Below are 72,089 nucleotides of genomic sequence, written 5' to 3'. Positions count from 1 at the left end.
AAATAGAAAAGTAATTCCTGGATCATTCTTGTTTATTACAGAAGGTAGCTATATATATCGATATCTTTTATCAAAAAAAATAATAATAAGATGGACATGTATTAAATACTATAGGTTTGGCGGTGGATACATATTCATTGTTCTGATAACAATACATATTTCAAGGAAAGTTAGGCACGTTGCACTTAATAAAATATGCTAACAAAAGTTACTTCATGAGCAAAGGACACCTAAGCTCCTCTAATATCTTCGCACTAAATAATCTGATCATGGTTAATTAATTTCTCACTTCGCTAATGTTTTCACACTAATTGCAATTAATTAGTAACCGGGCACTAATAAAATCGGGATTAAAAAATCCTTGTCTCATATCTCAGAATTAATCTTGTCCTTAAACTTATTTACGAATAATCCAACGTACAAAAATACGGGATATAACATCTAGAACTAGTCCATAGTCCCTTTTGGTACACACAAAATATTATTCTCAATCACCTTGATCACACTTGTTAAGGCCTAAATTATTTCGGGACGTCAAACTCTTTGTACACCGAGCTCTCGATTTTTATTTTATTTTTTTATCCTTGAGTATGATCGAATTCTCCGGGCTCGGGTAACTTTGCTTATATTGGATGATTAAATTTTTCTAGTCTAAGATACGGGATATAACAGGCGCCGACTTTTCAGTCAGTGCCGGTAGTTAGCGAGTTTCCCGATGTATTCCCAGATAAACTCCCAGGCCTTCCTCCTAAGCGTGAGATAGAGTTCGCTATAGACGTATTACCAGATACCCAACCCATATCTATTCCTCCTTATAGAATGGCACCTGCGGAACTGAAGGAGCAACTGAAAGATTTATTAGAAAAGGGATTTATAAGGCCCAGTACATCACCTTGGGGAGCACCGATATTATTTGTAAGGAAGAAGGATGGGTCGCTACGGATGTGTATTGATTATAGGCAGCTGAATAAAGTAACAATAAAGAATAGGTATCCCCTCCCCAGGATCGATGATTTATTTGACCAGTTGCAGGGTGCTAAGTGTTTCTCGAAGATAGACTTGCGGTCAGGTTATCAGCAGGTGCGGGTAAAGGAGGCAGACATTCCGAAGACTGCATTCAGGACCCGATATGGGCATTACGAGTTTAGAGTGATGTCCTTTGGGTTGACCAATGCTCTAGCGGTATTTATGGATCTGATGAACGGAGTGTTCAAGACATTTCTTGACCTGTTCGTAATTGTATTCATTGATGATATTCTGGTCTATTCACGATCAGAAGAGGAGGATGCAGATCATTTGAGAACGGTACTTGGGGTGCTTCAACACCATAAATTGTATGTTAAGTTCTCTAAATGTGAATTCTGGTTGACTTCAGTAGCATTCTTGGGGCATATTATTGGAGTTGATGGCATTCGGGTAGATACGCAGAAGATTGAGACGGTGAAGACTTGGCCTAGACCTACGACACCTACTGAAGTACGCAGCTTTCTGGGGCTAGCAGGGTATTACAGAAGGTTCGTAGAGAAGTTTTCCTCAATATCAGCGCCTTTAACGAGGCTAACCCAGAAGGCAGCTAAGTTCCAGTGGACCGACGCTTGTGAGTGGAGTTTCCAATTGTTGAAAGATAAATTTACTACGGCCCCAGTTCTAACTCTTCATGAGGGACCGGATGGCTATGTCATTTATTGTGATGCTTCCGGTGTTGGAATAGGTTGTGTGCTGATGCAGCATGGCAAAGTTATAGCCTATGCCTCCCGACAGCTCAGAAAGCACGAAAGAAATTATCCCACCCATGACCTGGAATTAGCAGCGGTGATTCATGCTCTAAAAATATGGAGACATTATTTATATGGTGTGCATGTGGACATTTATACAGATCATAAGAGTCTCCAGTACATCTTTAAGCAGAAGGAGCTGAATCTGCGGCAGAGGCGGTGGCTAGAGTTGCTGAAGGACTATGATGTTGACATTCTATACCACCCAGGGAAAGCAAATGTTGTAGCAGATGCACTCAGTCGAAGATCCATGGGTAGTTTGGCGGACGTACAAACAGAGCAGAATGAGATAGTCCGTGAAATTCGCCAGTTAGCTAATTTGGGAGTCCGTTTGGCTGATTTTGAAACTGGTAGGGTTTCTGTTCGGGGAGTTGCTGAGTCCTCTATCATAGAAGAGATAAAGAGACACCAGTACGAGGACCCTATTCATGTATGTTATAGGGATGCAGCTTTTCAGAAGGAAGAGACCCCATTTAAGGTTGCACCTGACGGGGTACTACGATACAACGATAGATTATGTGTACCTGGGGTTGCAGGATTACGACAACAAGTGATGGGAGAGGAACACTCTATTCTATTCATCCAGGGTCAACAAAGATGTATCATGACCTCAGATGCTTGTATTGGTGGGATGGCATGAAGAAGGATATAACAGAGTTTGTTGCTCCATGTCCGAATTGACAGCAGGTTAAGGTCGAGTACCAGAAGCCTGGAGGACTATTACAGGAGATGGAGATTTCGACCTGGAAGTGGGAGGTGATCAATATGGACTTCGTCATAGGTTTACCTCGCACTCTGTGAAAATATGACTCTGTTTGGGTCATCGTTGATAGGTTGACAAAGTCAGCGCATTTCCTTCCAGTCAGGACTACATATTCAGCTAAGGATTATGCCAGGTTGTACCTTAAGGAGATAGTGAGACTTCACGGGGTTCCCACAACTATTATTTCTGATAGAGGAGCCCAGTTCACAGCTAACTTGTGGAGATCCTTCCAGGAGAGATTAGGGACACAAGTGAGTCTCAGCACGGCGTTTCACCCTCAGACTGACGGACAGGGCGAGCGTACCATTCAGACACTACAAGACATGTTATGGGCCTGTGTTATGGATTTCCGGGGTAGCTGGGATGATCAATTGCCACTTATTGAGTTCGCCTATAATAATAGCTACCATTCGAGTATCCAGATGGCACCGTATGAGGCCTTGTATGGGAGGAAGTACAGATCACCTATTGGCTAGTTTGATGTTGGCGAGACCAAGTTGATAGGCCCAGATATGATTCAGCAGGCTGTTGATAGAGTGAAGCCCAGAGTCGGCAGAAATCATATGCAGATAATCGGCGTCGACACTTAGAATTTCAGGTTGGTGACTGGGTATTCCTGAAAGTGTCACCCATGAAAGGTGTTATGAGATTTGGCAGGAAAGGGAAGCTAAGCCCGAGATATATTGGACCTTATCAGATTGTCCGTAGAGTAGGCCAGGTTGCCTACTGTCACGACCCAACTAGGGGCCGTGACGAGTATCCGATACTTGTACCGAGCACCCCTTGTCTATCATTTTACCTTTACCTCTTAGCAAGCCATGTAAACAGAGCCATTTTTTTTTGAACGTTAACATTAGCGGCGTCATTCTGAACATAGACTAATAAACTTCGTTATCACTTATACATCAACATTAGCATGCCAAAACACCATATATCTAACTGTACTTAACTGACTGTACATAACTGTCTACGAGCCTCTAGACGTAGTACACTTATACATAGAAAGAGCCGGGTGCTGCCGTGCCCGAATATACATACACAAAATAGTACCGCAGAAGTGAGGCTCCGGAACAACTGGAGCGCTGTCAACACTGCTGGTAAGGCTCCTAAGGATCAAATCCGCCTATCTGCTGACCTGCGCGGCATGAAACGCAGCGTCCACAAGAAGGGACGTCAGTACGAATAGTGTACCGAGTATGTAAGGCATGAAAGATAACACTAGCAGTAACATAATGTATAATTAATAATGTCATGGAGTCATAGAATATAGAAGATAGAACATATCTCATGTCATATATTATCATCTCGTATCATATCGTATTATATCTTATCTTGTCTTGTCGTAGTATATCACGTCATAGTATATCGTGTCATAGAGTGCCAGGCTATAGTATATCATAACATAGTACCTCATATCGTAGCATGGCATGTTATAGCATGTCGTGTCATAGCATAGCGTGTCATAGCATGTCTTACCATAGCATAGCATATCATAGCGTATCATAGCATAGCATAGCATAGCTTGTCATATCATGTCCTGTAGTAGCAGATCATAGCATATCATGTCATAGTATAGCTTACCATAGAATATCTTATCATAGCATGTCTGGTCATGACATGGTAGGTCATATCATAGCGCCGAACAATGCCGGCTCACCCACATAGCGCCGATATACACCGGCTCACCCATATATCCCGCGTCCGGGCACCCCGCGTCCGGGATGATAAGCCAGCTGATCAGGTAGCAATGAAACATGTTTCCCTTCCCATTCCCCCATGTATCCCTTCCCCCCAGCCCAGGTTCATATACATAGCTTGCATATATGTACTTTGTGTGCATATACACATCTTATATACGTACACATATTTTTGTATTCATATACATAGCTTGTATACATATACATGTCTTATATACATTTACTTATCTTATATACATATACATATTTTATATACTTATATATATCTTATATACATATACATGTTTTATATATATATATATATATATATACATATCTTATATAAATATACATGTTTTATATAAATATACATCATATAAGCACACAAGGGAGCCCAAGGGAAAATCATGTAGCCATCGGAGTGACGTAAGGTCGGTGACCTCCGAGTACATTATGGAATACTCATGATCGCTCTTGTCTCACCTCGAAGGGACGAATATTTTAAGGTGAGATGGTCAACGGAGAATAGTATTAAAGTAAACGTAGAATGAAATCGTGGGCGTCATAGATGACAGTTCATAGGCTTGGAAGTCTTTAGAAAGTGAAGTCATAGCTAGGGAATATAAATAGGATTCGAAAATTAGTTTATCATTTTCATGTTTACATAAGATACTTAGCTTAGTCATCTTAGTCATAGAGTCGTTCTGGTAGTACGTATCATAGGCATATCCTCTTATCTAACATCATTGTTATCATGATCGTCATGGAAGTATCCTCGTTAGAGGAGTCATAGTACTTATCATTTGGTAACGAAATTGGGATTAAAGTTTCCCTTTAGATTCACTTCAAGTAAGTCAAGCAAGACTATAAGGAAAATCCGAGAGTAACGGGCCCACCTCGGGCCGGATGAGGTAGCGTAAACGATTTACATATATTACGTGTCATAGCGTTACTTGTGAGGATCTTAGGGTAATCGGGTCCCATTTATACAAGTGCTAAGGGTTTAGGAGGTTTTTCCCACAATTGGCACACTTTCTAATTCAATTCTATTGAACAAAAAGGAGAAAACTTTAGGTGCGGATTCCGGGGAACAGAGTTGTCCCCGAGGCTCGTACCCGACTTATTACACCTAAGACATGCCATAGAAAGAAGGGTGAAGCCTTACATACCTCTTTCCGCTCCTTTTGCTATTCCAAATTCACGTCACAATTTCGTCAAAATCTGCAAATTGGTCGTTTTTACCAAAACTCTCATTAGTATACTTAGAGTTGAAATCATAATGATACACTTGGCTACCGAAATTTCGGCAGCATTTCCTCTGTAAATATACCATCCTCAACATTCAACATAGCCAAATTCTCAACCAACACAATCCGGGAATTCAAACCCGGCCAAACTATTAACATAATCAACAATCGCACTAGCAATTCACATATTTCATCCAAGATGCATGATTTCAATTTATTACATTCTTCAAAACCTTCCGACTCCAATGAACACGATAACAAACTTATAGTATATATTCCAACGACATCATACCAATATCATTACATACTATCCATGCAAGAACATTATTCTTCAATATACATAATCTTCCAATTACCAATACTTTACCACACTTATCAAATCTTTACTTGCTATATGCAATCTACAACACAACAACTAAAACACTAAATATAACTTGCTCATTATTCTTCAACAATTCAACACATATACACGACTACATATGCCATAAAACAACCCACACACTATTTTCCAAATTTCTCAACCAACCCACTTGTGATACAACTATTTAATAATCTTTACTTTCGTAAGGAAGTTGAAATTAATGCCAACACATCAATAACAACATCTTCAACATTCTACAAGATGATTATATACATATTTTATCCAAAATTTTCTTCAAACCTCAATCCATAATTCAACAACATCAATACAACAAACTATCACCTTATTCTTGCAATTATTTCTTAATCCATGTTGATAAAGAAAGAAATTTAACGATTCATACCTTGTATTTACCAAAGTAACAAAATCTTCAATTTTTCACTTGCTCCCAAGCTCCTCCAACTCCAAAATGAAATTATATTTGTGACTATGCGTTGCCCGGACTTCGATTAGTACTTGTAGCTTCAAATTTCACTCAAAATCCTCACTTTTATGTGGGATTTAAGGGCCCTTTTTCTTGCTGATTTTTCTGGAATGTTTTGGAACATTGGAGCATATTTGTGATGAAGAAAAATGGATTTTTGCCCCTTTTATATTAAATTGGGTCGGCGTACTGTAGCTACAGTACCGCTACATGTACTGCTACAGTATGTAGCGGTACTGTAGCAGTGCTGTATCAGTGCTGTTTCTGCGCGACAGTTTCGTTTGTAACGTCTATAATTCTCTCCTCCGAGGTCCTATCAACGAGCGGTTTGTTACATTACAAACTAGACTCGACGAACTGCATTTTAGGCTTTTCAAACGCCTTAAAACTCCAACTATACATGGAGATATACCCCTCCAAAGTTGACTAAAAATCCTTCCAGCATTTCTCAAATTTTCATCGAACTTATTTTCTTCAATTTGCTCGATCTCGAAATATTCCGAAACTCTCCATACATGCTATTTATCACTTATTATACTAATAATGATCATGTTCTCGTGTTTCAAAATACTCTTTCCCGATTACGACTTACGAGATCGTAATTCACCCTCTTTCTTCGTTGTTACGTACTTTCCATGGCTTGTGCTTTTCAAAACATTATGGGACGTCTCTGACACTCCCTTACTACGGTGAGGTAAATGTCATACTCCTGCTCTGAAAACGCGGGGTGTAACACCTACGAGTTAGACCTACCGGCTGATTTGGAAGAAGTGCATCCAGTCTTTCAAGTGTCAATGCTTCACAAATGTATAGGCTATCCTTCCAGAGTATTCCCCGTAGATGATATCCAAGTAACAGAGGAATTATCCTACGAGGAGAAGCCTATAGCCATACTTAATCGGCAGGTTAGGAGGTTACGAACTAAGGATGTGGCTTCAGTCAAAGTATTATGGCGAAACAACAATAGGGAAGAGATGACCTGGGAAGCCGAGGAGGAGATGAAAGACAAGTATCCTTACTTGTTCTCTACGCCTACAGGTAACTCAAACTCCTCACTTGATTATATAAATTTCCTGATGAACTATATGATATAACGATAAGCGAGACTTCCCTGAAATTCGTATAGAACGTCACAGGACCAAATTCAACATTCGTGGACGAATGTTCTAAAGGGGGGGGGGGGGGGGGGGAGAATGTTAGACCCCGTATTTTATACGTCGAGTTATTCGCGAAGGAATCGACGTGAGATAGAAACCTCGGATTTTTAATTTCTAAACTAGAACTAATCGGTTATAAATTTTACTTAGTATAAAAATGTTATTGGAGAGTAGGAATTACTTAATTGTGGTGTTAATTAAAATTTTGTGACAACCATGAACCAAGAAGGAACACCAACGTGCAATACACAAAAGATGACTCAAAGTCATCTAAAACAAGGCTATTATGGAAGACATACAAATATGCATTTAATGTTGATTCATTCACTACACTTTCATTATATTGTGGACAATTAAATTGGAAGAAATATACATATATTCGGACAAGGAGCTGAAATTTGGAAGAGGAAAAGGTTAGTCATGCAATTGAATATTGAAGCATGCATTACTTTATTAAAGTATACATTATTTTAGGAAGACATAACATGGTGGAGGGATCATTTCACATTAAATATGGATCATTCATCTTGGAATGATTACAATGGACAAAGGGTGGTGTGTGAATCATTCACCACACATGAGATTGTCTTGTAAACAATTGAAAAGAAATAAGAAAGGAAACAAAGATGAAAAATCAGCCAACACACTTAGCCGAAAGTTGAAGAGAAAAATTAGAAAATTTTAAGTGTAAAGTTAATGGAATGAATCATGCCCTAAGTGGAGCATGTGACCAACTTGTAGGCATCAAAGTTGAACCAAATAATGACCAAGAAATCGGCCATCACAATTCATTTCAACTACACAACACAAAGAAAGAAAACCTAAGCCTAGAGAGAGAGAGCATTCGGCCAAGGGGCTGATTTTTGGAGCAACAAGAACACTTTTTCATCTCAAGTCACCAACTCTAGCCAAGTAGAGAAGTCAAGTTGTCAAGGTAAGATCTAACTTTGTTTTCCATGCATTAAGGGTGATGTAGATGAGTAGATATAAGTTGTATGTATGAAATAAGGTGTGATGATGTTGGAACATGATAGTAACCATGAGGTTATATGTGTTGATGTTGAAGTATGGTTGTAGCTTGAAGAACATGAATCGCATGCATAAAATCATGAATGTTGGTGTTGGAATGTTGTTGTGACCGAGGGGACTGTTTTGGTGGAATTAATGAACTAATTTTCTTTAATAAATATGGATGTTACTATCATAGATCTCATGTTAAAAAGAATTAAAACAATTGGAAGGTTAAAGGTGAAGTTGTGTTAGTATGAAAATAAAGTGAATCTATGATTTTATGTGAAGTGATGTTGAAGCATGTTGAAACCGTGTGTGGACTGTTTTGTGAGGAAGTTAGTGAACTGTTTTTACTTGATATTTTGATTGTTATTATCATGAAATTTATTATGGAAATGAAGGTGTTTAATGATTGGAGTTGAAACTAAAGTCGTTTGAGAATTGTTGTAAGGATTATAAAAATGACGATATAGCGTAGTTGCGTATGAATTGATGTTGTACTTGTCGTGTGGATAGCTGGTCATAAATTACTGAAATTATATGAAAATAAGACATGAAATGATGTGTAAAAATCGTATGTGGTTGGCTTAGTATGTTCGTAAATGTTTGCAAGAATTCCGAACATTGTTATGTTGTCGGTTAGGGACTGTTTTGGATGTGTTGTTGGTTAGGGACTGTTTTGGACTTGTGTTTTCATTAAGTGTAAAAGTAGGTAGCCCAAAGTAAATTGGGGTGTGGAAAGTGGTTAGAAACCCCGTACGAGTCATATAGGCCGAGACGGGATAAACTAACGGAAAAAGGGAAGCCATGACAACAGAAAGATTTGAGGATGAAGGAAAAGGGTACAGATGTCACAGGGTGAGACCGATATTGAGTCCACACTAATTAAGGCAAGAAATCCCCGGTGTGGCGATGTATGGGAACATGTCTAGTGAGGGGATAGCCGCGACGGACGCCACGAAGAAGGGATTACATCCATAAAGATCGCAAAAGGCAACCTAAGCTCCTAAGATGGATATGCTAAGTGACATGAGGTATCCACAGAGGAGACCTCCCCGAAGTGTTACAATACACTATGAGGCTAGTTTAACATTCGACGACGAATGTTCTAAAGGGGGGGAGGATGTTACACCCCGCGTTTTCAGAGCAGGAGTATGACATTTACCTCACCGTAGTAAGGGAGTGTCGGAGACGTCCCATAATGTTTTGAAAAGCACAAGCCAAGGAAAGTACGTAACAACGAAGAAAGAGGATGAATTACAATATCGTAAGTCGTAATCGCGAAAGAGTATTTTGAAACACGAGAACATGATCATTATTAGTATAATAAGTGATAAATATCATGTATGGAGAGTTTCGGAATATTTCGAGATCGAGCAAATTGAAGAAAATAAGTTCGATGAAAATTTGAGAAATGCTGGAAGGATTTTTAGTCAACTTTGGAGGGGTATATCTCCATGTATAGTTGGAGTTTTAAGGCGTTTCAAAAGCCTAAAATGCAGTTCGTCGAGTCTAGTTTATAATGTAATAAACCGCTCGTTGATAGGACCTCGGAGGAGAGAATTATAGACGTTACCAACTGAACTGTCGCGCAGAAACAGCACTGCTACAGCACTGCTACAGTATCGCTACAGTATCGCTACAGTACTGTAGCTACAGTACCGCCGACCCAATTTAATATAAAAGGGGCAAAAATCCATTTTTCTTCATCACAAATATGCTCCAATGTTCCAAAACATTCCAGAAAAAATCAGCAAGAAAAAGGGCCCTTAAATCCCACATAAAAGTGAGGATTTTGAGTGAAATTTGAAGCTACAAGTGCTAATCGAAGTCCGGGCAACGCATAGTCACAAATATAATTTCATTTTGGAGTTGGAGGAGCTTGGGAGCAAGTGAAAAATTGAAGATTTTGTTACTTTGGTAAATACAAGGTATGAATCGTTAAATTTCTTTCTTTATCAACATGGATTAAGAAATAATTGCAAGAATAAGGTGATAGTTTGTTGTATTGATGTTGTTGAATTATGGATTGAGGTTTGAAGAAAATTTTGGATAAAATATGTATATAATCATCTTGTAGAATGTTGAAGATGTTGTTATTGATGTGTTGGCATTAATTTCAACTTCCTTACGAAAGTAAAGATTATTAAATAGTTGTATCACAAGTGGGTTGGTTGAGAAATTTGGAAAATAGTGTGTGGGTTGTTTTATGGCATATGTAGTCGTGTATATGTGTTGAATTGTTGAAGAATAATGAGCAAGTTATATTTAGTATTTTAGTTGTTGTGTTGTAGATTGCATATAGCAAGTAAAGACTTGATAAGTGTGGTAAAGTATTGGTAATTGGAAGATTATGTATATTGAAGAATAATGTTCTTGCATGGATAGTATGTAATGATATTGGTATGATGTCGTTGGAATATATACTATAAGGTTGTTATCGTGTTCATTGGAGTCGGAAGGTTTTGAAGAAGGTAATAAATTGAAATCATGCATCTTGGATGAAATATGTGAATTGCTAGTGCGATTGTTGATTATGTTAATAGTTTGGCCGGGTTTGATTTCCCGGATTGTGTTGGCTGAGAATTTGGCTACGTTGAATGTTGAGGATGGTATATTTACAGAGGAAATGCTGCCGAAATTTCGGTAGCCAAGTGTTTCATTAAGATTTCAACTCTAAGTATACTAATGAGAGTTTTGGTAAAAACGACCAATTTGAAGATTTTGACGAAATTGTGATGTGAATTTGGAATAGCAAAAGGAGCGGAAAGAGGTATGTAAGGCTTCACCCTTCTTTCTATGGCATGTCTTAGGTGTAATAAGTCGGGTACGAGCCTCGGGGACAACTCTGTTCCCCGGAATCCGCACCTAAAGTTTTCTCCTTTTTGTTCAATAGAATTGAATTAGAAAGTGTGCCAATTGTGGGAAAAACCTCCTAAACCCTTAGCACTTGTATAAATGGGACCCGATTACCCTAAGATCCTCACAAGTAACGCTATGACACGTAATATATGTAAATCGTATACGCTACCTCATCCGGCCCGAGGTGGGCCCATTACTCTCGGATTTTCCTTATAGTCTTGCTTGACTTACTTGAAGTGAATCTAAAGGGAAACTTTAATCCCGATTTCGTTACCAAATGATAAGTACTATGACTCCTCTAACGAGGATACTTCCATGACGATAATGATAACAATGATGTTAGATAAGAGGATATGCCTATGATACGTACTACCAGAACGACTCTATGACTAAGATGACTAAGCTAAGTATCTTATGTAAACATGAAAATGATAAACTAATTTTCGAATCCTATTTATATTCCCTAGCTATGACTTCACTTTCTAAAGACTTCCAAGCCTATGAACTGTCATCTATGACGCCCACGATTTCATTCTACGTTTACTTTAATACTATTCTCCGTTGACCATCTCACCTTAAAATATTCGTCCCTTCAAGGTGAGACAAGAGCGATCATGAGTATTCCATAATGTACTCGGAGGTCACCGACCTTACGTCACTCCGATGGCTACATGATTTTCCCTTGGGCTCCCTTGTGTGCTTATATGATGTATATTTATATAAAACATGTATATTTATATAAGATATGTATATATATATATATATATATAACATGTATATGTATATAAGATATATATATAAGTATATAAAATATGTATATGTATATAAGATAAGTAAATGTATATAAGACATGTATATGTATACAAGCTATGTATATGAATACAAAAATATGTGTACTTATATAAGATGTGTATATGCATACAAAGTACATATATGCAAGCTATGTATATGAACCTGGGCTGGGGGGAAGGGATACATGGGGGAATGGGAAGGGAAATATGTTTCATTGCTACCTGATCAGCTGGCTTATCATCCCGGACGCGGGATATATGGGTGAGCCGGTGTATATCGGCGCTATGTGGGTGAGCCGACATTGTTCGGCGCTATGATATGACCTACCATGTCATGACCAGACATGCTATGATAAGATATGCTATGGTAAGCTATACTATGACATGATATGCTATGATCTGCCACGACAGGACATGATATGACAAGCTATGCTATGATATGATACGCTATGACATGCTATGCTATGGTAAGACATGCTATGACACGCTATGCTATGACACGACACGCTATAACATGTTATGCTATGATATGATGTACTATGATATGATATACTATAGCCTGACATACTACGACACGATATACTATAACGTGATATGCTACGACAAGACAAGATAAGATATGATACGATATGATAATACATGACATGGTATAAGTTCTATTTTCTATGTCCTATGACTCCATGACATTATTAATTATACACTATGTTATTGCTTGTGTCATCTTCCATGTCTTAAATACTCGGTACACTATTCGTACTGACGTCCCTTCTTGTGGACGCTGCATTTCATGCCGCGCAGGTCAGCAGACAGGTGGACTTGATCCTTAGGAGCTCTACCAGCGGTACTCTACAGCGCTCCAGTCGTTCCGGAGCCTCACTTCAGTGGTACTATTTTGTGTATGTATTCTTGGGCACGACAGTACTCGACCCTTTCTATGTATAAGCGTACTATGTCTAGAGGCCCGTAGACAGATATGTACAGTCAGTCAGGTACAGTTAGATATATGGTGTTTTAGCATGTTAATGTTGTTGTATAAAGTGATAACGAAGTTTACTAGTCTATGTTCATAATGACGCTGCTAATGTTAATGTTCAAAAAATAAATATGGCACCGTTCATACGGCTTGCTAAGAGGTAAAGGCAAAACGATAGACAAGGGGTGCTCGGTACAAGTATCAGGTACTCGTCACGGCCCCTAGTTGGGTCGTGACAAGATGTGTGTGGCCTTGTCGGCCTATATTTTGTATATCATTTTTTTGGCCTTGTCGGCCCATGTACATTGATGTAGCATAGATGCCTATGATGATATAAGAAATGTTATCGTCCAATTGGGACTAGTGTGATTAATGAATAGAAATGTATGTTAAATTATGTGGCTCACCTAGATGTAAGTATAAAAGTATGTCAACGGGTGCTCGGATGGGATGGTTACCGGGTGCTCGTCGCGGCCCCTAGTTGGGTCGTGACAAAAGTGGTATCAGAGCAGTTCAGTCCTAGGGTGTGTCTACGAGCCGTATCTAGTAGAGTCTTGGTTATGGGTGTGTTGCGCGCCACACTTATAAACTGGAAGCTGCGGATATTTTAGGAATAAATGACCTTCTTTCTTCTTAAGAATCGTGCGATAGAGCTATGATGTAAGAAATTCTTGTTCCTTAATAGTGTGTTGTGTATTTCAGAGAATGCCTGTAAAGAGAAAGGCTACAACGACCCAAAAGGGCAAGACGGTGGCAGAAAAGCGAGCTGGAAAAGCACCGCCACCGGTAGTAGAAGAAAATGAGGCCCAGAGTGCGGATCAAACCCAGTCCTCCCAGACAGTGCCTGTTACTAAGGAGCGTGAGGGAGCTCCAGCTTCTCCCCCGGATGCTTCAGGCCAAGATGTCAAAGAGGCCATACAATTGCTTACACAGTTGGTTGCTGCTCAGAGTCAGCGGCAAGGTACGAGGCAGGGTGACAAGGCTGTTAGTGCAAGGGCCCGTGATTTCATTACTTTAAACCCTCCGGAGTTCTTTGGGTCAAAGCCGGAGGAGGATCCTCAGGACTTTATTGATGGTATGTTTAGGACGCTCCGATTGATACACGCTTCAGACACCGAGTCGGTGGAGTTACCGTCATATAGATTGAGAGATATCTCGGTCCAATGGTATACGGTTTGGATGGCTTCACGGGGAGCCAATGCACCTCCCCTTGTATGGCAAGAGTTTGTTGATGCTTTTCTCCGACACTATATGCCTCCGGAAGTTCGGCGAGCTAGAGCCGATAAGTTCTTGAATTTGAGGCAAGGTAGCATAAGTGCTCTAGAGTATAGTCTCCGCTTCAATTCCTTGGCTAGGTATGCTTCAGCCATGGTAGTGGATATGGGTGATCGAGTGCACCGGTTTGTGAAAGGCCTAGGGCCACACTTGATGGATAGATGTTTGACTGCGTCCCTTCTAGACGGTATGGATATTGCACGCATTCAGGCCCATGCTCAGAACTGTCACGACTCGACTCAGGGCCGCGACGAGCACCCGGTGCTAGCCCACCCGAGCACCCTCTTAGCTTACTCTTATACTTACATCTAGGTGAGCCACATAATTATACATACATTTCCATTCATTCGTCAACTAGTCCCAATTGGACAACAGTACATTCATATCACCATAGGCATCTATGCCACATCAATGTACATGGGCCAACGTGGCCGACAAAATGATACACAAAACATAGGCCGACAAGGCTGGACATGTCTAACCATATACACATGACTATGAGCCTCTAGGAAGAGTATAACACATCACATGAGCAGGACAAGACCCCGCTATGCCCATAATTATATACACAAAAGAATAAGTACCCAAAATCTATGGCTCCGAAGGAAATGGAGCTCCGCTATGTAATCTCTGAATAAGCAGCTATGGATCAAGTCTGTCTCCCTGTGCACCTGCGGGCATGACGCAGCGTCCACAAACAAAAGGACGTCAGTACGAAGAATGTACTGAGTATGTAAAGCATGATCAACATCAATGTAGAAGCATCATAGACAATATATGAAGTGGCATAGGAGGGAAGACAATAATATCATCATCATGGCACTTACCTGCCTTTCATAGGAACTTTTCATTTCTCATGCGTATTTCATAATAGTGCTCGTATTAGTATACAGGCCCCTATTCGCATTCATATACATAGTCTTTTCACATTCATATACATATTATATACATAGCCATACACTTATATACATACATAGCGTACCCGACCATAAGGTTCGGTATTTCATACATACTTGGCCAACCAAGGCTCAATGTTATTTCTACCTGGCTACCAAGGCTTCAGGGTTATGCGTACGATCTGCAGATGTGTGCGCGCGTTACGTAATCATATACATACATATATATATATACATCCATATACATATATTCTACCCGGCATTATAAGCTCGGGGTGTCATTATAGCCCTTCATAGGCACCTGTGAATATAATAGCCCATAGGCACCTTTAGCATCATTATAAATATCATCGTCATCACTAACATCATCGTTGTCGCTACATCTCTATCTTATGCTTACTCGTTAAATGGGGCGCGTAGTACATTCGTAGCACGTATCGAGGATCGTGGGCTTATGAGCTCGGAGTGTTAATCGTTTGAATACAACATACTCATATAGAGGGTTCAAGAGCTTGGCCAAGGAACCATGCCTTATGAAAAAAAAGGGTTAGCCTTACATACCTTTTCGTCGGACTATTCTACACTTGCACGCTTCCTTCGAATGATAGCGTCTATACCTTCATTAATATCATAACAATGGCCATTAGTCATTCACGTTATCCACATTATTTAGATTCCTTAATTTGCCTCTAATTCGCCCATATTCATTGTCATAACATCCAACTTCGTCCATTCATCTAAAGTGTATAGTTCATGATATTAGTACCATTTATAATGCATTCATATCACAACACAACAACATTCATGATTCAATTCAAACTATTCCTCAAAATGTCACTATTCATCATTCATGACCTACTTGACCATATTTTCTACTATCCATGTATTTCAACTCTTCAATACCTTAAACATCATGTAAAAATCATGAATCTTACCTTAGAAGTTGTAGGAACAAGCTTTGGTTAATAATACTCCACTTTGAGCAAAACCCTAGTTTTTCTCCATTTGCATTTCTGGACTTGAATGGTATTTAATGGCTTGCTTACACTTGATTCACTTGTTTATGTTGTTGGTGGCTTATAGTCCTTGAAAACTTATGAAATAAACGTAGAGAGATGATTCTAGAGAGAAGTGGTGTAGTGTAGAAATGAAATAAAACAAGTCTTGGTCCTTATATTTAATGAACTGAAAATCTGTGCTGGGGTGAACAGTGGTCGTCCATGGAGGTTTACTGTCCGTATTTCAGTTTACGGACCGTGCCTCGTGGTCGTCTTTAACCTTAAGCAGCGCCAGAAACTTTAGGCTGCATGCATGGTGATTTACGACCATGGTTTACGGGCCGTAAATCACTTTACGGTCCGTCCTCCTGGTCGTATTTTACCATTTCTCCACTGGGCAGAAAGTCGAAGCCTTGCATGGCAGTTTACGACCTTCCAGTTTACGGACCGTATACCAGTTTACGGTCCGTATTTTGCACTTTACGACCACTGGGTAGTTTTGCCAACTTTAAACTTTTCAAATTTCTCTACTTTTCATTCTAATCATTCTCATCCATTTACGCACATTGCTCATGAAACATTATACACTCGCACTCCTCGCACACATCACTAGTTCGTTCACTTGCGTATCAACGGGAAATTTTTCGAGGTGTAACATTCTACCCCCCTTAGGAACATTCGTCCTCGAATGTTAAAGGCTTGGGGAATTCTATAAAAATTTCGCCAGAGTTTCCTCTGTAATGTGGCACTACAACCCTGTCACAGCAACCCACAATAACAATGCCTCACAGGGCAACAATACAACAGCACTAGAAATTTGGCCGCACACGACCTGAATGTATAAAAGGGAATCATACATACCTCATGATCTCGACATCTCATCTTGGACTTCTCCCAATGGCTGAAATAAATGTGGGTATTTGGATCGCATATTATCTTCCACTTGCCATGTCATTTCCTCCCGATTGTTATTTCTCCACAGAACTTTAATTGAGGCCACTTCTTTTTTTCTAAGCCTCCGTACTTGCCTATCTAATATGGCAATGGGTATTTCATCATAAGTTAACTTTTCTGTCACTTGAATATCATTCACTGGGACGATCCTCGTAGGATCTCCAACACACTTCCGAAGCATCGAGACATGGAATACTGGATGAACTGACTCCAAATCTGGAGGTAGATCTAGCTCATAGGCCACTTTGCCTACTTTGCGCACAATCTCGTAAGGCCCTATATACCGGGGACTAAGCTTCCCCTTTTTGCCAAATCTCATAACGCCCTTCATTGGCGACACTTTCAAGAATACTCGATCTTTCACTTCAAACTCCAAGTCTCTTCGGCGATTATCCGCATAGGACTTTTGGCGACTTTGAGCCGCTAACAACCGATCTTGTATGAGCTTGACTTTTTCTATGGCTTGCCGGACCAAATATGGCCCTATCAACTTGGCCTCTCTAGTTTCAAACCACCCAATCGGGGATCTACACTTTCGCCCATATAAAGCCTCATACGCTGCCATTTGAATGCTAGAATGATAACTGTTATTGTAAGTAACCTCAATGAGTGGCAAATGGTCATCCCAATTTCCTCCAAAATTTATCATACATGCCCGTAACATATCTTCAAGAGTCTGAATAGTACGTTCAGCTTGCCCATCGATCTGGGGGTGAAATGCCATGCTAAGGCGCACTTGGGTCCCTAAACCCTCTTGGAAAGACCTGCAAAACTTGGTTGTAAACTGAGTTCCTCTATCGGAGATAATAGATACTGGAACACCGTGGAGTCTCACTATCTCTTTAAGATAAAGCTTTGCGTAATCTTCAGCCATATAGGTCGTCCTGACCGCTAAGAAATGAGCTGATTTAGTGAGTCTATCCACGATCACCCATATGGAATCATATTTACGTCGAGAACGGGGTAAGCCTGAAATGAAATCCATATTAATCACTTCCCACTTCTACGTCGGGATTTCTATAGCTTGCAATAATCCACCCGGCTTCTGGTGCTCGATTTTCACCTGTTGACAATTAGGACATTGAGCCACGAATTCTGCCATATCTTTCTTCATACCATTCCACCAATATACGGACTTAAGATCATGATACATTTTCGTCACTCCAGGTTGAATAGAGTAACGGGAACAATGAGCTTCTCTCAAAATCTGGTGGCGTAGACCTACCACATCGGGAACACATAATTTGCCCCGACATCGGAGAACTCCGTCTCCTGAAATATCAAACGATGACTCCTCTTTCTGAGGGAGTGCATCTCTGTACTGCATTAGCATGGGATCCTCATACTGTCGCTGTTTTACTTCCGCTACTAGCGATGAAACTGCTGAATTATGAATAGTAGCTCCACTGCTACCTGAGTCCACCACTCGGACTCCTAGGCTAGCTAACTGCTGAAGATCACGGGCCATCTCTTTCTTTTCTGGTTGTACATCACTTAGACTTCCCATCGACCTACGGCTAAGAGCATCAGCCACAACATTTGCCTTTCCGGGCTGGTACAGGATCTCAACATCATAGTATTTTAGCAACTCTAGCCATCGTCGTTGCCACAAATTCAACTCTTTCTGCTTGAAGATGTACTGGAGACTCTTATGATCTGTATGAATATCCACGTGGACACCATATAAGTAATGTCTCCATATCTTTAATGCATGGACCACCGCGGCCAATTCTAAGTCATGGGTAGGATAATTCTGCTCATGTTTCCGTAACTGCCTGGAAGCATACACAACCACCTTGCCATGTTACATCAATACACAGCCTAGCCCAACACCTGAAGCATCACAATAAACAACGTATCCTTCCAATCCCTCTGGAAGTGTCTGAACTGGGGCAGAAGTCAATCGACCCTTTAACTCTTGGAAACTACGTTCGCAAGCATCTGTCCATTGAAACTTGGCTAACTTCTGAGTCAACTTTGTAAGCGGTGCAGAAATTGAAGAGAAACCCTCAACAAATCTTCTGTAATAACCTGCTAAGCCCAAAAAGCTACGAACCTCCGTAGGGGTCGTGGGCCTTGGCCAAGTCTTCACTGCCTCAATCTTTTGGCTATCCACTCGAATTCCGTCAGCTGCAACAATGTGGCCCAGAAATGCCACTGAGTTCAACCAAAACTCGCATTTGGAAAACTTCGCGAATAACTCTCGAGTTCGAAGAACTCCAAGGACAATACGCAAGTGATCCGCATGTTCTTCCTCGGATCTAGAATATGCTAGGATATCATCGATGAATACAATCACGAATAGATCAAGAAAAGGCCTGAATACATTGTTCATTAAGTCGATAAACACTGCCGGTGCATTAGTTAACCCAAACGACATCACTCGGAACTCAAAATGACCGTATCTTGTTATGAAAGCTGTCTTAGGGATATCTTTCTCCCTAACTCTTACTTGGTGATACCCGAACCTCAAATAGATCTTTGAAAACCACTTGACACGTTGCAATTGATCAAATATATCATCAATCCTCGGAAGAGGATATTTGTTCTTAATCGTCACCTTATTTAATTGTCGATAATCAATGCACATTCTCAAGGAGCCATCCTTCTTTCGGACAAACAATACAGGTGCTCCCCACGGGGATGAACTGGGCCTAATGAAGCCTTTATCAAGGAAGTATTTCAATTGCTCCTTCAACTCTTTCAGTTCTGCGGGTGCCATTCTATAGGGAGGAATAGATATGGGTTTAGTGTCTGGCAACACATCAATCGCAAAATCAATCTCCCGCTCGGGAGGAAGTCCTGGAAGCTCTTCCGGGAACACATCCAGAAATTCATTCACTACCGGAACTGACTGAAGAGTCGGCGACTCAACTTCAACATCTTGAACTCGCACTAAGTGATAGATACACCCTTTCGTGATCATCTTCCTTGCCTTCAGATAGGAAAAAAACCTACCTTTTGGTGATGGCGTATTTCCTTTCCATTCTAAAACTGGTTCTCCCGGAAACTGGAAGCGAACCATTTTCAGTCTACAATCGACATTGGCGTAGCAAGAAGCCAACCAATCCATGCCCATAATGACATCAAAATCTACCATCTTTAGTTCATGTAAGTCAGCTATAGTACGGCGGTCACATATCACGACTACACAATCTCTATACACTCGGCTAGCTATCACCGATTCGCCAATGGGCGTAGACACCTCAAAAGGTTTGATCGACTCCGGCTCGACTATAAATCGACCCGTAATATATGGAGTAACATAAGACAATGTGGATCCCGGATGAATCAAAGTATATACATCATGAGAGAATACCGATAATATACCTGTGACTACGTCAGGAGAAGACTCAAGACCTTGGCGTCCAGTCAATGCATAACTACGGTGCTGAGGACCGCTAGAAGTGGGAACTCTCCCTCTGCCTCTACCATGGCCAGCTGGCGCATGTGAACCTGGCCCCGTAGGGCGTACAGATGTTGAAGATCCGACTGCTGACCTTGAAGGCTGGGTACTACATCTGCCATGAATTGAGGGGCAATCACGTATGATATGGCCTGGCCAGCCACATGAATAGCAAGCGTCTGAACCTGATCGGCACTGACCCCAATGCAACTTTCCACACTGGGAACATCGTGGTATGGGTGGCCTTGGCTGGCCTGAATCACCTCTAAACAGAGACCCCGAGTAACCTTGACTCGGCCCGGAATGAGTAGATCTGTCAAATCTCTGCCCTGTAAACTGTGGAGGTGTACTGGTCATAGGATAGCCTGAATGCCTGGGGAACTGTTGTCTGTGCCCGCCCCTGGACTCACTTATCAAACCCGAAGGTCTTGCCCTCTTACTATGTCCCCTGTCTTGCTCACGTTCATTTCTCCGCTGCTGTAGGTGTTCCTCTAATTCCTGATCATGTGCCGGAATGCATGCAATATCCATGCCATCCCGAAGGGACGCAGTCAAGCATTTATCCATTAAGTGTGGCCCTAGGCCTTTCATGAACCGGTGAACCCGATCGCCCATATCCGCTACCATGGCCGAAGCATACCTGGCCAAGGAGTTGAAGCGGAGACTATACTCTGTAGCACTCATGCTACCTTGCCTCAAATTCAAGAATTTATCGGCCCTAGCTCGCCGAACTTCTGGAGGCATATAATGACGGAGAAAAGCATCAACAAACTCTTTCCATACCGGTGGAGGTGCATTGGCTCCCTGTGAAGCCATCCAAACTGTATACCACTGGATTGAGACATCCCTCAACCTATACGACGCTAGCTCTAACGACTCAGTGTCTGAAGAATGTATCAATCGGAGCGTCCTCAACATACCGTCTATGAAGTCCTGAGGATCCTCCTCCGGTCTTGACCCAAAGAATTCCAGGGGTTTCAAAGTAATGAAGTCACGGGCCCTTGCACTAACAGCACTGTCGCCTTGCGCCGAACTTTACCTCTGAGTCTGGGCCGCAACCAACTGAGTCAACAAATTAATGGCCTCTCTCACATCTTGGCCCGAAGCATTCGGTGGAGGAGCTGGAGTCGGGGCTGAGGCTCCCACGTGCTCCTCGGTAATAGGCACTGTCTGGGAAGACTGAGATTGAGCCGCACTCTAGGACTCACTTTCCTCTGCTACCGGTGGCGGTGCTCTTTTAGCCCACTTTTCTGCCACCGTCTTGCCCTTTTGGCCTGCTGTAGCCTTTTTATTTTTAGGCATCTCTTAAATACACAACACACGATTTAGGAGCAAAAATTTCCTACATCATAGCTCTATCGCACGATTCTTATGAAGAAAGAAGGTCATTTATTCCTAAAATGTCTGCAGCTTCTTGTTTATAAGTGTGGCGCGCAACACACCCATAACCAAGACTCTACTAGACACAGCTCGTAGACACACCCTAGGACTGAACTGCTCTGATACCACTTTTGTCACGACCCGACTCGGGGCCGCGACGAGCACCCGGTGCTAGCCCACCCGAGCACCCTCTTAGCTTACTCTTATACTTATATCTAGGTGAGCCACATAATTATACATACATTTCCATTCATTCGTCAACTAGTCCCAATTGGACAACAGTACATTTATATCACCATAGGCATCTATGCCACATAAATGTACATGGGCCAACGTGGCCGACAAAATGATACACAAAACATAGGCCGACAAGGCCGGACATGTCTAACCATATACACATTACTACGAGCCTCTAGGAAGAGTATAACACATCACATGAGTGGGACAAGACCCCGCTATGCCCATAATTATATACACAAAAGAATAAGTACCCAAAAGCTATGGCTCTGAAGGAAATGGAGCTCCGCTATGTAATCTCTGAATAAGCAGCTATGGATCAAGTCTGTCTCCTTGTGCACCTACGGGCATGACGCAGCATCCACAAACAAAAGGACGTAAGTACGAAGAATGTACTGAGTATGTAAAGCATGATCAACATCAATGTAGAAGCATCATGGACAATATATGAAGTGGCATAGGAGGGAAGACAATAATATCATCATCATGGCATTTACCTGCCTTTCATAGGAACTTTCCATTTCTCATGCGTATTTCATAATAGTGCTCGTATTCGTATACAGGCCCCTATTCGCATTCATATACATAGTCTTTTCACATTCATATGCATATTATATACATAGCCATACACTTATATACATACATAGCGTACCCGGCCATAAGGTTCGGTATTTCATACATATTTGGCCAACCAAGGCTCAATGTTATTTCTACCTGGCCCTACCAAGGCTTCAGGGTTATCCGTACCATCTGCAGATGTACGCGCGCGTTACGTAATCATATACATACATATATATATATATACATCCATATACATATATTCTACCCGGCATTATAAGCTCGGGGTGTCATTATAGCCCTTCATAGGCACCTGTGAATATAATAGCCCGTAGGCACCTTTAGCATTATTATTATTATCATCGTCATCACTAACATCATCGTTTTCGCTACATCTCTATCTTATGCTTACTCGTCAAATGGGGTGTGTAGTACATTCGTAGCACGTATCGAGGATCGTGGGCTTATGAGCTCGGACTGTTAATCGTTTGAATACAACATACTCATAAAGAGGGTTCAAGAGTTTGGCCAAGGAACCATGCCTTATGAAACAAAAGGGTTAGCCTTACATACCTTTTCGTCAGACTATTCTACACTTGCACGCTTCCTTCCAATGATAGCGTCTATACCTTCATTAATATCATAACAATGGCCATTAGTCATTCACGTTATCCACATTATTTAGATTCCTTAATTTGCCTCTAATTCGCCCATATTCATGGTCATAACATCCAACTTCGTCCATTCGTCTAAAGTGTATAGTTCATGATCTTAGTACCATTTATAATGCATTCATGTCACAACACAACAACATTCATGATTCAATTCAAACTATTCCTCAAAATGTCACTATTCATCATTCATGACCTACTTGACCATATTTTCTACAATCCATGTATTTCAACTCTTCAATACCTTAAACATCATGTAAAAATCATGAATCTTACCTTAGAAGTTGTAGGAACAAGCTTTGGTTAATAATACTCCACTTTGAGCAAAACCCTAGTTTTTCTCCATTTGCATTTCTTGACTTGAATGGTATTTAATGGCTTGCTTACACTTGATTCACTTGTTTATGTTGTTGGTGGCTTATAGTCCTTGAAAACTTATGAAATAAACGTAGAGAGATGATTCTAGAGAGAAGTGGTGTAGTGTAGAAATGAAATAAAACAAGTCTTGGTCCTTATATTTAATGAACTGAAAATCTGTGCTGGGGTGAACAGTGGTCGTCCATGGAGGTTTACGGTCCGTATTTCAGTTTACGGACCGTCCCTCGTGGTCGTCTTTAACCTAAAGCAGCGCCAGAAACTTTAGGTTGCATGCATGGTGATTTACGACCTTGGTTTACGGGCCGTAAATCACTTTACGGTCCGTCCTCCTGGTCGTATTTTACTATTTCTCCACTGGGCAGAAAGTCGAAGCCTTGCATGGCTGTTTACGACCTTCCAGTTTACGGACCGTATACCAGTTTACGGTCCGTATTTTGCACTTTACGACCACTGGACAGTTTTGCCAACTTTTAACTTTTCAAATTTCTCGACTTTTCATTCTAATCATTCTCGTCCATTTACCCACATTGCTCATGAAACATTATACACTCGCACTCCTCGCACACATCACTAGTTCGTTCACTTGCGTATCAACGGGAAATTTTTTGAGGTGTAACAAGAACTTAGAGGAAAGCTTGCAACAATAAATATGTGAGCGTGAGCAAGATAGGGGCCATAGCAAGAGGGCATGATCGTCGGGTTTGACGGGTGAGTTTAGAGGTGGGCATAGGCAGCAGTTCCCCAGACATTCACGCTATTCTATGACCAGTGCGCCTCCACAGTTTTCCGGCCAGAGATTTGATAGATCTACTCGTTCAGGGCCGAGTCAGAGTTTCTCAAGGTCTTAGTTTAGAGGTGAGTCGGGTCAGGCAAGGCCACCCGTACCACGATGTTCCCATTGTGGGAAGTTGCATTAGGGTCAGTACCGATCAGGTTCAGACGTTTGCTATTCATGTGGTCGGCCAGGCCACATCATGCGTGAATGCCCCTCGATGCATGTTATAGGCGGGACCCAGCCATCAGGGTCGGTAGCCGTATCTTTAGCATCTGTACGACCTATGGGGCCAGGTTCACATGCGCCAGCTGGCCATGGTAGAGGCAGAGGGAGAGCTCCCACTTCTAGCGGTCCTCAGCATCGTATTTATGCATTAGCTGGAGGCCAAGATCTTGACTCTTCTCCTGACGTGGTCACAGGTATATTATCGGTATTCTCTCATGATGTATATGCTTTGATTGATCCGGGCTCCACATTGTCTTATGTTAATCCTTTTATTGCGGGTCGACTGAAAGTCGAGCCAGAGTCGATCAAACCTTTCGAGGTGTCTACACCCGTTGATGAATCGGTGATAGCTAGCCGAGTGTATAGAGATTGTATAGTTGTGATATGCGACCGCCGTACTATAGTTGACTTGCACGAACTAAAGATGGTAGATTTTGATGTTATTATGGGCATGGATTGGTTGGCTTCTTGTTATGCCAATGTTGATTGTAGAATGAAAATGGTTCGCTTCCAGTTTCCGTGAGAACCAGTTTTAGAATGGAAAGGAAATACGACATCCCCAAAAGGTAGGTTTATTTCCTATCTAAAGGCAAGGAAAATGATCACAAAAGGGTGTATTTATCATCTAGTACGAGTTCGAGATGTAGAACCTGAGTCGCCGACTCTACAGTCAGTTCCAGTGGTGAATGAATTCCCGGATGTGTTCCCTGAAGAGCTTCCAGGCCTTCCTCCCGAGCGGGAGATTGATTTTGCAATTGATGTGTTTCCAGACACTAAGCCCATATCTATTCCTCCCTATAGAATGGCACCCGCAGAATTGAAAGAGTGGAAGGAGTAATTGAAAGATTTGCTTGATAAAGGCTTCATTAGGCCTAGTTCATCCCCGTGGGGAGCACCCGTATTATTTGTCTGAAAGAAAGATGGCTCTTTGAGAATGTGCATTGATTATCGGCAATTGAATAAAGTGACGATCAAGAACAAATATCCTCTTCCGAGGATTAATGACTTATTTGATCAATTACAAGGTGTCAAATGGTTTTCAAAGATTGATTTGAGGTCCGGGTATCATCAAGTGAGAGTTAGGGAGAAAGATATCCCTAAGACAGCCTTCAGAACAAGATATGGTCATTTTGAGTTTCGGGTAATGTCGTTTGGGCTAACGAATGCGCCGACCGTATTTATGGATTTGATGAACAATGTATTCAGGCCTTTTCTGGATTTGTTCGTGATTGTATTCATCGACGATATCTTAGTGTATTCTAGATCCGAGGGAGAGCATGCGGATCATTTGCGTATTGTCCTCGGAGTTCTTCGAACTCGAGAATTGTTTGCAAAGTTTTCCAAATGTGAGTTATGGTTGAACTCAGTTTTGGTTTTCCAAAGCCAAGGCCCACAACTCCTACAGAGGTTCGTTGCTTTCTGGGCTTAGCAGGTTAATACAGGAGATTTGTTCAAGGTTTCTCTTCAGTTTCAGCACCACTCACAAAGTTGACCCAGAAGTCAGCTAAGTTTCAATGGACAGATGCTTGTGAACGTAGCTTCCAAGAGTTGAAGGATAGATTGACTTCTGCACTAGTCTTGACACTTCCAGAGGGATTGGAAGGATATGTTGTTTATTGCGATGCTTCAGGCGTCGGGCTAGGCTGTGTATTGATGCAAAATGGTAAGGTGATTGCGTATGCTTCAAGGCAATTACGGAAACATGAGCAGAATTATCCAACACATGATTTAGAATTGGCTGCGGTGGTCCATGCTTTAAAGATATGGAGACATTATTTATATGGTGTCCATATGGATATTTATACAGATCATAAGAGTCTCTAGTATATTTTCAAGCAGAAAGAGTTGAATTTGCGGCAACGACGATGGTTGGAGTTGCTAAAAGATTATGATGTTGATATCTTGTATCACCCCAGAAAGGCCAACATTGTGGCTGATGCTCTTAGCCGCAGATCCATGGGAAGTCTATGTGAAGTGCAACAAGAGAAGAGAGAAATGACCCGTGAGCTCCAACAGCTTGCTAGTCTAGGAGTCCGGGTGATGGACTCAGGTAGCCGGGGGACCACTATTCAGAATTCTGCAGTCTCGTCGCTAGTAGCAGAGGTGAAGGAGCGACAATATGAGGATCCCATGCTAATGCAGTACAGAGATACACTCCCTCGGAAAGAGGAGTGATCATTTGATGTTTCAGGAGATGGAGTCCTTCGATGTCGAGGCAGATTATGTGTTCCCGATGTGGCGGGGCTACGCCACCAAATATTGAGAGAAGCTCATTGTTCCCTTTATTCTGTCCACCCCGGAGCGACGAAAATGTATCATGATCTCAAGTCTGTATATTGGTGGAATGGGATGAAGAGAGATGTCGCAGAATTTGTGGCTCAATGTCCTAATTGCCAACAAGTGAAAATCGAGCACCAAAAGTTGGGCGGATTGTTGCAAGCTATAGAAATCCCAACTTGGAAGTGGGAAGTGATTAACATGGATTTCATTACAGGCTTACCCCGTTCTCGACGTAAGTATGATTCCATATGGGTGATTGTTGATAGGCTCACAAAGTCAGCTCATTTCTTACCGGTCAGAACGACGTATGCGACTGAAGATTATGCAAAACTGTATGTTAAAGAGATAGTAAGACTCCATGGTGTTCCAGTATCGATTATCTCAGACAGAGGAACTCAGTTTACAGCCAAATTTTGGGAGTCTTTCCAAGCGGGTTTAGTGACCCAAGTGAGCCTTAGCACGACATTCCACCCACAGACCGATGGACAAGCCGAACGTACTATTCGGACTCTTGAAGATATATTATTGGCATGTATGATAGATTTTGGAGGTAGTTGGGATGATCATTTGCCACTCATTGAATTTGCTTACAATAATAGTTATCATTCTAGCATTCAAATGGCACCGTACGAGGCTTTATATGGGCGAAAATGTAGGTCCCCAATTGAATGGTTTGAAATAGGAGAGGCTAAGTTGATAGGGCCAGATTTGGTCCAACAAGCTATAGCGAAAGTCAAGCTCATACAAGATCGGTTGTTAGCAGCTCAAAGTCGTCAGAAGTCCTATGCAGATAATCGTCGAAGAGACTTAGAGTTCCAAGTTAAGGATTGAGTATTTTTGAAAGTTTCGCCAATGAAATGCGTGATGAGATTTGGCAAAAAGGGGAAGCTTAGTCCCCGATATATAGGGCCTTATGAGATTGTGCGCAAGATAGGCAAGGTGGCCTATGAGTTAGATTTACCTCCAGATTTTGAGTCAGTTCATCCAGTTTTCCATGTCTCGATGCTTCGTAAATGTGTTGGAGATCCTACGAGGATCGTCCCAGTAAATGATGTTCAAGTGACCAAAAAGCTAACTTGTGAAGAAATACCCATTGCCATATTAGATAGGCAAGTACATAGGCTTAGAAACAAAGAAGTAGCCTCAGTTAAGGTTCTATGGAGAAGCAGTAAACGAGAGGAAATGACATGGGAAGCGAAAGAAAATATGCGATCCAAATACCCACATTTATTTCAGCCTTTGGGCGAGGGCCAAGATGAGACGTCAAAATCATAAGGTATGTATGATTTCCTTTTAATGCTTTTGGGTCGTGTGTGGCCAAATTTTAAATGATATTGTGTTGTGGCCCTGTGAGACATCGATATTATGAGTTGTTGTGACAGGTTGGTAGTGCCATATTATAGGGGAAACTCTGGCGAAATTTCTGTAGAATCCCCGAGTGCTTAACATTCGAGGACGAATGTTCTTAAGGGGGAAAGAATGTTACACCTCGTAAAATCTTCCGTTGGTACGCAAGTGAATGAACTAGTGAAATACGAGTATCGGGTTAATGATGACTTAAGGGCATTTTGGGAAAGAGCTATAATGTCCCTTAGATTGCTAATGAAGTGTTAAACATGTGTTAAGAAGGTTCCATAAGGATTGGAGATCAACGAAGTGACGAGAACAAGTTCAGTGGACTGTTGAGTTTTACGGCACATTATACGGACCGTATAATGTTTTACGGACCGTATAATGGACCGTGAAACCATCACAGCGAAGGTTGGTCACTGGTGCAATTTTACGGTCAATTATACGGACCGTATAAATTTTTACGGCCCGTATAATGAGCCGTCAAATGGTCACAGTGAAGGGTGAAGGAAAGGCACGTTTTACGGTCAATTTTACGGACCATATAACTATTACACGGACCGTATAATGGACCCGACAGATCAGTGAATGGGTTATATAATAGGGACCAAGTTCATAAAATCATTTCCACATTTCATCCCTTCTCTCTAAAACATCTCTCTACATTTATTACACATGTTTTCAAGGATTATAAGCCATCAACAACATAAATCAAGTGAATCAAGTGTAAGCCAACCCATTAAAGATCATTCAAGTCAAGAAATCCAAATGGAGAAAAACTAGGGTTTTTGCTCAAGAGGAGTATTTCGACTAAGGCTTGTTCCTACAACATCTAAGGTAAGCTTTATGGTATTTATATGTTGTTTAAGGTCTTTGGAAGTTAAAATGCTTGGATTTTAGAAGAGTATAGCAAAATGGGCCATGAAAGATGAATAGTGACGTTTTGAGAAATAGTTTGAATTGAATCATGATTGTTGTTGTGTTGTGACCTGAATGGGTTATAAATGATGTTAAGTTCATGAAATAGGCATTGTACGTGAATGGACGAAATCGTGTGTTGTGGTCTCGAACATGGGAAATGGGAAGTGAATTGAGAATATGGATAATGTAGATGACTAAAGGCTATTGTTATGATATTGTAAATGTATTGTTGACGTTTGGGAGTTGAATTACGATATGGAGGAATGTTGTATAAATAAAGGAAATGCTGTCCGATTTTTCCTAGCTTTAGCCATTTATGCTAGTTGTCGATTCTAACGATAGTATGACCTTAATGAAGGTATAAACGCAGGTATTGAAAGACATCGTGCAAGTGCTATATAGTCGAACGAAAAGGTATGTAAGGCTAACCCTTCTTTCATAAGGCATGGTTCTTTGGCCAAATTTCTAAATCCTCTATACGAGTATGTTGTCTTCAAATGATTGATCTTCCGAGCTCGTAAACTCATAATCCTTGATATGTACTACGATTGTACTACGCTCCTCATGTGACGAGTAAGCCTATAAGATAGACGTAACGATAATAATGATGATAGAAATGTTAATGATAATAATGATGATGCTAAAGGTGCCTATGGGATATTATACTTATGTGTGCCTATGAAGGGCTACAATGAAACCCCGAGCTTATTACGCCGGGTAGAATATATGTATTTGTATGTATATGATTACCTAACGCGCGCACACATCTGCAGATGGTACGGATAACCCTGAAGCCTTGGTAGGACCAGGTAGATATAACCTTGAGCCTTGGTTGGCCAAGTATGTATGAAACACCGAACTTCTATGGTCGGGTACGCTATGTATGTCTGTATATATATATATATATGTATATGCTATTTATATGACAACATTAAGAGTACGAATATGTTATGAATATGAGATGTACATGATCATGAGGGTAACCAAGTACGAATATGGGTATATGTATGCGAATACGCAGCAGAAATGGAATGTCTCTATGGAAAGTAAGTAAGTGCCATGATGATGATATTATTGACTCCTCCCCTATGCAACTTCACATGTTATTCATTATGCTTCTATATCGATGTTGGTCATGCTTTACATACTCAGTACAATCTTCGTACTGACATCCTTTTGTTTGTGGACGCTGCGTCATGCCCGCAGGTGCACAGGGAGACAGACTTGATCTGTAGCTGCTTTCTTGGAGATTCCATAGCAGAGCTCCATTTCATTCGGAGCAGTAGATTTTGGGTACTCATTCTTTTGTGTATATAATTATGGGCATAGCGGGGTCCTGTCCCGCTCAGGTGATATGTTGTACTCTTCTTAGAGGCTCATAGACATGGGTATGTGGTTAGATGCGTGTGGCCTTGTCGGCCTATATTTTGTATATCATTTTGTTGGCCTTGTCGGCCCATGTACATTGATGTGGCATAGATGCCTATGACGATATAAGCAATGTTATCGTCCAATTGGGACTAGTGTGATTAATGAATAGAAATGTATGTTAAATTATGTGGCTCACCTAGATGTAAGTATAAAAGTATGTCAAGGGGTGCTCGGATGGGATGGTCAACGGGTGCTCGTCGCGGCCCCTAGTTGGGTCATGACAGTAATTCATGATTCTTATTCACTTCTTAATATTAGGACTCTTAAGTGATTGAGCAATTGCCCCTCGAGTCCGCTATACGTTGGATAGTAGTTGGGATGTAAAAGTTCCTATTCCTAACGACTCTATGATGATTAATGTCCTTGACTTTCAATAGCTGGTTCGCATTATCTTGATACGTGACATGTGATTCCTGAGGTTCTATTTGATATAGTTCATATTGACATTCAAAGAGTACTTAACATGACTATTGCCTTGATATTCGAGTGTTAGTCTGTCTACTAATTCTGTTGAGTCTCAGATGATGATGTAGTTGCATATAGTTGCTCATGATATTCTACTTGTGCTTACTGTTATTGTATCATTCACCGAGTACCGGGCCGGGTATGTATTCGTGCACAGTTTCACTGCATTGTTCACCGAGCCCCTCACTAGAGGGCCGGGTACGTTATATGATGATATGATGATGTGATGATACGATGATATGACTATAACACCGAGTCCCATAATGGGCCGGGTACGGTATACGTGTACACGACTTTATTCACTGAGTCTCTCACTAGAGGGTCGGGTACGGTATATGTATATAATGGTAAGATGATATGATTTTATTCACCGAGTCCCATAATGGGCCAGGTACAGTACATGATAATGATATGCATGATTTTGTTTCGTAAGGCACAGGTACTGTGATTTCTTGATTATCATACTTGTCTCCTGGAATCTCTACTTCAGTTATGATCTTCCTTATTGTTTTTCATTCTTTATATACTCAGTACATATGCCGTACTGACCCCCTTTCTTCGGGGGGCTGCGTTTCATGGCCGCAGGTACAGATAGTCGATTTGGCGACCCTTCAGCATAGGACTTCTATTCAGCTATTTTGGAGAGCTCCGTTATTCCGGAGTCTAGACCTTTGGTTCAGATCTTATGACATATATGTATATGTTTATCCAGGGGTACGGCGGGGCCCTGTCCCGTCATATTTCGCTATCGATACTCTTAGAGGTCTGTAGACATATGTGTGGGTTGGGTATCAATTCTGTTCAGCTGTGCCTATACGATGTGCCATGATATGATGTTCGTCTGTAATGGAAGCCTTGTCGGCTTGCATATGACATGATATTTATATGTAGTGGCAACCTTGTCGGCTTGTGTATCATTTTATGATTTGATCAGTTGTGACTCCTCAGGAGACAGTTTATCTAGGTATATATATGATGTCGTTTTGAACCTTCGGAGTTCTTTTGTGAGCTTCGAATATTGTTTGAAATGTTCGTTTGACTATACCCAATAGGTATGTATACGGGTGTCCAACTCGGACACCAGTCATGGCCTACAGGGTTGGGTCGTGACAAAAGGTCGGGGGGCTGCGTTTCATGTCCGCAGGTACACCTGAAAAACTGGATGTACTGCTTCCAAATCAGATTGTAGGTCTAACTCATAGGCAACCTTGCCTACCTTACGAATAATCTGATTAGGCCCAATGTACCTCGGGCCGAGCTTCCCTTTCTTGCCGAATCTCATCAAACCCTTCATGGGCGACACCTTTAAGAACACCCAATCACCAGTCTGAAACTCTAAGTATCGACATCGGTTATCTGCATACGACTTCTGTCGACTCTGGGCTGCCAATAATCTTTCCTGAATAAGCTTCACCTTATCAACCGTTTGCTGAATCATATCTGGGCCCATCAATTTAGTCTCAGCAACATCAAACCAACCGATAGGTGACCTGCAGTTCCTCCCATATAAGGCCTCATACGGTGCCATCGGAATACTAGAATGGTAGCTATTATTATAGGCAAACTCAATAAGTGGCAAATGATCGTCCCAGCTACCTCTGAAGTCAATAATATAGGCTCGCAACATATCTTCTAGCGTCTGAATGGTACGCTCGGCCTGTCCGTCAATCTGAGGGTGAAATGCTGTGCTAAGACTCACCTGTGTCCCCAATCCCTTCCGGAATGATCTCCAGAAGTTAGTTGTAAACTGAGCTCCTCTACCTGAGATAATAGATGTGGGAACCCCATGAAGTCTCACTATCTCCTTAATGTATAACCTTTCATAATCCTCAGCTGAATAAGTAGTCCTGACTGGATGGAAATGGGCTAATTTTGTCAGCCTATCCATAATAACCCATATAGAGTCATACTTCCGTTGAGTGCGAGGTAAACCCATAATGAAGTCCATATTAATTACTTCCCATTTCCAAGTTGGGATCTCTATCTCCTGTAATAACCCACCAGGCTTCTGATGCTCGACCTTAACCTGTTGACAATTCGAGCACTGAGCAACAAACTCCGCTATGTCCTTTTTCATTCCATCCCACCAATATAAACATCTGAGGTCATGATACATCTTCGTTGACCCTGGATGAACAGAATAACGGGCATAGTGTACCTATCCCATAACCTGTTGTCGTAGCCCTGCAACTTCAGGTACACATAATCTGCCTCCATGTCGTAGCACTCCGTCAGGTGAAACCTCGAATAGGGTCTTCTCCTTTTGAAGAGTTGTATCTCTATACTGTGCTAGAACAGGGTCCTCATACTGGCATCTCTTTACCTCTTCTATGATAGAGGACTCAGCAACTTCTCGAACAGAGACTCCACCATCTCCAGAATCTGCCAAACAGACTCCAAGGTTAGCTAGCCGGTAAATCTCACTAACTATCTCCTTCCTTTTCGGTTGCACGTCTGTCAGGCTACCCATAGATTTACGGCTAAGAGCATCTGCTACAACATTTGCTTTACCTAGATGGTATTGAATATCAACATCATAATCCTTTAATAACTCTAACCACTATCTTTGTCGTAAATTCAGCTCTTTCTGCTTAAAGATATATTGGAGACTCTTGTGATCTGTATAAACATCAACATGAACACCATATAAATAATGCCTTCATATCTTCAAGGCATGAATTACCGCTGCTAACTCCAGATCATGAGTAGGATAATTCCTTTCGTGCTTCCTGAGCTGTCGGGAAGCATAAGTTATAACCCTGCCATGCTGCATCAATACACAACCTAGTCCAACACCTAAAGCATCACGATAAATAACATAGCCATCTAGTCCCTCAGGAAGAGTTAAAATTGGAGCCGTAGTCAACTTATCTTTCAGCAACTGGAAGCTTTGCTTACAAGAATCAGTCCACTGGAACTTAGTTGTCTTCTGAGTTAGCCTTGTTAAAGGCGCTGAAATCGAGGCAAATGTTTCTACGAATCTCCTGTAATATCCTGCTTGCCCCAGAAAACTGCGTACCTCAGTAGGTGTCATAGGTCTAGGACAAGTCCTTATAGCCTCAATCTTCTGTGTATCTACCCGAATACCATCAGCTCCAATAATATACCCCAAGAATGCTACTGAAGTCAACCAGAATTCGCATTTAGAAAACTTAGCATACAACTTCTGGTGTTGGAGCACCCTAAGTACCGCTCTCAAATGGTCTGCATGCTCGTCTTCTGAACGTGAATAGACCAGAATATCATCAATAAATACAACAACAAACATATCCAGGAATGGTTGGAATACTCGGTTCGTCAAATCCATAAATACTGCTGGAGCATTAGTCAGCCCAAAAGACATCACTCTAAACTCATAATGCCCGTATCGGGTCCTGAATGCAGTCTTCGGAATATCTGTCTCCTTTACCTGCACCGGATGATAGCCTGACCGTAAGTCTATCTTCGAAAAACACTTAGCACCCTGCAACTGGTCAAATAGATAATCAATCCTGGGAAGGGGATATCAATTCTTTATTGTTACTTTATTCAGCTACCTATAATCAATACACATCCACAGCGACCCATCTTTCTTTCTCACAAATAGTACCAGTGCTCCCCAAGGTGATGTGCTAGGCCTGATGAAGCCCTTTTCTAACAAGTCCTTGAGTTGTTCCTTTAACTCCTTCAACTCTGCAGGTGCCATTCTATAAGGAGAAATGGATATGGGCTGAGTATCTGGCAATACATCTATCGTAAACTCTATCTCCCGCTCAGGAGAAAGACCTGGAAGTTCATCGGGGAATACATCTGGAAATTCATTAACTATCGGGACTGACTGAAGAGTCGGTACCTCTTATTTCATATCGTGCACACGAACTAGATGATAAATATAACATTTTCTAACCATCTTCAAGCCTTGAAGTATGAAATAAACTTACCCCTCGGCGATGCCGTATTCCCTATCCACTCTATAATTCGCTCTCCTAGGAACTGAAATCGAACTATCTTTTTCTCTACAATCAACGTTGGCATAACAGGAAGGTAACCAATCCATACCCATAATAACATCAAATTCAGTCATATCTAACCCTATCAAATCTGCCATGGTATGACGACTATATATAACCACCGGACAATTTCTATATACTCGCTTTGCTATGACGGAATCTCCTACCGGTGTGGCTACCTCAAATGGTTTTATCAACTCAGGTTCTATTCCGATTCTACTGGCAACAAAGGGAGATATATATGATAAGGTGGAGCCTGGATCTATCAATGCATATACGTCCCGAGAGAAAATCGATAATATACCTGTAACCACATTCGGTGACGCCTCCTGATCCTGCCTACTATCCAAAGCATATAAGCGGTTTGAAGGACTGCTAGAATTGGAAGCTCCACCACGACCTCTACCACAGCCTACTGGTGTCTGAATACCCTGCCTCATAGGGTGCATAGCTACAGAAGAAGATAAACCAGCAACCGACCCAGTAGGCTGAGCCATACCGCCTACATCATCTCCATAGGGACACTCCTTCATCATATGGCCTGGATGGACATAAAAAAAACAAGAACCTGTAACCCAACGACATTCCTCAAAATAGGGCCTACCACATCGAGAACACCGAGGCAAAGATGGCCTCGACTGACTCGAACCCCTGTTCATCTGTGAACCTGAAGCCTTGGAGCTCTGACTGGCCCCTTAATACCCTGTGCTATCAAATATCCTACCTGTGAACTATGGTGGCGCACTCCGTGTTGGCTGTGAAGAATATCTAATATGCTGCTGAGGCTGCCTGCCTCGAAACTCACCAGGATAGCCAGCCGATCTAGCCCTCTTATGCTGGCCTCTGTCGCAATCTCTATCGGGATGACGCTCTCTGTGTCGATCCTCTACCCCCTGTGCATATGCCTGTACCCGAGCAATATCCATACCTGGCTGAAGAGCCACTGCCATGCAGCCATCAATCAAGTAACGATCCAGTCCCATCACATAATGATGCACTCTATCAGCCATATCTGCTACAATAGTAGGCACATATCTAGCCAATGAATCAAACTCAAGACTGTACTCTCGAACGCTCCTGCCACTCAGCCTTAAATGTAAGAATCTATCAACTCTAGCTCGCCTCATCTCTAGAGGCAGGAAGTGGCCAAGGAAGGCCTCTACAAACTTATCCCATACTGCTGGAGGAGCACCCTCACCCCTAGATAAATCCCAAGACTCATACAAATTAACAACTACATCTCGCAACCGATACGAGGCCAACTCAACAGACTCAGTCTCAGATGCCCTAATTGTCCTCAATGTACGCTGCATTTACCGAATAAACTCCTGCGGATCATCCTCGGGCTTTGACCCGTAAAACTATGGAGGATTACAACTTAAGAAGTCACGAGCCCTCAAACTATCATATCTATCCGCATGGTCAACTCCTAGTCCATGCCTGTGAGCCTGTCCTGCCACTAATCATGTCAGCAGCTGAACTGCATCTCTCATGGCCCTATCCTCCGCCCCTGGCTGAGGAGCTCGAAGCTCAGGTGCTGGGGCCTCGGGAGCTGGCAGTGTTGCTGCCCCCTGAACTGGGGCTACTGCTACTCTAAGTTCCTCTGGAGGTGGTGGTGTAGTAGAACTCGATGACTGGAGTACAATCTCGGGCATAGACTGGGCACGGGCCCTAGTAACTCTCCGGGTCTAACTAGTATCTCCTGCTACCGATATTCCTTTTTGGGCAGCTATCGCTTTCTTTGGAGGCATAGCTGTAAACACAATAATTTATTAGGGAGGGATTATCCTGATAATATAGCTCTATCGCACGATCTAGAGTAAGAAGGAAAAGTGACATCCTAAATGTCCTATAGATTTCTGTTTATAGATGTGGGGCACAACACACCGATAAAAACCACTCTACTAGACACGGTCTGTAGACACTCCGAGGATGAACTGCTCTGATACCACTTTTGTCACGACCCAACCCCATGGGCCATGACTAGTGCCAGAACTGGACACTCGTATACGAACCTGCTAGATATAGTCAGACTGAAACTAAGGAAAGTATGGGAACTTGTAAAAACAAACGAAAGACTCATAACGCCACATATCATAAACCTGTCTCCTGAGGAGTCACGGCTAACCACAGCATAACACAATACGCAAGCCGACAAGGCTGCCACTATATACGGGAATACCCAAAACTAACCATATTGACACAGTCAGATACAACCCACATATGTCTACAGACCTCCAAGAGTGTACAAGTAAAATATGACGGGACAGGGCCCCGCCGTACCCCTGGATATTCATAAGTTTACATCAAAAGATCTGTACCAAAATAATCTAGGCTCTGAAACAATGGAGCTCTCCAAACTTGCTGAGCAGAAGTCCTAAGTAGGAGGATCACCAAACCGAGTGTCTGTACCTGCGGGCATCAAACACAGCCTCCCGAAGAAAGGGGGTTAGTATGAGATATGTACTGAGTATATAAAGCATGAAATACAATAAAGAAAATCATAACTGAATAAAAGATTATAGGAGGCAAGTATGATAATCAAAGATACCAATGCACCTGTGCCTTACGAGATGAGAATCATGCATGTCTATATCATATACCATACCCGGCCATTATGGGACTCGGTGAATAAAGTCAACATATACCATACCCGGCCCATCATGGGACTCGGTGCCATAATCATATCATCATATATACGCATACGTACCCGGCCCTCTAGTGAGGGACTCCGTGAACAATGCGGTGAAAGTGTGCACGAAAACATACCCGGCCCGAGACTCGGTGAAAGGTATATTAACGACATGCACGAGCAGAATAAATAGCAACCATATGCAAACTAAATCATCATCGGAGACTCAATAGAATAATTGTCACGACCCGACTAGTGGGCCGCGACGAGCACCCGGTGCTAGCACACTCGGGCACCCCTTAGCTTACACTTAGACTTGTATCTAGGTGAGCCACATCATTAATCATACATTTCTAAGCATCGACCATGCTAGTCCCATTGGACGACAACATCTTCAATCATCATAGGCATATATGCCACAACAATGTACATGGGCTGACGAGGCCAACAAAATGATATACAAAATATAGGCCAGCAAGGCCAGACATATCTAACCATATACACGTGACTACGAGCCTCTAAGAAGAGTAAAACATATCACATGAGCGGGAAAGGAACCCGCTATGCCCATACTTATATACACAAAAGAATAAGTACCCAAAAGCTATGGCTCCGAAGGAAATGGAGCTCCGCTATATAATCTCTGAATAAGAAGCTATGGATCAGGTCTGTCTCCCTGTGCACCTGCGGGCATGACGCAGCGTCCACAAATAAAAGGACGTCAGTACGAAGAATGTACTGAGTATGTAAAGCATGATCAACATCAATATAGAAGCATCATAGACAATATATGAAGTGGCATAGGAGGGAAGACAATAATATCATCATCATGGCACTTACCTGCCTTTCATAGGAACTTTCCATTTCTCATGCGTATTTCATAATAGTGCTCGTATTCGTATACATGCCCCTATTTGCATTCATATACATAGTCTTTTCACATTAATATTCATATTATACACATAGCCATACACTTATATACATACATAGCGTACCCGACCATAAGGTTCGGTGTTTCATACATACTTGGCCAACCAAGGCTCAATGTTATTTCTACCGGGCCCTACCAAGGCTTCAGGGTTATCCGTACCATCTGCAGATGTGTGTGCGCGTTACGTAATCATATACATACATATATATAGACATCCATATACATATATTCTACCCTGCATTATAAGCTCGGGGTTCATTATAGCCCTGTATAGGCACACATACGTATAATAGCCCATAGGCACCTTTAGCATCATTATTATTATCGTCATCATTACTATCCTCTTCATTTTTGTTACATCTAGATCATGGGCCTACTCGTCATACGAGGAGCATAGTGCAATCGTAGTATGTATCAAGGATCGTGAGCTTACAAGCTCGGAAAATTTATCAATTGAAGGCAACATACGCGTATAGAGGATTTAGTGAATTGGCCAAAGAACCATGCCTTAGGAAAGAAGGGTTAGCCTTACATACCTTTTCGTCGGGCTATTCTACACTTGCACGCTGCCTTCCAATGCTAGCATCTATACCTTCATTAATATCATAACAATGGCCATTAGTTATTCACATTATCTAGATTCCTTAATTTGCCTCTAATTCACCCATATTCATGGTTATAACATCCAACTTCGTCCATTTGTCTAAAGTATCTAGTTCATGATCTTAGTACCATTTATAATGCATTCATATCACAACACAACAACATTCATGATTCAATTCAAACTATTCCTCAAAATGTCACTATTCATCATTCATGACCTACTTGACCATATTTTCTACAATCCATGTATTTCAACTCTTCAATACCTTAAACATCATGTAAAAATCATGAATCTTACCTTAGAAGTTGTAGGAACAAGCTTTGGTTAATAATACTCCACTTTGAGCAGAACCCTAGTTTTTCTCCATTTGGATTTCTTGACCTAGATGATCTTTGATGATGTTCTTACTCTCAATTCACCTTGTTTTATGTTGTTGATCCATAAATATCCTTGAAAACTTGTATAATAAATGTAGAGAGATGTTTTAGAGAGAAGTGGTGTAATGTTGTAATGAATTAAAACAAGTCTTGGTCCTCATATTTAACCAATTGAAAATCTGTGCTGAGGTGAACAGTGGTCGTCCATGGAGGTTTACGATACGTATTCCAGTTTACGGACCGTCCCTCGTGGTCGTCTTTAACCCTAAGCAGAACTAGAAACTTTGGCTGCATGAATGGTGATTTACGACCATGGTTTACGGGCCGTAAATCACTTTACGGTCCGTCCACCAGGTCGTTTTTAACCATTTACTCGATTGGCAGAAAGTTGAAGTTCTTGCATGCCACTTTACGACTGCCAGTTTACGGACCGTATTCCATTATACGGTCCGTATTTTTCACTTTACGACCACTGGCCAGTTTTGCCAACTTTCAACTTTTCATATTTCTCGACTTTTCATTCTAATCATTCTCGTCCATATACGCACATTGCTCAAGAAACATTATACACTCGCACACATCACTAGTTCGTTTACTTGCGTACCAACGAAAAATTTTCCGAGGTGTAACATTCTTCCCCCCTTAGGAACATTCGTCCTCAAATGTTAAAGTCTCGGGGAATTCTACAAAACTTTCGCCAGAGTTCCCCTTATGATATGGCGCTACCATCCTACCACAACAACCCATAATATCGATGCCACACAGGGCCACAACGTAACAACATAAAAATTTTGGCCACACATGACCCAAAAGCATAAAAGGAAATATACATACCATATGATCTTGACGTCTCATCTTGGGCTTCTTCCAAGGGCTGAAATAAATGTGGGTATTTAGATCAAATACTTTCTTCTGCTTCCCATGTCATCTCCCCTCGTTTACTACTTCTCCATAAAACCTTAACCGTGGCCACCTCTTTGTTTCTAAGCCTCCATACTTGCCTGTCTAATATGGCAATGGGTACCTCTTCATAAGTCAATTTCTCTGTCACTTGCACATCGTTTACTGGGACGATCCTAGTGGGATCTCCAAAACATTTCGAAGCATCGAGACATGAAATACAGGATGGACTGACTCCAATTCCGGAGGTAGATCTAACTCATAGGCCACCTTGCCTATCCTTTGCACAATTTTGTATGGCCCAATATACCGGGGACTAAACTTCCCCTTTTTGCCAAATCTCATAACGCCTTTCATTGGCGACACTTTCAAGAATACCCAATCCTTCACTTTGAACTCCAAGTCACTTCGACGATTATCCGCATAGGACTTCTGACGACTTTGGGCTGCTAACAACCGATCTTGTATAAACTTGACTTTCTCTATAGCTTGCTGGACCAAGTCTGGCCCTATCAATTTAGTTTCTCCGGTTTCATACCACCCAATTGGGGATCTACATTTTCGCCCATATGAAGCTTCATATGGTGCCATTTGAATGCTGGAATGATAACTATTATTGTAAGCAAATTCAATGAGTGGCAAGTGATCATCCCAATTTCCTCCAAAGTCTATCATACATGCTCGCAACATATCCTCTAGAGTCTGAATAGTACATTCAGCCTGCCCATCGGTCTGTGGATGAAATGTCGTGCTAAGGCTAACTCGGGTCCCTAAACCCTCTTGGAAAGACCTCCAAAACTTAGCTGTAAACTGAGTCCCTCTGTCGGAGATAATATATACCGGGACGCCATAGAGTTTTACTATCTCTTTAAGATAAAGCTTCGCATAATCTTCTGCCTCATAGGTCGTCTTGACCGGTAAGAAATGAGCTGACTTGGTGAGTCTATCCACAATCACCCATATGGAATCATACTTACGTCGAGAACGGGGTAAGCCTGAGATGAAGTCCATGTTAATCACTTCCCACTTCCAAGTTGGGATTTCCATAGCTTGCAACAATCCACCCGGCTTTTGGTGTTCAATCTTCACTTGTTGGCAATTAGGACACTGGGCTACAAATTCTGCTATATCTTTCTTCATCCCATTCCACCAATATATAGACTTAAGATCATGATACATTTTTGTCGCCCCGGGGTGGACAGAATAACGGGAACAATTGGCTTCCCTCAATATTTGGTAACGTAGGCCTACCACATCGGGAACACATAACCTTCCTCGACATCGGAGAACTCCGTCTCCCGAAATATCAAATGATGACTCCTCTTTCTGAGGGAGGGCATCTCTGTACTGCATTAGCATGGGATCCTCATATTGTCTCTCTTTTACTTCCGCTACTAGCGATGAAACTGCTGAATTATGAATAGTAGCTCCGCTGCTGCCTGAGTCCACTACCCGAACTCCTAGGCTAGCTAACTGTTGAAGCTCACGGGCCATCTCTTTCTTTTCTGGTCATACATCACTTAGACTTCCCATCGACCTACGGCTAAGAGCATCAGCCACCACATTTGCCTTCCCATGGTGGTACAGGATCTCAACATCATAGTCTTTTAGCAACTCTAGCCATCGTCGTTGCCGCAAATTCAACTCTTTCTGCTTGAAGATGTATTGAAGACTCTTATGATCTGTGTAAATATCCACGTGGACACCATATAAGTAATGTCTCCATATCTTTAATGCATGGACCACCGCGGCCAATTCTAAGTCATGGGTAGGATAATTCTGCTCATGTTTCTGCAATTGCCTTGAAGCATACGCAACCACCTTGCCATGTTGCATCAACACACAGCCTAGCCCAACACCTGAAGTGTCGCAATACACAACGTATCCTTCCAATCCCGCTAGAAGTGTCAGAACTGGGGCAGAAGTCAATCGACCCTTTAACTCTTGGAAACTACGTTCGCAAGCATATGTCCACTGAAACTTGGCTGATTTATGTGTCAACTTTGTGAGTGGTGCAGAAATAGAGGAAAAACCTTCAACGAATCTCCTGTAATAACCTGCTAAACCCAGAAAGCTACGAACCTCTGTATGAGTTGTGGGTCTTGGCCAAGTTTTCACGGCCTCAATCTTTTGACTATCCACTCGAATACCATCGGCTGCCACAATATGCCCTAAAAATGCCACTGAGTTCAACCAGAACTCACATTTGGAAAAATTTGCAAACAATTCTCGAGTTCGAAGAACTCCAAGGACAATACGCAAATGATCCCCATGTTCTGTTTCGGATCTAGAATACACCAAAATATCATCAATGAATATGATTACAAATAAGTCCAGAAAGGACCTGAACACATTATTCATCAGACCCATGAATACCGCTGGCGCATTAGTTAGCCCAAATGACATCACCCGGAATTCAAAATGACCATACGTCGTTCTGAAGGCTGTCTTAGGGATATCTTTCTCCCTAAATCTCACTTGATGATACCCGGACCTCAAATCAATCTTTGAAAACCATTTGGCGCCTTGCAATTGATCAAACAAGTCATCAATCCTTGGGAGAGGATATTTATTCTTAATCGTTACTTTATTCAATTTCCTATAATCAATGCACATTCTCAGGGAGCCATCTTTCTTTCGGACGAACAATACGGGCGCTCCCCACGGGGATGAACTAGGCCTAATGAAGCCTTTATCAAGCAAGTCCTTCAATTGCTCTTTCAACTCTTTCAATTCTGCGGGTGCCATTCATAATGGGGGGATAGATATAGGTGTGGTTCCTGGCAACACATCAATGGAAAAATCAATCTCCCGTTCGGGAGGAAGGCCTCGAAGCTCTTCTGGGAACACATCTGGAAATTCGTTCACTACGGGAACTGACTTGTTATGTCCCGTGTTTTCGTATAATTGGAAATCGAGAAATAATTACGACTTGTGTGTTATAAGGACATAATTTGATTTTAGTGAATATGATTATGTTGGTTATGGAATTATTAATGTCAAGACCTCGGGAAAGGCCGAGAATAAATTTGGAATTTCGGAAATTAGTTTCGGGAATTACAAAACGGGACTTTTCTCGAATTGGGCCAAGAAAATTCAATACAAGATAAAGCCCAAGGTTTTGGAAGGGTGGCCGGCCTTGGCAAGCCCAAACCCATTAAGTTGAGGTCATGTGCATAGCACATGACCCTTAAAAGGATATATATCCATGCCAACACTTAGACTTATCTTTAAAAAAAAAAAACCAACAAAAAATTTCAAGAACCACCCCAAAGGGGTTTCGGCCGAACCCACAAAGAAGAGACAAAGAAAAATTTCCAAGTTTGATTAGTGATCCAAAAATCCAAGTTTTCACATATTTGTGAAGTACTCAAGGCCCTCTTCATCGGAGTATAATTAGTTTGGCGTAAGAACGACGTTTGCGACAAGTCGGGGTTTCAAGGAAAGGTAAGAATTTTGCCCCTTTTATGTTATAGAATTGATATGAATGTGTTAAGGATTGAGAATAGATGGGAATCCCATAATTTTGATTTAAATAGAAAGCTATGGGTGTGTGTGTAAGTTGGTTGTTGGCCGTGAGCCATAGAGAGACAAAATGATTTGAATTGATCTTGTTTAAGTTGGTATAATGTGTTGTTGTGACCCTTATGTCGTAAATGATTGATTGTTGAAGTAAATTGGCGGTGGAAAATGAATTCGGATATTATCGGAAAGTGTATATCCTTGGTATCTTTATGTATAGCAATGTATATTTTAGGTGCTATAGACTTTAAATAGAATCTATAACGATGTTGGCGAATTCGGAATGAAACAATGCGAGTTAGAATGTTCGTAGTGCATTTTTGGATGTTTTGAAGACTTAGGGAAATAATTGATTTTGGTGCAAGTTCGTGTATGATTTGAATTGTAATTAGAATGTGGTTGTATAAGTTTGAATGTGGGAATGAATACAAATAGGTAGATATAGAATTGGAATTTTGGAAGTTTGAATGAAAGTTGCCAACTTAGGTAATACAGTAGAACTTTAAAGCTAGAATGGCTTGATTGTTGTTTGTGTTGTTTGTTGACGTGTGGGCTGTTGTGATTGATGTATTTTGAGCCGAGCTAAGCCTCGGGGATGTTAGATTTATAGGGGAAACGCTGCCGAAATTTCGGTAGGCAAAATTGGAGTTAAAGGCATTTTTAAGCCTAAGAATCTCAATTGGTAACTTTGACCATTTGCAGATTTTTGACGAAACGGGACTGGACTTTCGGGAGAGCTTACGACGTCTGTGAGGTATGTAAAGCTTCCCACTCCTTCATTTGGCATATCTTAGTGTGTTAGACGAATATGAGAACTTCCGGAGCATTTCTGCTCCTCGAAACCCGATCCACAGAAAAGTTACTATTCATTCAATTCGATTGAAGCCTAAGGGCTCTATTTTGGCTAGAATGCCACCGCTCGTCCGAAACCTATCGAAATGTGGTCGGGTAACCTAGAAACGACCATGTATGACCTTTGGCATATAAATGTTCGTAAAGATAAGTTCGCCACCTCACTTTGACTCGAGGTGGGCCCGCTACCCTGAAACGCCCTATTTGCCTTATTGGGCTATCTTTGTGAATAAAGTTGGATACAATACTTTCGATTGTGAAATTCCCTCCTATGAGATGTATTTTGAACATTATAATACGCTAAGTTACGTTTTGAGCTATACGTACTATTTGGAAATGTTTTGTGAAATGAAACTTTATATCGGCTAAGTACCCGACTATTTTGCATTATGATATGACTTATGGGTTTACTTCGTTTTGGAAAACTATTCTGAAGTACGAATTGCATTGGTTTGCTCAGGACTCCGCTCGTGCCTTATTATGACTTCGTTCACCGGTTCCCGGGCCGGTTTGGATTCGTGCGCCTTATGACAATTCGGCCGTATGCTGTGTTACGGTTCCCGAGGCTTCGCCATAGGGCCGGGTTCCGTTTGGAGTTATGCTGTGATATGGCTTGTGATGCGATACGCTCACCTATGATTATGCTTGCGTTCGGGGATGTACGGAGATTTGAAACCTTCTGGTGTTATGCTGTGTGTGGCGCCAACGTCGGAGTGGCGACCACGTTCCTAAGCGTTTGCATGATTTATTGCATTATGTATAAGTATATGATTTCGATATAGATTTTGATCTACCCATTTGTACTCCACTTTGACATTTGATTTACTTTCGGTTTTGATCCATATTACTGTACTCCGTGCTTTACATACTCAGTACATATTTCGTACTGACCCCCTTTCTTCGGGGGCTGCGTTTTATGCCCGCAGGTGCAGATATCGGTGATCCTCCGCAGTAGGCTTCACTTCTTGCTATTCCGGAGTTCTCCTATTTGATCCGGAGTCCACTTTTGGTACAGACTCTTTTTGCTTTGTATATATTTGGTATATTTGACTATTTGGGTACGGCGGGGCCCTGTCTCGCCATATGTCTTTGTTTTGAGTTCGTAGAGGCCTGTAGTCATATATGTGGGGCGAGGGTCCTATGTATGTTTGTCTGATTCCGTTTTCTGGTCTTAAGGCGGTCTGTTTGTTATGCCGGCCCCAAATGGCCCTTATGCTTATATTTGCACTTTTGACCGGCGATGTCCATTCCGCCGCTCAGTTTGTATTTGATATGATATTTTGATTTGGCACGACCGCTTAAGACATACTCGATATAAATTATGTTCGATATGATTTCGAAAAATTATGAAATAAGTTTGGATTTGAAAATGAACGTGTGATTCGGTCTGGGTACCCAGGTAGGGTGCCAGTCGCAGCCCACGGGGCTGGGTCGTGACAAAAGTGGTATCAGAGCAGTTTGTCCTCGGAATGCCTACAGGTCGTGTCTCGTAGAGTCTTGTTTATCGATGTGTTGTGCACCACATCTATAAACGGGAAGCTACAGGGCATTTAGGATGTTACCTTCTTTGAAATCTTAGATCGTGCGATAGAGCTGTGCTATTAGGATGATTATGATCTGACTCGCCTTTGTGTTTGCAGTGATGCCTCCGAAGAAGGCAACGGCGGCCCAGAACGGCAAGGCGAGGATTGGAGAGACTAGCCAGGCACAGCGAGCTACCCGGGCTCGTGTCTATGATTTGCCTGAGGATGTGCCTCATTCTGAGGGGTCTGCTACACCCCCACTAGTACAGCCTGGAGCAGGACCTTCAGCAGCTCCAGAGGTCCGTGTACCCGCACCTGAGACTCCAGCTCCTCAGCCAGGGGCGGAGGATAGGACCCTGAGGGAGGCTGTACAGCTGTTGACTACACTGGTAGCAGGACAGGCTCGCAGGCGCGGGCGGAGGGACGACGATGATGATGACAGGCGGGACAGCCTGAGAGTTCGGGAGTTTTTGCTATGTGGCCCTCCAGAGTTCTTCGGGTCTAAGCCCGACGAGGACCCCCACGACTTCATTCGGGGGATGCGACGCTCACTGGACTTGGTCAGGGCTTCAGAGACCGAGTCAGTTGAGCTGGCTTCGCACAGGCTTCGAGATGTGGCTACCCACTGGTACGAGACTTGGGAGCTGTCTAGAGGAGAGGGTGCCCCTCCAGCCACTTGGGATCAGTTTGTGACAGCATTCACCCGCCACTTTTTGCCACCAGAGTTACGGCGGGCACGGGCTGATCGATTCTTACGTCTGCAGCAGAGGGGTCGGAGTGTTCGCGAGTATAACCTTGAGTTTGATTCTCTGGCCCGATATGCACCGGCCGTGGTAGCAGACATGACCGATCGGATGCACAGATATGTCATGGGATTGGATCGGTATTTGATTGACGGCTGCATGGCAGTGTCATTGCAGACAGATATTGACATTGCCCGACTTCAGGCCTATGCGATGGGTATGGAGGATCGTCACAGGTCTGATCATTCTGGTAGAGATCGAGATAGGAGGCCGCCCAAGAGGGCTAGGTCCGCAGGTTATGCTGGAGATTCTCGAGGCGGACAGCCTCAGCAGCAGCCGTCAGACAGGCATTTTCCTCCCTCCGGCCGGGGTACTCAGTCAGGCAGCCGGAGATTCGATAGTACGGGACCGTCTGGGGCCGGTCAGAGCTCCAGAGTGGCAGGTTCACAGGTACCCAGGGGTCCTAGCCAGGCCAGACCACCCAGACCCCGATGTCCTCATTGCGGGAAGTCTCATCCCGGGGAGTGTTACCGAGCGACTGGAGCTTGCTTTTCGTGTGGTGGTCAGGGCCACTTTATGAGAGATTGTCCATTGGCTAGCGGTTCTGGTAGTGCTGCTCAGCAGACAGGGTCAGCCGCCGGTTCTTCTTCTGCTTCATCAGTTGCACGCCCTGGAGGGCGAGGTATTTCAGCACCGGCAGGACGCGGTCGAGGCCGCGGTAGCACTTCAGGTTCTAGCGGTCCCTCGAACCGCATATATGCTTTGGCCAGCCGCCAGGATCAGGAGGCTTCGCCAAACGTCGTCACAGGTACATTGCTGGTTTTCTCCAGATCTGTATATGCATTGATTGACCCTGGCTCTACTTTATCATATATTTCCCCGCTCGTTGCTAGTAAGATTGGGATAGTGTCTGAGCCTATAGAACCATTTGAGGTAGCTACGCCAGTTGGGGATTTTATTATAGCGAGACAGATTTATAAGGATTGTTCTGTGACCATTTACGATCGTAGCACTAAGGCTGATTTGATAGAGTTAGACATGCTTGAGTTTGACGTCATTATGGGCATGGAATGGTTGTCTTCCTGTTATGCTAATGTCGACTGCCAGAAAAAGGTAGTCTGTTTTCAGTTTCCAGGGGAACCAGTCATAGAGTGGTTCGGATCTACAGCATCGCCGAGGGGTAAGTTTATTTCATACCTCAAGGCTAAGAAGATGATCCAGAAGGGGTATATCTATCATTTGGTTCGTGTGCACGATACTGCCGCGGAGGTACCTACCCTTCAGTCTGTTCCAGTCGTCAGTGAGTTTCCAGATGTTTTTCCTGACGAGCTTCCTGGCCTTCCGCCTGAGCGGGAGATTGATTTTACTATTGAGTTGATGCCGGATACGCAGCCTATATCTATTCCTCCGTACAGAATGGCACCAGCTGAGTTGAAGGAGTTGAAGGAGCAGCTGAAAGATTTGCTGGATAAGGGCTTTATTAGACCCAGCACATCACCCTGGGGAGCGCCGGTACAATTTGTCAGAAAAAAAGATGGGTCATTGCGGATGTGTATCGACTACCGGCAGCTGAATAAGGTGACTGTTAAGAATAAATATCCCCTCCCCCGGATTGATGATTTGTTTGACCAGCTGCAGGGTGCTAGACATTTTTCAAAGATAGATCTGCGTTCGGGTTACCATCAGGTGCGAGTACGGGAGTCAGATATCCCGAAGACTGCTTTCAGGACTCGGTACGGGCATTATGAGTTCAGAGTTATGTCTTTCGGGCTGACTAATGCTCCAGCAGTATTTATGGATCTGATGAACCGGGTATTTCGGCCTTTCCTGGATATGTTTGTTATTGTGTTTATTGATGATATCCTGATTTACTCGCGATCAGCCGAGGAGCATTCAGATCATTTGAGGACGGTACTTGGCATCCTCCGCCAGCAGAAGTTATATGCTAAATTCTCTAAGTGTGAGTTCTGGTTGACTTCTGTGGCATTCTTGGGCCATATTGTCGGCGTAGACGGTATTCGGGTCGACACGCAGAAGATTGAGGCTGTGCAGAATTGGCCCAGGCCTACTACACCGACAGAGGTGCGTAGTTTTCTTGGATTGGCTGGGTATTACCGCAGGTTCGTGGAGGATTTCTCTTCTATTTCAGCACCACTGACGAGGCTTACCCAGAAAGCAGCAAAATTCCAGTGGTCGGATGCCTGCGAGCGCAGCTTTCAGATGCTGAAGGAGAGATTGATTACAGCACCAGTTCTGGCTCTTCCAGAGGGAGCTGACGGGTATGTTGTCTATTGTGACGCCTCTGGTATTGGGATAGGATGTGTATTGATGCAGCACGGTCGAGTCATAGCCTATGCTTCCCGGCACGAGAAAAACTATCCCACTCATGATCTTGAGTTGGCCGCGGTGATTCATGCTTTGAAGATTTGGCGGCATTATTTATATGGGGTCCATGTTGATATCTATACGGACCATAAGAGTCTCCAGTATATTTTTAGGCAGAAGGAAGTAAATTTGCGGCAGCGGAGATGGCTTGAGTTACTAAAGGATTACGACGTCGATATTCTGTACCACCCAGGGAAAGCCAACGTGGTAGCTGATGCGCTTAGCCGCAAGTCCGTAGGCAGTCTGGTTGATGTTCCATCTGATAAGAGGGATTTGGTTCGCGATATTCATCAGCTGGCCAGCCTCGGGGTTCGTTTGGTGGATTCTGGAGATTCTGGGATTTCTGTTCGTCCAGTTGCTGAGTCATCTATTATTCAGGAGGTAAAGCAGCGCCAGTTTGAGGATCCTCTTTTGATTCAGTACAGAGATGTGGCCCTTAGTAAATCAAAGACTCAGTTTGAGATCTCGCCTGACGGAGTATTATTATATGACGGCAGATTCTGTGTACCGGACGTTGCGGGCTTACGGCGGCAGATTATGGGCGAGGCCCATAATGCACGGTATTCTGTTCATCCTGGTTCCACTAAAATGTATCGGGACCTCAGGTGTTTGTATTGGTGGGACGGCATGAAGAAAGATATTGCTGAGTTTGTTAGTCAGTGCCCGAACTGCCAGCAAGTTAAGATCGAGCATCAGAAGCCCGGTGGATTATTACAGGAGATGGAAATTCCAGCCTGGAAATGGGAGATGATTAATATGGATTTCGTTGTTGGATTACCGCGCACTCCACGCAGGTACGACTCTATCTGGGTTGTTGTTGACAGGCTGACGAAATCAGCCCATTTCCTTCCGGTTCGGACTACTTATTCGGCTGAGGACTATGCCAGATTGTATATCAGAGAGATAGTCAGACTTCACGGAGTCCCTATATCTATTATTACTGACCGAGGTACCCAGTTTACAGCTAATTTCTGGAGGTCATTTCAGGAGGGATTAGGGACTCAGGTGAGCCTCAGTACAGCTTTTCACCCTCAGTCCGATGGGCAGGCCGAGCGCACTATTCAGACGCTCGAAGATATGTTGCGGGCCTGCGTTATTGATTTCAGGGGCAGCTGGGATGATCATTTGCCGCTTATTGAGTTTGCCTATAATAACAGTTATCACTCCAGCATTCAGATGGCTCCGTACGAGGCCCTTTATGGCAGGAGATGCAGGTCTCCTATTGGCTGGTTTGACGTGGGCGAGACTAAGTTGATTGGGCCAGATGTGATCCAGGAGGCTGTAGATAAGGTAAAGCTTATTCGAGAACGATTATTGGCTGCTCAGAGTCGACAGAAAGCTTATGCAGATAGACGACGTCGACCGTTAGAGTTCCGGATTGGCGACTGGGTATTCCTGAAGGTGTCGCCCATGAAGGGTGTCATGAGATTCGGTAAAAAGGGTAAGTTGAGCCCCCGGTACATTGGACCGTATCAGATCGTGCGAAAGATAGGCGAGGTCGCCTATGAGCTAGACTTACCATCCGACTTGGAGGCCGTACACCCGGTGTTTCATGTGTCTATGTTGCGGAAATGTATTGGTGATCCTGCCAGGATATTCCCAGTAGATGACATTCAGGTAACGGAGCAGTTATCTTATGACGAGCAGCCTGTATCTATTCTGGATCGACAGGTGCGGAGACTACGCACTAAAGAAGTGCCCTCCGTCAAAGTCCTGTGGCGCAACAATAATCGGGAGGAGATGACTTGGGAGGCGGAGGACGAGATGAAGAAGAAATATCCCCGCTTGTTTCCGACATCCACAGGTAATCTAATTTCTTTTTCAGTTTGTTGTGTTGATTGATAAAATGAATTATGTATGTCATTATTAAAAAGGGACACTCCTGCCTTGATCATAAGACCTTATAAGATTAATTTAACATTCGGGGACGAATGTTCTTAAGGGGGGGAGAATGTTATGTCCCGTGTTTTCGTATAATTGGAAATCGAGAAATAATTACGACTTGTGTGTTATAAGGACATAATTTGATTTTAGTGAATATGATTATGTTGGTTATGGAATTATTAATGTCAAGACCTCGGGAAAGGCCGAGAATAAATTTGGAATTTCGGAAATTAGTTTCGGGAATTACAAAACGGGACTTTTCTCGAATTGGGCCAAGAAAATTCAATACAAAATAAAGCCCAAGGTTTTGGAAGGGTGGCCGGCCTTGGCAAGCCCAAACCCATTAAGTTGAGGTCATGTGCATAGCACATGACCCTTAAAAGGATATATATCCATGCCAACACTTAGACTTATCTTTAAAAAAAAAAAACCAACAAAAAATTTCAAGAACCACCCCAAAGGGGTTTCGGCCGAACCCACAAAGAAGAGAGAAAGAAAAATTTCCAAGTTTGATTAGTGATCCAAAAATCCAAGTTTTCACATATTTGTGAAGTACTCAAGGCCCTCTTCATCGGAGTATAATTAGTTTGGCGTAAGAACGACGTTTGCGACAAGTCGGGGTTTCAAGGAAAGGTAAGAATTTTGCCCCTTTTATGTTATAGAATTGATATGAATGTGTTAAGGATTGAGAATAGATGGGAATCCCGTAATTTTGATTTAAATAGAAAGCTATGGGTGTGTGTGTAAGTTGGTTGTTGGCCGTGAGCCATAGAGAGACAAAATGATTTGAATTGATCTTGTTTAAGTTGGTATAATGTGTTGTTGTGACCCTTATGTCGTAAATGATTGATTGTTGAAGTAAATTGGCGGTGGAAAATGAATTCGGATATTATCGGAAAGTGTATATCCTTGGTATCTTTATGTATAGCAATGTATATTTTAGGTGCTATAGACTTTAAATATGAATCTATAACGATGTTGGCGAATTCGGAATGAAACAATACGAGTTAGAATGTTCGTAGTGCATTTTTGGATGTTTTGAAGACTTAGGGAAATAATTGATTTTGGTGCAAGTTCGTGTATGATTTGAATTGTAATTAGAATGTGGTTGTATAAGTTTGAATGTGGGAATGAATACAAATAGGTAGATATAGAATTGGAATTTTGGAAGTTTGAATGAAAGTTGCCAACTTAGGTAATACAGTAGAACTTTAAAGCTAGAATGGCTTGATTGTTGTTTGTGTTGTTTGTTGACGTGTGGGCTGTTGTGATTGATGTATTTTGAGCCGAGCTAAGCCTCGGGGATGTTAGATTTATAGGGGAAACGCTGCCGAAATTTCGGTAGGCAAAATTGGAGTTAAAGGCATTTTTAAGCCTAAGAATCTCAATTGGTAACTTTGACCATTTGCAGATTTTTGACGAAACGGGACTGGACTTTCGGGAGAGCTTACGACGTCTATGAGGTATGTAAAGCTTCCCACTCCTTCATTTGGCATATCTTAGTGTGTTAGACGAATATGAGAACTTCCGGAGCATTTCTGCTCCTCGAAACCCGATCCACAGAAAAGTTACTATTCATTCAATTCGATTGAAGCCTAAGGGCTCTATTTTGGCTAGAATGCCACCGCTCGTCCGAAACCTATCGAAATGTGGTCGGGTAACCTAGAAACGACCATGTATGACCTTTGGCATATAAATGTTCGTAAAGATAAGTTCGCCACCTCACTTTGACTCGAGGTGGGCCCGCTACCCTGAAACGCCCTATTTGCCTTATTGGGCTATCTTTGTGAATAAAGTTGGATACGATACTTTCGATTGTGAAATTCCCTCCTATGAGATGTATTTTGAACATTATAATACGCTAAGTTACGTTTTGAGCTATACGTACTATTTGGAAATGTTTTGTGAAATGAAACTTTATATCGGCTAAGTACCCGACTATTTTGCATTATGATATGACTTATGGGTTTACTTCGTTTTGGAAAACTATTCTGAAGTACGAATTGCATTGGTTTGCTCACGACTCCGCTCGTGCCTTATTATGACTTCGTTCACCGGTTCCCGGGCCGGTTTTGATTCGTGCGCCTTATGACAATTCGGCCGTATGCTGTGTTACGGTTCCCGAGGCTTCGCCATAGGGCCGGGTTCCGTTTGGAGTTATGCTGTGATATGGCTTGTGATGCGATACGCTCACCTATGATTATGCTTGCGTTCGGGGATGTACGGAGATTTGAAACCTTCTGGTGTTATGCTGTGTGTGGCGCCAGCGTCGGAGTGGCGACCACGTTCCTAAGCGTTTGCATAATTTATTGCATTATGTATAAGTATATGATTTCGATATAGATTTTGATCTACCCATTTGTACTCCACTTTGACATTTGATTTACTTTCGGTTTTGATCCATATTTCTGTACTCCGTGCTTTACATACTCAGTACATATTTCGTACTGACCCCCTTTCTTCGGGGGCTGCGTTTTATGCCCGCAGGTGCAGATATCGGTGATCCTCCGCAGTAGGCTTCACTTCTTGCTATTCCGGAGTTCTCCTATTTGATCCGGAGTCCACTTTTGGTACAGACTCTTTTTGCTTTGTATATATTTGGTATATTTGACTATTTGGGTACGGCGGGGCCCTGTCTCGCCATATGTCTTTGTTTTGAGTTCGTAGAGGCCTGTAGTCATATATGTGGGGCGAGGGTCCTATGTATGTTTGTCTGATTCCGTTTTCTGGTCTTAAGGCGGTCTGTTTGTTATGCCGGCCCCAAATGGCCCTTATGCTTATATTTGCACTTTTGACCGGCGATGTCCATTCCGCCGCTCAGTTTGTATTTGATATGATATTTTGATTTGGCACGACCGCTTAAGACATACTCGATATAAATTATGTTCGATATGATTTCGAAAAATTATGAAATAAGTTTGGATTTGAAAATGAACGTGTGATTCGGTCTGGGTACCCAGGTAGGGTGCCAGTCGCGGCCCACGGGGCTGGGTCGTGACATGACTGAAGAGTCGGCGATTCAGCTTCTACATCTTGAACTCGCACTAGATGATAAACGCACCCTTTTGTGATCATTTTCCTTGCCTTTAGATAGTAAATAAACCTACCTTTTGGTTATGCCGTATTTCCTTTCCATTCTAACACTGGTTCTCCTAGAAACTGGAAACGAACCACCTTCATCCGGAAATCAACGTTGGCATAACAAGAAGCCAACCAATCCATGCCCATAATGACATCAAAATCTACCATTTCTAGCTCACGCAAATCAATCATAGTACGACGATCACAAATCACAATCACACAATTCCTATATACTCGGCTAGCTATTACCGATTCACCCACGGGGGTGTAGACACCTCAAAAGGTTTGATAGACTCCGGCTCAATTATAAATCGACCCGCAACATATGGAGTAACATATGATAATGTGGAGCCCGGATCAATCAAAGCATATACATCATGAAAGAATACCGATAATATACGTGTGACCACGTCAGGAGAACACTCAAGATCTTGGCGTCCAGCCAAAGCATAAATACGGTGCTGAGGACCGCTAGTACTGGGAGCTCTGCCTCTACCTCTACCATGGCCGACTGGCGCATGTGCACCTGGCCCCGTAGGGCGTACAAATGCTGATGATCCGGCTGCCGACCCTGATGGTTGGGTCCTACCTCTACCCTGTACTGAGGGGCAATCACGCATGATATGGCCTGGTTGACCACATGAATAGCAACCATCCGAGCCCAATCGGCATCGACCCCAATGCAACTTCCCACACTGGGAACATCGTGGTACATGTGGCCTTGACTGGCCTGAATCATCTCTGAACTGAGGTCCTAAATAACTGGGACTCGGCCCTGAACGAGCAGATCTATCAAGGCTCTGGCCTGAAAACCGTGGAGGTGCACTGGTCGTAGAATAGCCCGAATGTCTAGGGAACTGTTGCTTGTGTCCGCCTCTGGACTCACTTATTGGGCCCGAAGATCTGGCCCTCTTGCTATGTCCCCTATCCTGTTCACGTTCACTTCTCCATTGCTGTAGGCTTTCCTCTAAGTTCTGAGCATGTGCCTAAATGCGTGCAATGTCCATACCGGTGGGGCCCTAGGCCTTTTACAAATCGGTGTACCCTGTTGCCCATATCTGCTACCATGGCCGAAGCATACCTGGCCAAGGAGTTAAAACAGAGGCTATACTCTAGGGCACTCATACTACCTTGCCTCAAGTTTAAGAATTTATCGGCCCTAGCTTGCCGAACTTCCGGAGGCATATAATGACGGAGAAAGGCATCAACAAACTCTTGCCATACCGGGGGAGGTGCATTGGCTCCCCGCGAAGCCATCCATACTGTATACCACCGGATCGAGACATCTCTCATTCTATATGACGCTAGCTCTACCGACTCGGTGTCTGAAGCATGTATCAACTGGAGCGTCCTTAGCATACCATCAATAAAGTCCTGGGGATCCTCCTTCGGTTTTGACCCAAAGAATTCCGGAGGGTTCAAAGTAATGAAATCACGGACTCTTGCACTAACAGCCCTATCACCATACCCTGAACTTTGCCTCTGAGCCTGGGCCGCAACCAACTGGGTCAACAAATTAATGGCCTCTTTCACATCTTGGCCTGAAGCATCTGGTGAAGGAGCTGGGGCTGAGGCTCCTTCACGCCGCTCAGAGACGGGCACTGTCTGGGAGGACTGAGATTGAGCCGCACTCTGGGACTCATCTTCCTCTACTACCAGTGGTGGTGCTCTTTCAGCCCGTTTTTCTGCCACCGTCTTGCCTTTTTGGGCTGCTGTAGCCCTTTTCTTTTAAGGCATCTCTGAAATACACAACACACGATTTAGGAACAAGAATTTCTTACATCATAGCTCTATCGTACGATTCTTATGGAGAAAGAAGGTCAATCATTCCTAAAATGTCCGCAGCTTCTTGTTTATAAGTGTGGCGCGCAACACACCTATAACCAAGACTCTACTAGACACGGCTCGTAGACACACCCTAGGACTGAACTACTCTGATACCACTTTTGTCACGACCCGACTAGGGGGCCGCGACGAGCACCCGGTGCCAGCCCACTCGGGCACCCCTTCGCTTACACTTAGACTTGCATCTAGGTGAGCCACATTATTAATCATACATTTCTAAGCATCGACCATGCTAGTCCCATTGGACGACAACATCTTCAATCATCATAGGCATATATGCCACAACAATGTACATGGGCCGACGAGGCCAACAAAATGATATACAAAATATAGGCCGGCAAGGCCAGACATATCTAACCATATACACATGACTACGAGCCTCTAAGAAGAGTAAAACATATCACATGAGCGGGACAGGACCCCGCTATGCCCATACTTATATACACAAAAGAATAAGTACCCAAAATCTATGGCTCCGAAGGAAATGGAGCTCCGCTATGTAATCTCTGAATAAGCAGCTATGGATCAGGTCTGTCTCCCTGTGCACCTGCGAGCATGACGCAGCGTCCACAAACAAAAGGACGTTAGTACGAAGAATGTACTGAGTATGTAAATCATGATCAACATCAATATAGAAGCATCATAGACAATATATGAAGTGGCATAGGAGGGAAGAAATTAATATCATCATCATAGGACTTACCTGCCTTTCATAGGAAATTTCCATTTCTCATGCGTATTTCATAATAGTGCTCGTATTCGTATACATGCCACTATTCGCATTCATATAAATAGTCTTTTCACATTCATATTCATATTATACACATAGCCATACACTTATATACATACATAGCGTACCCGACCATAAGGTTCGGTGTTTCATACATACTTGGCCAACCAAGGCTCAATGTTATTTCTACCTGGCCCTACCAAGGCTTCAGGGTTATCCGTACCATCTGCAGATGTGTGCGCGCGTTACATAATCAGATACATACATATATATAGACATCCATATACATATATTCTACCCGACATTATAAGCTCGGGGTTCATTGTAGCCCTGTATAGGCACACATACGTGGAATAGCCCATAGGCACCTTTAGCATCATTATTATTATCGTCATCATTACTATCCTCTTCATTTTTGGTACATCTAGATCATGGTCCTACTCGTCATACGAGGAGCGTAGTGCAATCGTAGTATGTATCAAGGATCGTGAGCTTACAAGCTCGGAAAATTTATCAATGGAAGGCAACATACGCGTATAGAGGATTTAGAGAATTGGCCAAAGAACAATGCCTTAGGAAAGAAGGGTTAACCTTACATACCTTTTCGTCGGACTATTCTACACTTGCACGCTTCCTTCCAATGCTAGCGTCTATACCTTCATTAATATCATAACAATGGCCATTAGTCATTCACTTTATCCAGATTATTTAGATTCCTTAATTTGCCTCTAATTCACCCATATTCATGGTCATAACATCCAACTTCGTCAATTCGTCTAAAGTGTCTAGTTCATGATCATAGTACCATTATAATGCATTCATATCACAACACAACAACATTCATGATTCAATTCAAACTATTCCTCAAAATGTCACTATTCATCATTCATGACCTACTTGACCATATTTTCTACAATCCATGTATTTCAACTCTTCAATACCTTAAACATCATGTAAAAATCATGAATCTTACCTTAGAAGTTGTAGGAACAAGCTTTGGTTAATAATACTCCACTTTGAGCAGAACCCTAGTTTTTCTCCATTTGGATTTCTTGACCTAGATGATCTTTGATGATGTTCTTACTCTCGATTCACCTTGTTTTATGTTGTTGATCCATAAATATCCTTGAAAACTTGTATAATAAATGTAGAGAGAGGTTTTAGAGAGAAGTGGTGTAATGTTGTAATGAATTAAAACAAGTCTTGGTCCTCATATTTAATGAATTGAAAATCTGTGCTGAGGTGAACAATGATCGTCCATGGAGGTTTACGGTCCGTATTCCAGTTTACGGACCGTCCCTCGTGGTCGTCTTTAACCCTAAGCAGAACTAGAAACTTTGGCTGCATGCATGGTGATTTACAACCATGGTTTACGGGCCGTAAATCACTTTACGGTCCGTCCACCAGGTCGTTTTTAACCATTTACTCGACTGGCAGAAAGTTGAAGTTTTTGCATGCCACTTTACGACTGCCAGTTTACGGACCGTATTCCATTATACGGTCCATATTTTGCACTTTACGACCACGGGGCAGTTTTGCCAACTTTCAACTTTTCACATTTCTCGACTTTTCATTCTAATCATTCTCGTCCATATACGCACATTGCTCATGAAACATTATACACTCGCACTCCTCGCACACATCACTAGTTTGTTTACTTGCGTACCAACGGAAAATTTTCCGAGGTGCAACAATAATTAGAATGAACTAACACTTGAGAATCAAAGACAACAATCATGTCAAGTACCCCTCGAATATCACTATGGATTATATCAAATAGAACTTCAGGAATCATAGACACATATCAGGACATAATGAATTAGCTTCTGGAAATCAAGAACATTAGCCATCCTAGTGTCTCTAAGAATATGAGCTTCTTTGGAGTTTATACATTCGTCGTCTGTTTGTCTCACATGGATCGTGCCAAAAAGAAAGAAGGGTTAGCTTTACATACCTTACGTCGTCCTAGGAACTTAACTTAATCACGAACTTTCCACAATTAGTATGCCAAACCTATAACCATAGGAATACGTACACAACTTTAGAGGGCTTTCGTAAATCGTGTGCATCAATGATGATTCGGTTTGAAAATGAAACGGACAGAATTTCCCCTAATATTTAACAACCACCACTCAATCATAAAAAAAAAACAAACAACAACGACCACAACCCAATAACCTCTCTTAATCCTTTTTCCACCCAAATCATTAACATCTAAGATTACACACTAAACAGACCAACATACACTTCATATACGATACCTTATACACTTCTTTCTTCCAAGTTTATGAGCCATATCAACAACAACACGACAACAACATCAACTACCATCAATGTACAAGAAAACTACTTCAATATCATTTTAATAACAAGCTCAAAACAGTCCACCGAACTACAACATCGGAGATACAATTTTCGACCCTTACTTCGCAAGATCACAAATACATGGAAAAGAGTGTAATATCACCATGAAAAACAAAAACAATGACATATAAAAATACTTATAACTATATTTCTAGCCCTTCAACATAAACAAATTACCCTCAAATACACTACAAGAACCTTTATCTCTACATCAAGAAGAACTCAAGGTGAAGTCCTCCAAGTTGACAATGAATTTATTTAAAAGGATTGCTGAATTCTTACTTTAATTATTAGAAGAAAGGGGGTAGGATGAATAGAAGATAAGTCTCCCCAACACTTCTACAAACAACACCTCCAAAACCAAGATGAAAATTGCAAAATAATTGCATTAAAGGGCTTGGCCGTATGGTTTACTTATGCTGGCCGTGAGCTTGGCAGCCATGGCTATCTTGCTTCAAATGAACTTTGTGAAGATGAAAGTGTATTAATTAGTAATCATATTTAATATATAGGCAGCCCATCCATAGGACACGTGCCCCACTCAACTAAGCACCAATCCTAATCAGCCATATTGTAGTGGGGCCCACTTAGTAGTCTAATCAGCTTAATTAATCATTAATCCCCACTTAATAATCTGATCATGATTAATTAATCCCTAATCTCCACTAATATTCCCACACTAATTGAAATTTACAAGCAAATCGTGCACTTATTAAAATCGGGATTAAAAAGTCCTTGTCCCATATCTCAAAAATAATCTTGTCCTAGAACTTATGTCGATTAGCTTACGAATAATCCAACGTACAAAAATACGGGATATAACACATGACTAGTGGTCCCCTAGGCTAATGAATTAATGGGGACATCAGAATCCATTAAGCCCCTTAAGGAGTGTCCGACTATACCACGCTCTTTTAGCCCTAGTCTTTCTCCACGACTACCTTCTTAATATCCTTGAAACTCTCCTTGCTCTAGGTTTTGAATTCCTATTTATATTTATACTATACCATAGATAGTTGATATTCAACACCATCCATTCCCACGACTCGTCCTTCCATTATCTTAGTTCATTTGTCCCATAATTCTCCTTAACTATTCATTTGCATCGCAGCTTTGCTTCATAGTCCTTCTAGTGTTCTGTCAGCTTTTGTCCTTAACATGAAATCCTCACAAAGTACACCTTTTCCTTTCTTCTTTTATCGACTCTTCATCTTTCTTTACGATACTACAACTTGTGCACACACATACAATTTTGGTTTCATGATCGCATCATTGCATCTTTTACATAAATTTTGCCTTATACTTTCAATTTATTTTCCCTTGGGCAAGCCTACTGATTCACTAACCTTCTCCTTGTTGTCGGCGGCCACATAATGCCCTTTAACCATTTCATTGACACCTTCTCCTTCCTTTAGTCCTCATAGTTTCCTTTACTTGTACAATGCCTATTTCTATTAGTCATCATTTACTCCTGGGTTAGGAAGCTTTGGAGTGTTTCATTATGAGTGCGAATCCCTTTTTCACTGAAAATCTCTTTTTGCCCTAAGTTCTCCTTCCATTTAGGCCTATACCATACTGTCCCGTCACTATTCCATGCCCTTCCATCCACTGTTTGTCCTTCTACCCGTTTACCTCATTTACTCGCAATTCTTCCTGACTATGTGTTCGTGTTGCAGTCGTACATCAGGTTTTCCTATTGTTCTACCACTTCTTGCTCTTAGCATGAAATTTTTTATAGTTTACACTCCCTCCATGCTCCATTCATCGAGCCTTTATCCGTCTTTCTGACGCTACGGCCGAATTGTCTTCCATACATGTTCCTTATATTTCGTTCTACTCCCTCTATGACCAAATCTCTCGACCTTTACCGGAACTCTTGTCCCATGCCATTAATTTTTTTACTCGCTTGTGTCATCCCATCATCCTCGTTCTTATCTCAACGATTGATCGGTTTCTTACAGCTAAATCGTTAAAGCATTTTGTGTACCCCGGGGTTAAAGATTTCCAGTTACTTTACTCCTAAATGCTCTTCTCCTTTCCTTATATTATAACATTGACCCTAAAGTTCATAGAATATCCTTTTTGAGTTGCAGATTCGTTTTACTTCCAAATTATCTTTTAGGAGGGCTTCCTCCCTTCCCAAGGTGATTATTTCTGCTTGGCTGTGCCTTTAGTTCCTCGATTGCTTCTCAAGAACTGGGAATCCCCTAACATTGTTACCGAACCTGTTCATTCTTCCTCACTTCTCCTTCCTCTTCGTGGTTACTTCCCTTCAATCTTACTTACCAGTATTTGTTCTCCTAATTCTGTACGTTTATTTCCTATCCGTGGTATCATACCCCATTTCTCTCACACCAACTCCCAAATTTTAACCAAATAGTCCCTTGCTTTGCCCGTCATTTCCCTTGGAAGCTTCACTCCCCCTCATTTCTCACTTCTCTCGCCTTATCTCAAGACATTCTAATCTCTTCTCCTCCTATATATACTCACTTTCTTCCTTTCCCCGATGTTATTGCATTAGGACTTTTCAACTCAAACCTGCAGTAAGAATAACATTAACTTACCTTGTAACATTCGTTCCATTATCGCCACTTGAACTTCGTTACCTTGTTCGATTAATGGCCTCCATATGCTGCAATGTCGGTTGCGGGGATACAAATACCCATTGCTACAACCATATATGAGATATCATCCGCACACGCATATATTTTCTAACGCCTTGCTCACAAGTACATCCGAATACTTTTAAAACCTATCCTGATCCTAAAACTGTGATGCACCTTTCTTCTCTTTGCCGATCTAGTGCGCCTAATTCTTCACGATATTTTAGAGCTCCCAAGCACTCCGCATACTCCAATTCCCCCTTAGGCTACTCTAATTGGCCATCTTCCTCTTATGTCTAACTTCGTAGGATTTCTAATACACTTCGTAGGAAGGTCACCCATCCTAATATTTCTCTCAGCCCAGCACACTTAACCTTAAAACTCTGATAAAATTTGGTGTGCTAGTGCTGATATAATTGTACCCACCTTACTGCATGACCTTCATCACCTAATCTCGAGCAAGTTGACATCCTAACAGATTCCAAAACATTCTCGTAATGCATCTCTCTCTGAATTAGAAAGGATCTCTTATTCTTCCGACTACACAATTACTACCTTGGCCTTTTTCAATCCTCAATATCCAACTTTCACATATATGTATGACTACTTTCCATCCTATATTTCAAAGTTCCCATGGTGACGAAAGCACCTTGGTCGCCGTTACTTATAAATACTTGGTTGTCAACCCCTTTGATTTCCGCTCACCGCTATTAGGTAATAATCTTTAGCAAATGCACATACATAGGAAATTTCAATAAAGTCTCATATACCTGTAGTCGATCGGTCTCTAGTCTGATCTGGTGATCTATAAGGTGAAGTGTGCTCTTCGTCATCGTCTACCCACCATCTGCTCGTCTGGCCTTCATCATCTCTCTTATCTAAGTCCGAGGAATGTAGATAACCGGGCAACTCCTGGTTTACTGATGGCCAGGATAGGGGGGTGGAGTAATCCGTAACACTTACCGGGGTAGCTGGTCTAACGTAGTGCTCTCCTATAGGAGCAACTGGTACGGCCTCGGGGACCTCCTCCTCTGGTGTCCCAGACGAATACTCAGACAAATCTATGTCATAACTGTCCCTGGAGAAATCATCGCTGGGTCCTCCGAGGGGTCAGTCCTAATGGAATAACTGAGGTTCCTCCTGCTCAGTCCTGGAGCCTGGGGTCCTGAATCTACTCTAGGGGACTTCTTAGCACCCCCACTATCTGAAGCTGATCTCTTCATCTCTCGCCAGTCTGCACCTACCTACAGGAAAAGAGGTCAGAAGCGATCTTTCCTAAACTCTGGCTCTATCGCACGATCTAAGACAGAAGGAAAGATGACATCCTAAATGTCCTGTAGCTTCCTGTTTATAGATGTGGTGTACAACACACCAATAAAAAATACTCTACTAGACACGGTCTGTAGACACTCCGATGATGAACTACTCTGATACCACTTTGGTCACGGCCCAACCCGATGGGCCATGACTAGTGCCCGAGCTAGACACTCGTGTACGAACCTGTTAGATATAGTTAGACTGAAACTAAGGATAGTATGGAAACTTGTAAAAGCAAACAATAGACTCACAACGCCATATATCATAATGAACCTATCTCCTGAGGAGTCAGAGCTAACCAAAACATAACATAATATGCAAGCCGACAAGGCTGCCACTATATATGGAAATACCCAAAACGAACCAAATAGACGTAGCTGACCAAAACCCATATACAACCCACACATGTCTGCAGACCTCTAAGAGTATCATAGTGAAATATGACGGGATAGGGCCCCGCCGTACCCCTGGATATGCATAAGTCTATATCAAAGCATCTGTACCAAAATGACTTAGGCTCTGGAACAACGGAGCTCTCCAAACAGCTGAGCAGAAGTCCTAGGCTGGAGGATCACCAAACTGAGTGTCTATACCTGCGGGCATGAAACGCAGCCCCCGAAGAAAGGGGGTCAGTACGAGAAACGTACTGAGTATATAAAGCATGAAATACCATAAAGAAGATCAAGACAGAATAAAAGATAACAGAAGGCAAGTATGATAATCAAAGATACCAATGCACCTGTGCCTTACGAGATGAGAATCATTCATATCTATATCATATACCATACCCGGCCCGTTATGGGACTTTGTGAATGAAGTCATATACATATATACCGTTTCCGACCCTCTAGTGAAGGTCTCGGTGAAATAATCATATATATACAGTACCTAGCCCTCTAGTGAAGGTCTCAGTGAAATAATCATATATATACCGTACTCGGCCCTCTAGTGAGGGACTCGGTGAACACTGCAATGAAACTGTGCACGAATACATACCCGGTCCGGGACTCGGTGAATGATATATTAACGGCATACACGAGCAGAATATCATGAGCAACCATATGAAAACTAAATCATCATCTATGACTCAATAGAATAATTAGAATGAACTAACACTTGAGAATCAAGACAACAGTCACGTCAAGTACCACAGAGAACTAGGATTCATTGCAGTCATAATGCAAGTGAGACTCATAAAATTATTTCTGAACTCCTTGAATAACCTGGGAGCACCCTCAAATGTCACTATGGATTATATCAAAATAGGACTTCAGGAATCATAGATACGTATCAGGACATAATGAAATAGCTTCTAGAAATCAAGAACATTAGCCATTCTAGTATCTCTAAGAATAGGAGCTTTTTTGGAATTTATACGTTCGTCGTCTGTTTGTCTCATATAGACCATGCCAAAAAAAAAGGATAGCTTCACATACCTGACAATCTACCTAATCACCCAACGTCTACTCCTCGAGTCCGTATGTCTACAATCACGACGATAATATCACGATTAGACCATTTACACTACTTACTATCTAATTTGTATACGAACGGAACTTAATGAAATTCGGGCAGCATTTCCTCTATAAACTGGACAATCCCGAAAATCCAATTCAATTGAATCATCAACAACATCAACAACAATACCAACCGTTAATATACATCATAACTCAGCTAATCCCATCCATTTAATTCAACTAAAAGAGCCCCCAATTCAAAAATCTCAACAAAACAACAAACAAGTTTATAACGCTATTTTCTCCGTTCTAATCCGTTAAAACTCTAAATAAACTTATTAACAATGAAAAAGGGACCTTAATATTACCTTAAGTATGCAGAAACTACGTCAATACTCTTATTTTTGGCTGATTTTTAGCTCAAACTGAAGGCAACGCGACGTACAACGCTTTTCTCTTCATGAGCTTCGGGATTCGGGGCTCGGATTTTGATCAAAATGGCTTTCTTAGCCTAGAAGTTCTCTCCCTCTCTCTCTAATGTTTTGGAAGTTCTTAGATGCAAATGACCAGACTTCAAATGAATTTTCCATATATATTAATGTTAATGGGCCTCACGGGCCGAAATATAATCATGGGCCGAAATGCTAATGTTTGGGTCGGGTCTCACTTGCTGCCCCGCCAGCCCAACTTGCATCATGCATAAAGCCTTATCCCGATATCATTTTGATGAGCGGTTTCTTGCGTTGGAAATTAGACTCGATGAACTTAATTTTAGGCTTTTGAAACACATTAAAACTCCTCCTATACTAGGAGATATGACTCCAACAATATGGGCTAAAAATCTGGTTCGAGATTTTACTGAAGTTGTTCCGATTCATTTCGTTTAACTTCTAATCCTCTTCCAACCCTCATGTAACCTATTATACATATATATACATACTCATATACATCCATAACAATCCATACACGTGTCTCGAAGGGTCCGGAGAATCACAATAACCTTAAACATAGCTAGAGAACTCACAAAGCTTCGACGAAACTCCAATCGCAAAAGTATATTCATATCTTTTGTCCATCTTCTATATCATTACTAATAATCTCAAATACTTTAAAAGGGCACTCACATTACCTCGTATACGTACTCATGACACGATTTCAAATACTTTAGGTTGCCATGTCACCTCGGGATACTTAAGGCAACCATATATATATATATATATATAACGATATTCTTACTAACTCGATTAACTTCCCTTGAACTTTCTTAACTCGTTCATTTTGTCTTAAGTCAAGTAGCACAGACTCTTACAGGGTGTAACAACGTAAATACTTATAACTTCAAAATAATCTTGTCCTCAGAGCTTATGTCAGTTAACTTACGAATAATCCAACGTACAAAAGTACGGGATGTAACAAAGATAGAAGAGCATGAACAGTACACTATTATAAGGTTTGTAGCCAACTTGAATCGAGACATCTCTAAACCAATGAGGCTCAAAACCTATAATAGTCTTGAATAGGCATTCCATGACGCATCCAAGGTTGAGGCGATCTAAAAGAAGAGATGTCCTATAAAGACAAAAGCAAATCCTCTTTGATACGAATCGATTTGGGGATGAAGCCAAACCAATTCAAACACGGAAAAAATAAAGGATACGAAGAAAAGGGGATGAGAAAAGAGGATAAAAGCAAGACCCAATTAGGGTGAATTTATGGGCAACCTTGGATATATTAAATCCAACACCTCCCAATCTAATTCAATCCTAAAAGAACCTATACTATTTGAAATCAAGGTAAGGGAAATTCAATTGAAATCCACAAATGAACAACCCTTCATGAAATCAATGGAATAAAAGGTTCAAAGACCAACAATGGAATCCACCATTAAAGCTACTAAACTAAGATTAACCCTAGCTAAACAAACTATGATAATCCTATCATCACTCAAACATTCATCATCCAAAATCTAAAAATCTCCGTAATGAAATGAAAGACAAGCTATATATACAAGCTAGGTAAAGAAGACTAATAGGCAATTACAATGCTAACCTTGCATGCATGGCCTTCTTGCAAGCATAACCTTCTTTGCACAAATAGCCAACTCCCGACCTCGTCCAAGTTTGCACATGTAGCCACTTTGCAGAAATGCCCCTACTTGTTCGTTTGGACACTTTGCGCATTTGGCCCCCTTTCTAGTAGCTTCTTCTTCAAGCCTCGCCCAAGCCACCTCCCGCACATTATAGGCCTCATTGTGGGGCTTGTATGGGCCTCCAAAGACCTACAACGCTATCCTTATCATCCATACCGCTTGTAGAGCTTGAAGTTCCATATCTTGGCCTTGGATGTAAGTCTTGAAATGAGGTGTGCCAAGCAGGATCGTATCATCCCCCCCCCCCCCCCCCTCCTCTTCTTCAAAAGGAATCGTCCTCGAATTCGAACCTAGAAAAACCCAAGGGAAGACATACGAAAACATACTCCTCAAGGATTGAGGGTTAGTACACAAAGTAATAACCACACATACATGCCAAGGATGGACAAATTTGTGGTACAACCACCTATCAATAGCAATCATGACTATCAAGTGCACACATAAGGTATCAAGAAGTTGATTCCTCCAATGTTCATGACATGAGGATAGAGTAATAAAACCAATGGATGCAAAATACGAAATATGTAATACGACATTGGTTCTATTTGATATGAAGCACCATGGAAACTCAGTTTCCAAACTAGGTGTCCCTAAATCAAACAAGGTAACACCCGGGTCAAATGGGAAGTATAGCCACCTATTAGGGTTAACCCAACCAACTACCCCACAAGTACCTTCCCCAACATAAGATGCACCCCCAACACAAATAAGAGCGTCATCATATGCAAACAAGTAATAAAGAAAGGTATCTCTTAAGACAACTTCCTTATCTATGTCATCCCACAATGTAGCCTCATTATTAGGTTCAAGAATAAGATCATTCAATAGGCTATTATGAAGTTGAACATGAAAGGAAGAATTTCCAATTTCTAGACAAGAATCACCTTCCTTTATAACACTTTCCTTCCCTACAAATGGATCACAATCCTTCAAAAGAAGATCTCCATCATAGGAAAGAGTGTCATCACTCCATAGTGGGTTATATGTTACATTATAGTATCAAAAAGAAACCAAATGCTCAACATTACCAAACACCTCACTAGGTTCATAATTCCCAATAGTCATGTCAATATCAAAAAACGTATTATCTATAAATAGAGAAGGATCAATTAACATTGAAGTATCAAAGCATGCAATTCTACTCTCATAAAGACAACAACCACTTTCCACAATACTCTCATGCACACGACTAGGTAAATGATCAATTGTTCCTGTTATATCCCGTACTTTTGTGCGTTGGATTATTCGTAAGTTAATCGACATAAGTTCAAGGACAAGATTATTTTTGAGATATGAGACAAGGACTTTTCAGTCCCGATTTTAATATTGCACGGTTTGCTAATTAATCACTATTAATGTAGAAACATTAGTGAAGATTAGGAATTAACAACCATGATCAAATTATTAGGTGGGCCCTACTAAAATGTGGACAATTATGATTGGAGCATGGATGATGACATGCTAAAGTGGGACATGTGTCAAGTGGGCTGGTTGCCTATATATATATATATATATATATATTTGATGACTAAGGCATCTATACATCTTCATCTTCATAGAATTCATTTGAGAGAAATTTGCAATCAGCCATGGCTACTACTTAGCTCACGACCAATTCAAGTGTTGGGAAGAAAAGTTATAATTTTTTTTGATAGGTGTTGTTCTAAACGTCCAAGGAGGCAGCAATATTATCTACATCTTACGTATCATTTTCTTGTTGAATTAGGAGTAAGTAGCACGTTAATTTCATCTTGTTCATAGGACAAAAAAAAAGTTCCAGCCCCCTTCTTAACCAAGTGAGCAGTAACCTTCTTATTCTCTTGAATTGGAGACTTTGTTCCTATGGGATAGAGTAGCAATGTTAGTGTTGATTTGAGGAAGGAGAAGTGGGTAGTAACCTCATATCTCATTCCGTTCGTGCAGTGTCGTGATTATTGGAAACCCGGGCAGAATTAGCTTGTTCTTGTCTACGGTATGTACTCGCTTCTTTTCATAATAGAAACGATCATAAATACTATATTGGTAGGTTATTGTTGGGTGTTTTGGTATGGTAGTTGGGTAGGGCTATTCTTGTTGAGTTAAAGGATTAAAAGTGTAGTTATGATTATGTATTTGTGTTGTTGTAGTTGATGGGATGTTTGGGGCATGTTATTGTTAGGTCATCTTTGATGATGTGTTGTGGCAATAAACCATTGGGAATAACTTGAATGTGTCTTGGCTGTTATGTTAATTATTACTGAACGTTGCAACGTGCGGACTGATTTGGAACGTTGTGCGTGCGGTGAGGGCTGTTTCAAGATGTTCTTGGACCTTGTTTTGGCAAGTTCTTGATGTGGTAACTGGGACGTGTTGTTGTTGATTTTATTCTGGTTGTTTTAGGGTTGGTTTGAATGTGAGGGAAGTGAACAATAGAGGGGAAATGCTGCCCAATTTTCTAGAAAGAAGCTACTAACTTTGAAATATGTTTTAAGCTTTTCCGTAGCTTAACCATAGTTCTTAACGTCTTAACATAGGTTAAGGTACTTCGGGTAGCGTATACATACCGAGTCACGGATTAAGCGTCAAAGGTATGTGAATCTATCCCTTTTTTGTTGGCATGGTCTATATGAGACAAACAGACGACGAACGTATAAATTCCAAAGAAGCTCCTATTCTTAGAGATACTAGAATGGCTAATGTTCTTGATTTCCATAAGCTATTTCATTATGTCCTGATACGTGTCTATGATTCCTGAAGTCCTATTTTGATATGATCCATAGTGACATTCGAGGGTGCTCCCAGGTTATTCAAGGGCTTCAGAAATAATTTTATGAGTCTCACTTGCATTATGACTCCAATGAATCCTAGTTCTCTGTGGTACTTGAAGTGACTGTTGTCTTGATTCTCAAATGTTAGTTCATTCTAATTATTCTATTCAGTCTCAGATGATGATTTAGTTTGCATATGGTTGCTCATGATATTCTGCTCGTGCATGCTGTTAATATATCATTCACCGAGTCTCGGGCCGGGTATGTATTCGTGCACAGTTCCATTGCATTGTTCAACGAGTACCTCACTAGAGGGCCGGGTACGGTACATATGTATGATTATTTCACCGAGACCTTCACTAGAGGGCCGAGTACGGTATATATGTATATGACTTCATTCACCGAGTCCCATAATTGGCCGGGTATGGTATATGATATAGATATGCATGATTTTCATCTCGTAAGGCACATGTGCATTGGTGTCTTTAATTATCATACTTGCCTTCTGTTATCTTTTATTCAGTCTTGATCTTCTATATTGTATTTCATGTTTTATATACTCAGTACATTTCTCGTACTGACCCCTTTCTTCGGGAGCTGCGTTTCATGCCCTCAGGTAGAGACACTCAGTTTGGTGATCCTCCAGCCTTGGACTTCTGCTCAGCTATTTGGAGAGCTCCATTGTTCCGGAGCCTAAGTTTTTTTGGTACAGATCCTTTGATGTAGACTTATGCATATCCAGGGGTACGGCGGGGCCCCGTCCCGTCATATTTCACTTTTATACTCTTAGAGGTCTATAGACTTGTGTGGGTTGTATATAGGTTTTGGTCAGCTATGTCGATATGGTTCATTTTGGATATGTCCGTATATAGTGACAGCCTTATCGGCCTGCATATTATGTTATGTTTTGGTTAGCTGTGACTCCTCAGGGGACAGGTTTATTATGATATATGGTGCTATGAGTCTATCGTTTGCTTTTACAAGTTTCCCTACTATCCTTAGTTTCTGCCTGACTATATCTAACAGGAACGTATACGAGTGTCCAGCTCGGACACTAGTCTTGGCCCATCGGGTTGGGTCGTGACAAAAGTGGTATCAGAGCTGTTCATCCTCGGAGTGTCTACAGACCGTGTCTAGTAGAGTCTTGTTTATCGGTGTGCTGTGCACCATATCTATAAACACGAAGCTACAGGACATTTAGGATGTCACTTTTCCTTCTTTCTCTAGATCGTGTGATAGAGCTATATTATCTGGATAATCCCTCTCTAACAAATTATTGTGTTTACAGCTATGCCTCCAAAGAAAGCGACAGCTGCCCAGAAGGGCAAATCGGCAGCAGGAGATACTAGTTAGACTCGAAGAGTTACTAGGGCCCGTGCCCAGTCTATGCCTGAGATTGTACTCCAGTCGGCGAGCTCTGCTACACCGTCACCTCCAGAGGAAATTAGAGCAGCAGAAGCTCTAGCACCTGAGCCTCCATCTCCTCAGCCAGGGGCAGAGGATAGGGCCATGAGAGATATAGTTCAGCTACTGACCAGATTAGTGGCAGGGCAGGCTCGCAGGCATGGACTAGGAGTTGACCATGCAGATAGATCGGATAGTTTGAGGGCTCGTGACTTCTTAAGTTGTAATCCTCCAGAGTGTCACGGGTCAAAGCCCGAGGATGATCCGAAGGATTTTATTCGGCAGATGCAGCGTACATTGAGGATAATCAAGGCTTTTGAGACTGAGTCTGTTGAGTTGGCTTCGTATTAGTTGCGAGATGTAGCTGTTAATTGGTATGAGTCTTGGGAGTTATCTAGGAGCGAGGGTGCTCTTGTTGCGGTATAGGATGAGTTTGTGGAGGCCTTCCTTGGCCACTTCCTGCCTCCAGAAATGAGGCGAGCTTGAGTTGATGGATTCTTACATTTGAGGCAGAATGGCAGGAGCGTTCGAGAGTATCGTCTTGAGTTTGATTCGTTGGCTAGATATGCGCCTACTATTGTAGCTGATATGGAAGATAGAGTGCATCCTTATGTGGTGGGACTGGATCGTTATTTGATTGATGTTTGTATGGCAGTGGCTCTTCAGCCAGGTATGGATATTGCTCGGGTGCAGGCATATGCACAGGGGGTAGCGGATCGACACCGAGGATGTTAACCAGATAGAGATTAC

This window comes from Lycium barbarum, chromosome 9 (assembly GCF_019175385.1).
Source record: "Lycium barbarum isolate Lr01 chromosome 9, ASM1917538v2, whole genome shotgun sequence".
In the NCBI taxonomy this organism is placed as follows: domain Eukaryota; kingdom Viridiplantae; phylum Streptophyta; class Magnoliopsida; order Solanales; family Solanaceae; genus Lycium; species Lycium barbarum.
This window is presented reverse-complemented; position numbering follows the sequence as displayed.